The sequence below is a fragment of the Epinephelus fuscoguttatus genome, linkage group LG12, assembly GCF_011397635.1.
Source record: "Epinephelus fuscoguttatus linkage group LG12, E.fuscoguttatus.final_Chr_v1".
Lineage (NCBI taxonomy): Eukaryota > Metazoa > Chordata > Actinopteri > Perciformes > Serranidae > Epinephelus > Epinephelus fuscoguttatus.
In genome coordinates this window covers 29,954,542-30,026,630 of record NC_064763.1, presented here as the reverse complement: position 1 = coordinate 30,026,630, position 72,089 = coordinate 29,954,542, and the positions used below count along the sequence as shown (strand labels likewise).

Sequence of the window (72,089 nt, the reverse complement as noted above, 5' to 3'; positions counted from 1 at the left end):
AGATACAATCCTGCTCAGAACTAGGGTTGGGCGATATGTTAAAAATTTCCAACCGGCCACCGTCAGCCCATCAACCGGCGGTTGCCGATATATTCGGCAGTTGTGTGTATGGCGGAGAAAAAAAAAAAAAAGAAAGAGGGGGGATGTTGCATTCATGTGATGTCGGAAAGAATCGAAAAATGACTTTCAGAATGGGATAATTCACATGAACGCCACCTCATGTCAGAAAAACAACTCAGATCTCCCGACACCACATGAATGCAGCAAAAAAATGCAGCGTGCTTTGGGAGCCCACTCATGTCCAACATGGCACGGAAATATCTGTGCATACCGGCAACAAGCACGCCATCAGAGAGGGTGTTTAGCACAGCTGGTAACATTGTTAACCATATGCGCACTTCGCTTAAGCTATATAAGGTTAATATGCCCGTTTTCCTCTCCAAAAACATGTAAAACACTGTCTTTTTGAGTTAAAGACAGCGCAAAGGGACTTCATTATTTTATGTGATTTTTGCACTTTATTTTTCCATTGTTCTTCGTTTAGCCTATATTTATTATTATTTGTATATATTTATTCAAGTAATAAGCCTACGAGAGGCTTTTAGAACAGCTATAACAACTTAAGTTTTTTTTGCCACGTCCGCAACGGCATTATTATAAAGACAGCGCAAAGGGAGTGGACATCATTATTTTATGTGATTGTGTGATTTTTGCACTTTATTTTTCCAGTGTCCTTCGTTTATATTTACTTATTTGTTATCATAGGCTACTGTTACAGTGTAACTTTTGTGGACCGACCAACTGTTTATTCTGTTTGAATAAATCTACCTGCGCCTTATCCTCTGACTGTGGTCTTTAATGTCAAAATTATTGAATTGAAATTTTACTGAAACATACAGCCTATAGGCTATACTCTTATTCATTAAAAAAAATAAATCACCTTGAGATCTTTGCTGAGTAATAAGCTGTAAAGACGGGCTGAAGACGACTGTCCGACACCATTTTAAAAAGAGTCTGACGGCTGCAGAAGGACGCATTCGCTCACAGCCTCTAAATCAGCAAACAGGTGGGAGATAGGGATAACATACCTGTCCTACTATAACGATCGGGGTGCACAACTGCACATCTTTTTTGATATAGTTCTCAAATATGGTTTATGAATTAACGTTACGGCCAGGTTCCTCCGGCTGCAAACGTAAGCGTCACGTCAAGCGTCTTGTTTACCGTTTGCTGAGCCATGATAGTTAAAGCATTTTCCACCTAAGTTATTACATATATTTGAGTTATCTACAAGTTTACTGTACTGTTTGTCATCTACTCGCTTTCAAATGTCCGCCACGGACATTTACACAGTGACACGGATAAACATGGGTAAATGCATGAAAAAAAATCATCACATATCACCTCTGATAATGGTTTACTTAGTTAAAAACACATTGTGCTCGTTTAGCACACTATTTCATGTAGTTTTTATCTGCTGGAGGGTCGCGTAGGGGAGCGTAGCGCGACAAAAATAGAAGAGCATCCTAAAAAAGAGACTTGTCGCGCGGCAGACGGGGGTTGTCGCGCCGCTCCCATTGCCGGTGGAGCCGCTGTAACTGATTAACAGGGGGGCGAGCTGCTACAGGACTCGCGCTGCAGACGTGTTGCGCCGCTGACGTGCCCAATGGACCCCGTACGTAACTTTCAGCTCCGCCATCACTGACGTGTTTTGTGAAAGACTCGTCGGAAATCAGTGTGAAGCTGTCAGTTCCAATACGCACACACTTTGAATTGTGCTCTACATAGTAATTATGGACTAGGTATATGTACCGAGTTGAATTCTGTGGAGACAGACCATTAATTTAGCAAAATAAAATGACAAAAATTGCCCAAAAAAAATCGCCAAAAATGAAACCAACCGTGATGGACTCAGCCGATGGCCGATTGGCGATATATTCGTCCAATCGCCCAAGCCTACTCAGAACCTACTGTTACAGTGCAAGCATATTTCAGAACATGCTCATAGCCAGCGTGAAACAGCCTGTTCATGTATTTAATCATGCTGCATTTTTACATATATATATATATATATATATATATATATATATATATATATATATATATATATATATATATATATATATGTCCATAAAGTCAGAGAGACAAACTTTGTTTTGCTGCTTCGTACTTACGATTGTTTGATTCTTGTAGACCTCTTGAGTAAGAAATTCACAACTGAACTGTTCTTTACTCCCCAGTTGAAAGCTGAAACAACTCAGCCTAATGAGGCTGTTAATGACTTGTTTGTTGACATGGCTCTTGCAGGATGATGTAACATCCAGAACAGTTGGGTAAACACTTTATCCCAAACTGCAGGGGACAGTCAAGGGAGAGGGGAGAGGTTATGTTAGGTAAATTGAAAGACAGCAAGAATTACTTTGCTTCATGAAGTTAGCAACTTTCCATGACTTGGACAATTTAACACCATGCATAGAATGAAGGCTTGTTTAGTTGAGCTACTGCCTCACTTCTTCACAATAGGTGTACCACAATGTACAAAATTAAGTGTTGGATGCTCAAAAATTTCCTGGCAGAGGACTCCCAAACTCCCATTTTATATGTATCCCTCCCAGTATTGACAGGAAACATATACTCTTGCAGCTCTGCAAATCTTCACCAATGTAACAAACACTTACTTTGAGGAAGTATAAAACATATACACTTATTCTTTTTCCCAGCTGTCACAACACAGTCGGATGCAGTCCATGAACTGGAGGTACACAGTGCACGTATGTAATATGTAAGGGAGGTACTCACATTTACTAAGAATCATGATTAGCATCATCTTCTGCTAATCACAAATATCAAAAATTTATTTTTGTAATGAAGTGCACTGATAACTGAAACAATGGTTTAGGATTTTGGGAAATACATATTAAACAAGCATGATAAAACATTTAATTAATTAACTTGATAGGTGCTGGCAGACATTTTTTCCTTTTTGTGTGTTTTTTTACCTTTAGACAGTGCGAGTACAGCTGGGTCCCCTTATTTACAGTAATTATGCTATGCTAAGCTAACCACCTGTTGACTTTAGCTTTACATTCAATGCAAAGGCATGAGAGTGGTATCGATCTTCTCAGCCTGCCGTCAGCAATGTTCAAAGGACACAGATTACCCCAGCCCAAGGCTCAGGTAGGGCATGTTTCAGCCTTAAACGGGATCAAGTACAATTTACTTACTGACTTAAATCACTGATAACACAAAATATATGTATTTACATAAGAAAGACGTTTATTGTTATCATTACTGTAAAACACATTCCAACTTAGCGTCCCCCGCAACAATTGTGAAAATGGTGCAGCTAAGTTTCAACCACACCAGGTCTGACAGGCAGAAGCTGAACGTGTCAAAGGTGAGGAGATAGGTAGACTAGCAAATTAAACCCCCTGTACTGGGCTCAGTTTTAAAAGTAGGTGCTAACTGACACTCCTACATTTGGGCGAAAATTGGCATTACCATTTTTCAAAATGGTGAATCTGAACATTTCTGCAGACTGGATCTGGAAATGATAGATGAAAAGTGATCTATTTGTTCACTCCCTTTTTTCTACTGAGGGATTTTTTTGTGAGTGACATGTAAACATATTACACCGAGCACACACAGAAGTGACCAACAAACATGAGTGAACAAATAACTTGTGCAATGCAAGTTATTTGTTCATTCGTGATTTGATCTTATGATTTAATGTCCTGCAGTTCTGCTGTTTTTTTAGCGATTTTAACTGCCACAGTCTTTTTTGAAATAAAATTTTCTCTGTGTTTTGAAATAACTAACTTGACCTTTTGTGCTTTACAATCATAGTGAGTATATGTATGCAAAACAGTGCATGACCTGGATGGGTCTATAACACTGAATTTGGATATGGTTGTTAGAGACTCCATCTCTGTCACTCCAAGGCTAATGGCCAAGAGCTATCTGAAATTGCCTATGCTGGTATTAGAGCTAAGGGTGGGTGGTGGTGGCGGTGGTGCTAGAGTGATGTGAATGATTTGGAAAATGTTGTCCCCCTGTCCATTATTCCTTATGGCTGACCTGGATCTTCTATAAGGGCACTTCTCAAAATGCTGAAATGTTCCTTTAATTTTCTTGCACATACTGTACGTAAAGACACATGTGGTTGGTAAGAATGGCTATGAGGTAGACACCAAAATACACAAAATTAAAATTTCATCTACCTTGTATAGTAGTAATACACCTCAGTATTGCACCATTACTTGGACTTTGTTTTCCAAATCATTTCAAAACGAACAATAGCAAGTCTCATTAGGGTTGATTGATGCGCTTTTCAAAATATTTTGTATTCATTTTAAAATTCTATGAAAAAAATACACTGCAAGTTGCATATTTATTTTGGTGGATAAATAAATCATAGGCCAGACTCAAGGAGAAGTGCTTGCAGTGCACCAATCATCAGTTAACCATTTCAAATGAAAACTAAAAAACTCCTTGCCTTGAGAAGAGTGTATTGTAAATTCCTGCATACATTCATAATTATTATTAATTTTATTAGGCTCAGTGTGCTGAGACTAAAACAATATCAGAATCTACTCAAGAGACTACTGAAGCTCCAGGGCCACGAGACATTTAAAGTCAAACTATTACAGGGAATATTATCCAACGGGATTTATTATTAAAGGTATTGTTGCCAAATTAATGGAATTAGCTCCCTGGGTATATTACAGGTGTTTAGAAACTCCCACAGAGAGAGATCTTGTCTGAAAAGAAATAACGAAGAGGGAAAAATGATGGGATGCATCCACTGCCTCAGGCCTGCAGGGAACTGACACTATTCCACTCTCTACAAAAAATAAAGCTCACAAATTAGCCTCTTGAGGGAATCAACCAACAACATATACGGCAGGGCTGCAACTAATTATTTTATTCCTTTTTTTTTTTCAGCCAATTTGTTCAACAACTCAATTGGTTGTTTCTGCAACAAGATGTCAGAAAACAACATTTATTACAGCATAGTAAGTTTAGTAAGTATAGTATAGTATAGTATAGTAAGTATATAAGATAAAGGATGGTTGCAAATGCATACTTTGAGTTGAACCTTAAAGTGGTGGGCATTTTTATTTTCAAAACACTTGAAACTTCTACCATTCAATCAATTAATCAACTAATCAGTTCTGCACTTGTGTGCAATTTACATCAGCAAAATTACTTGTTTTAGTCACATTATAAGTATAGTAGTGGCCTCCCACTAGACGCAGCTTATGTTTTGGGAGTAGTAATACGTCTGGTAGTAATTGCAGTTGTAGCAGTTATATGGTCAGCTGTAGTTGCAGTAATAGCAGTAATATTTTTTAAGTACTGTTACTATAGTAAAGTTGCTGTAGAAGTAGTATTGGTTTTGCTAGCACATTACATTTTGCATGAATACTTTCTGAAGTAAACTGACACTGAAACAATCATCATGAGTTATAGAATAAACTTAACTTTCTGCTTTTACAAACAGGCCTGTCAACCCTCCAGCAGAGTGACCCCGGGGAATCCCACCACAGTGACACTGCCACCGTTTGCTCTGAGGAGAGACCTGAACTGTTTTTCCTCTCAAGCCAGTCTTTTTCCCAGAGGGCAAACGTCTTGCTTACAACAAACTGACTAATTGATCCTGAGAGGGTTCAGTTCCCAATACAGACAGAGACACAAATATTTATCACACAAATGGTGCAAGTTATTGTTGTTCAAGTTCAAGTGTTTTTGTAAGTCTCATGTACAACACACAGGAGTATCTACCACAGGGGTTTTCCTCACACACTGTGTTCTGACTCAGATATTTCTGGCCTTTGTTTGAGTTGTATTTTTTTATTATCTTGGTTCAGTCTGAAGAAGAAGCACAAAATAAACTTTTTTTTTTTTACTTTACCATAATAAGGCAGCCTGTGTCCTTTTTGCAAGAGATTACTTATACTACCTTCTGTAGGATTATTAAAAGTGCGACACTGTAACTCAGCGGTTAACTTGGCACAGGGCCCTCAACATGGTGTGGCAAGGGATCCCAATTAACTTCTAAAAGAAAACTTATTGTAACTGTAAAAAGAAAGTTGGCAATAATCAAATGTAGGCAGGCTTTGGCCATGATGCACATCCATATATCTATATCCATGTTCACAACAAGTGTTACACTGAACGTAAATTTAAACACAATACTTTTGTTTTTGCTCCCATTTTTCAGAGGTGCAAGTTAAAGATCTAGATATATTTCTCTCAAAATTTGGTCAAAAATCTTTATCATGAGCACTTCTTATTTTCTGTTTTTTAAGACTATTTTTGTGTTTTTATTGCCTTTGTTACAGTGCAGCTATAGAGTTACAGGAGAAGGAGAGAGAGAATGGGGATGACACACAACAAAGGGCCGGCAGTTGGAATCGAACCCGGGCCGCTGCAAAGGACTCAGCCTACATGGAGCACGGAGCAGACACTCTAATCACTGAGCAAGAAGCCGCCCCAGTACTTTCCCATAAAAATCCATCCATATGACAGGTGCGGCATATCAAGATGCTGATTAAACAGCATGATTATGACACAGGTGTGCCTTGGATGGTCACTAAAGTTTTGAGGGTGCATGCCATTGGCATCTCTCCACTGCACAGACACAGTAGTTTTAGGAAGTGACCATTTTTCCAGTAGTAAAATACATATTTAAGTATATCTATATATAGATTTTGTACTCACTGTTAATGTGCACTTCAGTAGGGTCTTTGGTCACAGAGATCGATCCAATTCTTCATTCTGGTCCTACAGACTCCTCAGCCTGAGCCCACTGTCAGAAACTGGGGACCAAATCCATGCATCCCTGTACAGCCAAAGACAATATGATGCATCAGTCAGCCATTTAAGGTGATTATCACACAAACATTACAGTTTTTAATATGAAATTCCCTGTTTCTATTTCATAGCCGCTACACACCATGAATCAATGACAGTGAAAAGCTGGAAATCACAATTCACCCCAAGTGAATGCTTGACACCACAGCTTGGCCTTTAGTTTCTTCAGTGTGACGGTCTGACTCACACAGGCCTAAACAGTTTAAGAGTTCACAGTGAGTCAGCACAGGCTCAAACAAGAGGAGAAGAGAAGAAAGAAACATACATATTGAAGGATATCCCCTCAACCAAACCAGTTCTTATTTCTTTAGTCTTCTTTACCCGTTGTGTATTTTTTTTAAGCATCTTAATTACTGTATATTATTTACTTTGCTCCTCTTTATTTATTGCAATAATCATGTGTGTATGTATTATTTTTAATGTTACTTTCATATCTATTATTGCAATATCAAGCTCTTGTTTCTTGCACAGTTAAGCGCCCAGCTGGAATGGGAACAAGCTCTTCCAGTGTTTTCTGAAGAAATGGGTTTTTTTTCTGGAGGAAAGGTGTTTTGAAGAAAACAAAAAAGGTGATTCAGAAGAGAAAGCTTATTACGGTGTTCAAATAATATGGATGATGGCTGAACATAATAAAGACTTTTGAAAACAGCAGTAAGCTTCACCACTGTCTGGCCTGGGGTTTGTTACAATTAATTTGTTTGTTTTTGTTATTTGAGATGTTGTGATGGTGGGGTGGGAGGGACATACAGTAGCTATTATTATGTCAAGATCGGCACTTCCCATCTCCTTATGTTTTAATTAGAAGTAGCCAAAACAGTGTGAGAGACAATAATTTTGACAAATACAAAGTATAAAAAAGAGTCAGCACAGGCCAGCACCCTGCTCCTACAAACTGACCTTAATTATTAAAGATGAATACAATTTTGGCCACAAGGGGGCTGTCAGAAAAAGCTGACGGATAACCTGTCACTCATCTGTACATCGCCCACTTATTAAATTATGACTAATGTGTTGGCAAACAGTTGGTTTCTTTCACATCCAGCAGAAACAGAGCATATGAACTGGGTAATGCAGATTATAAATGTAGACTGATACATTTCCAGTTGGTGGGCAGACATCCAAATTGGCTAAGGAGAAACATTAACCACAGGGCAACACAACTTGAGAATGTATTTAAAAACACAATGTGACAGGATATAATTTTACCTACCATACTGACATATACTTAATTGATCCTTACAGTAAATGACTTTATATGACAGCTACAATCACAAACCAAACACAAGCAGGAGACAGTTAAACATAAAAACAAACGCCAAACTAAGCTCAAAAGCTTAAAAGGATGGACCCCAAATCAAGTAACATTAATGTGTAATATAACGTTAGCTTAACTAAAAACAGTATGAATATATGTATTTAGTATGTGCATATAGTATGTGTATTTAGTATGCATGCCATAACATACAGCTTACCTTATAAGCCTTTTTCATGACATTTTGACTTATTACTTAAAAAGCACAGGTGTAATTAATTTCATAAATAATTAGTCATTATTACTGTCACCTGTGTATTTATGACGCTCTAGACATTTTAAATTGTCAGTTGGACATACAACGACATCTTCACTACCAGGTGGCTAAAGCTAGCGAAAGTTTCGCATAACTTATTTGCTTGGGAAATTTATTTAAAGTAAATTGTTGCAGTTCTTTAATGGCTGACTAATTATTTTATAGACGTTTCGTTTCAGCTCTGTGACGCAGTGAAATTACATTTTTCTCCACACACAGTCGGCTAGCTAACTGACACCTGAAGCAGTTCATGCTAACACAAGCTAATGTAGTAACTCTTTCTCGTCCAGGTACAAAGGTTTTGTATCTAGTTAATAAATTAAACCGAGGCCTGCCTTGTACTGCGAAGCAAATTTAACATACCCTGAATATATTTCATCACCTGGCTTCACGAAGTCCCACAAGCAAACACGTTAAACGGCCCCACGGCGGTGTTCATGAACTCGGTAAATCCGGAAATCAGCAGTTATTTTCCGTTTTTCCCCAATGCAGTCGCGAGCGCGTTCACATGCAACGGTCGGTGTTTACTGCACGTGACCAAACACAAACACGGACAAGTCCACCGGCAGCAGAGCGGCATATTTAATAAGGGCAAACTACGCCTTTTTTGTTTGCTTGTTGTGTTTTTTTTTATGTTGTTGTTTTTTGCTGATGTTTGTTTGGTTTTGCTCCAGTTTTTCACATATTTAAATTAAACAACAACAAATTAAAAGTCTGTGTTTGTGAGCAGTGAGCACTTGTTCTTTTCCAACATAATCCATCTACCTGACAGGTGTGTCAAATCAAGATGCAGATTAAACTGCATCATCAGCAGGCCCAGTGGTGGAGGAAGTAGGCTACCACACTAAAAATACCCTGTAACTAGTAAAAGTCCTGCATTGAAAGTGGTGCTTAAGTAAATGTACATTATGGAAAATGTGTTGAAATATCTAAAGCTAAAGCACTTAGTGCAGAATTTTGTTTTATGACTTCATCAAAAATAATCATTGCTGTAAATGATTTGATTCACAACAACATTGGTCACTCTTGGGATCTGTTGCATGTGCTGTTGGTATATGGCAATTGCTTTATTTTAGAATATTAACTGTATACTTACATGGTGAACATTTTCTCAATTATAGTGTTTAAAATGTATTGACATTTTTGACTGTTGTATTTTACCACTTCTATATCTTCTGGATGGTTTTCATATAAGCCTGTGCAGGTCTCTACCACACCCTCACATGCACTGAAATATTTTTATTCTCTTTTGTTTTGTTGATAATGTATGTGAAACAAATGAAATTAAATTTAAAAAAATCAAATAACATAAAAAAAATGTTTAAATATGTAAAATACACATACACACATATTATCATATATATGATTAGTTAATTTTCTAATCAGTTTTCATACTGTTTCAGCTGCACTTGTAGATTTTCTAGGTCTATGGGTTGTGTGCAAAAATATTAATTTGTAAAGTAACAATTAACTGAAGTCAATCAATTTTTTAGTGGAGTTAAAAGTCGTAGAGTAGATATGGAAAGTGACATGAGATTAAAATAGTCAAGTAAAGTAAAAGTGTTTGGGCTGATCAAAATAAAAGGCCAACATACTATATATTGATATTTATATTGAAAAAAAAACATCAAATTTCACATGACTCGTGCTAGATAATCACTTTATTTTATCACAGATAGGCTACCTCAGTGAATCAGTCAGTATCAGTTGGGTTTTTAATCAAGTTGCCTTTTTATTTAAGTAGTATTGGACTCTGAACACTGCATCTCATTGCAATTCATATTGTGGTGATATCTATATATTGTATGTTATATGTACTGTAGTATTTCATGATGTAGATGTTGCATGATTTTGATTGTGTTGAATAAATTGCCCCTTGAGGACAATAAAGACTATCTAATCTAACCTAGTCAATCTGGTGTAAACCCCCATTTGCCTCATGCAATGTGATGCACAGAGTTGGACTGCCACCACTTCCTGGGAGCTTGGTTATGCCCAATGAGTTATAGTCCATACATTTTACAGCACTGTCAGCCCTCAATCATTGAAGCCTTTCCTCTTGTCAAAGTGAAACATAAGTTAGATAAAACACCTCAAATAAAGCAAAGTACGACCTTTGTGTTTTTGAGTATGTAGGGCAACACAGGCGTACTGGACTTGAACTTAGACTAGACATATTTAACAATATAACAGCCTACTTTTCTCTGAACAGTACAAGTATGTGAAAGCTCACAGTATATGCAGCGTACCCTCTGTATATTTCATCAACTGTCATATGGTAGGTCTATATTTTGTCCAGACTATCCTGTATGTATGTATATTTGTATTATATTTGTGTGTGTGTGTTTGTTTTTACTTGGATTATTGCTTTGTTTTTTAATGTCTGGGCAAGCTGCAAGCTCACCTAAAGATGTTTCTATGTTTAATCTTTTAGAGGCTAAATATAAAGTAGGTGAAGCAGGGCCTACTCTGCATTTTAATAAAAAAATTTCTACCATACCACAATGTTACATGCTTTACAGCAGGGGTGGACTGGGACTAAAAAACAGCCCTGGACTTTGACTCGGCCCAGCTTACAACAACCGGTGCGCATATAGCCTGAATAGACACCAGGCTCTTCAAGCGAAGAGCCTGGTGTCTATTCACTCTGAATTTTGTCTGGATTCTGGTTCCGGTCTAGGGAGTGGATGCGGTATTCACCAATTTCACCAAACTAAAAGTGTTCACCATCGTAAAACTTTAAATTCTGGCGCACCATCGATTTGGGGTGATGAGGGGTGTAAGAAAATTGATTAACTTAATGGCTTGGGGCTTTTCTTGTAAATTATATTCTTTAAATTAAAAGTTTCACTGCATTTTTATTAGCTTGGTGTTTTTATTTTTACGGAAAGGCACATCCATTGAATTCCGGATCCTGTCTCACTCGCCCTGGTTCCGTTTCCTTACCAAAACGGCCACTAACGGCCCCAGACTAGTGCGCATACGGTACGCGCTTCGTTCTTCTTCAATTTGATTGGCGGCCGGCCGGCTCATAGATATCTATGGGCCGGCTGGCATCCAATTTCAAGGCTGCCACCTAGCGGACTGGACATGGAACAGTAGATTATCAGGAAGAAAAAGGAAAAACAAACAAACAAAAAAAAAAACCCCAAGAAAAACGGTGATGACTGCGTGGCGGCCGCTGGCCGTCCTGGAGTACCGGCCGTTCTGTGATTCTCCAGAACCTCCAGATGGCCAGTCCGCCCCTGCTTTACAGTACCATAAAAACAAGAAAAATGGCACACCACATTGTGTCCATCATAACACCCTGACTATACGTCAGCCACACTCTAAAAAATAACACACCAGTTTAACTTTTAAAAAATGAAGGTAACAATTTGCATGCATCTTTTTACGTAGTTCAAACTTTCATAATCTGACAAACTCAATTAGTTTAGTGCAACCAACATGATTTGCTTTGAACTTGAAAAACGTAATTAAGTTGAACCAACTTAATATTTATCCAAAAGTGGTCAAACTATTCTATTTAAGATATTCTGACTTATCTATTGGATTCTATCCCACTCAAAAATATCAAACATGTTCGTATTTTGACCAACTTCTTAAAATAAGTTGCTGACTGACTGAAACACGTTAATGAAACGAATGTAATTTTTTAATACTGAAAAACATCTTTGTTTTAAGAGTTATCCACTAAACCCATGAATAACTTTTTATAGTGCATAAGTGAAGTTTTGCAGAAAACTGTTGGGACCCATCTCAGCTTTTTTGCCTCTACTGGGACACAGTTGTATCAGCACACTTTGCGCTTCCTGCCTGCCACAAAATCTTTATAAAACTGAGAGGCTGCTGCCCGCGTGGGTCACACTGTCAAGGCAGTCAGGTGAGGTAAGCTCTGATGTCAGCCTCAGTTTATCACACATTCCTTCTCAGTCACGTGCTGCACTGTATCTGCCTAACTCTGGCTTCAGTATGTTTCAGGTGGATGAGAACTACACCCGAGTGTCAGAGTTTATCATTGTGGGCTTCCCAAGTCTCCAGCCGGGGTATTTTGACCTGGTGGCGTGGTTCTTCTTCTTCCTCTATGTGACCACAGTGGCAGGCAACCTTCTGCTGGTGGTGGTGTTTGCTTTGGAGCACACTCTCCAGAAGCCCATGTACATCGTCATGGTCAGCCTGGCCCTCTCAGACACTGGTGATTACATCTCCTGCTCTCAGGATGCAGTGTATCACTAGCTACAGCTTTCATGAAAATATTGCTCCCAACAGGCATCACTTGGCTATTTTAAAGAGAAAAACAAATATTGATGGTGTCATTGATTGTACAAATTCCTGTTGCTGACCTTGTGACCTAGATCTGCTTTGTCTTGTCCGTTCTCATTTTTCTTTTCACCTCCTCTCTTTTCCTACAGGCTTTGCCACAGTGGCTTTACCCAAACTAATCGCTCGCTACTGGTGGAATGATGGGAGTCTTGGCTTTCACACTTGCCTCTTCCAAGAGCACATGATCCACTATTTTGGCTCCTTGAACTCCCTCATTTTACTGACCATGGCCCTGGACCGATATCTGGCCATCTGCTTTCCCCTTAGGTGAAAAACAAAACAGTTAGTCTAACCTCTAAACCCTGGAGTAATTCTAATCTGTTTTTTTTTTTTTTTTTTTTTTAACCTCCCTAGATATCCGATGCGGATGACAAACCGAACCATGACAGGCCTCACGCTCTTCTGCTGGATGGTTGCACACATCTTTCCTGGCATCAGCACCATCAACTTTGCCATGATGCCGTTTTGCGGGCCCAACCAAATCATACATGCCTTCTGTGACACCATGTCTCTCACGGCTCTAGTGTGCGGGGACCCCAGCCGACAATTCAGCGCCGCCTTTGCCGGGGCCATGTTCATCCTTTATGTTCCTTTAGCCTTCATCATCTTTTCCTACATTTGCATCGTCATCTCAGTATTGCGAATGGCCAGTGGACAGGTGAGCTTCAACTCTAAGATAATGGTGTATTTTTGCATCTTGTACATTTGTCAGATCAAGCCAGATACTTTCATTTATCATTTATTTCTTCTTGTTACTGCTGCTCTCCTCAGGGCAGAATGAAGACCTTCTCTACCTGTGCCACTCAGGGCTGTATCATCTCTATCTACTACATACCACGTTTCTTCGTCTACTCCACACCTTTCTTCCCTAATCTGACAATGACCCCTGACAAGCGTATAGCCACCACCCTCCTCTACAGTCTTTTCCCTCCACTCATCAACCCATTCATCTACTGTCTGAGAACCAAGGAGATCAGGCAAATATTCACACGCTGGGTCCAGAGACGAAAGTGCATTAGGCCTATGAAGCAAGGCCAAGTTGTCGCTGCCTGACTCTGTGTCACACTGACAAATAATCCGTGATTCTGATGTGAATAAATGCTTGTATGACAATTTATGAATCTATATGGTAATATACATAGAAAGAGGTCAAATAGACTGTTTGATTATACAAAAAAATGTTTTAGTGGGAAAACCCAGGCATAAGTCTGTCCCCCTCCTTTTGTCCTGCTATCTGTGTGTATCTGCTTTTATTCTAAAATAGAAAACCATTTTTCATTCACCAGTGTCAGTTTCTTGTTCTTAAAATGTGGTGTGCAATACAGCAGGAAGAGGCTGACAGTTTGGGAATTTTGGGAGTTATGGTGACAAATGACATTGACATGATTTGAAGCACCATATTGCCTGAGTCATAATTTTGCAGCACAATATGGCTGCTGTGGTGAGAGACAGATGATATTTCCATCCTCTCGTAAATCAAAACAGAAAGAGAGTGAGAGTAAGGCTGCAGACATATCAGATACGGCCTGTCAAAACCAAAACAACAGAGGGGAGATTTATAAATATTGCACAAAAGAGAAACAACAGCAAATGCTATAGATTGCTGGGTACTTAGGGAAACAATAAAAATAAAAAGAAAAATAACTTGTGCAGATCGCACCATATACTGTAGTAAACAAATTCATACTCGTGACCTCTGAGTACTGGATTTTGGCTTCATTTTCTAATGTCTGGGCAAGCTGCAAGCTCACCTACAGATGTTCCTGTGTTTGACGTTTAGAGGCTTAATATAAAGTAGGTGAAGCAGGGCCTACTATTTTTCTCTGCCATACCACTATGTTACACGGTTTATGGTACCATGAAAACTGTAAGGAAAACAGCACACTGATATTGTGTCCATCCTAACATGCAAATGTTACAGCTGTTTGACTTTGCACCACTAATGGTGATTAAATTTAAGAAATTATGATTTATATTTTGATGACAGAACCTCAGAAATGATGTTTATGGAATGACTGAAAGACTGGACTCCTTTAGTGTCTATTGTGTAGGATTTGGTGGCATCTAGTGGTGAAGTTTCAGAACTGAAACTTCTCCTGGGTGCCAAGTGTCAAGGAAAACCAGGGTCGTTGATGCCAAAAAGTGAATGGCCTTATCTAGAGCCAGGGTTTGGTTTGTTCTTTCTGGGCTACGATTACTAGTTTCAGGTGATGAAAACAAAGTTATGAAAATCATATACCATTTCTGCCAGCAGACCCCACTAAATTAGGGGTAGGCATCCTGTGGGTCTTTGTACTGTCTCCAGTGGCTCCCTGTGGCTTTGACAAAAAATGATATGGCAATGAAGAACAGTTATTTTTCAGCACTTTAATTGTCATTTATCATTGTTGTAGCCCAAAAAAGATTCTTATATTTTTTAGTTGTATAAATTTGTAGCCTCTATACTGACTAAAAAAAAAGTTTAACATCTTGTCAACTATGTGTTTTATACGTCTACGGCCTGGCACCTTCTCCTTAGCCCTTTCATGCATGAATAATTATGTCCTCAGTAAATAAAAAAAGTGAACACACTAGTTTAACAGTATTATAATATATTTCTAATATATATTAACAGTATTATAATATATTTCTATAGTTTCACTGTATATACATATATATATATATATATATATATATATATATACATATATATATATTTCCTAATCAGTTTTTGAAATGGGGAAGGTATCAAATGGGAACCTAAGTCTGACTCGATACCTTCCCCAATTCAAAAACTGATTAGGACATATATATATATATATATATATCTGCTGTTAAACTAGTATGTTCGCTTTTTTTAAAAAAAAACAAATTCTTATACTGGTCAATGCCATGCAAAAGCGTTGAACTCTGCTCCTGACTCCTAAGCTTCTCCCCTCTCTCTTTCTACTCCTGCATACTTTACCTAGCTCCAATCCCTCATTCAGCTCCTTCCTCTTCACTCCTCACCCTCACACACCTCCTCCTAGTGAACTATATCACTTTTCAATTAACACCTTCTGCAAAAATAACAAAAATATCATCAAAATATTCTTTCTGTCACAAAACCTGTACATTACCTTCTAATAACATAAAGCTATTGATTTACAGTGCAAAAGCTACTACAGATGAAGCATTTGCAAGAACAACAAAGCTGCAGTCATACTATTGATTCCAATTGAAATATAGCCAGCCATGCATGATGTCCAGTTCAGTGGACAGATGATTAATTGCAATTTCCTCACAACATATAATCAGTATTTGGAAATTTTAACTATTACTCCTTAGATGTTACTTGATTTTTTCAGACCTCATTTACCTACCAGGGTCTGCTGTTACAGAAAGATTGGCAAGATATTCTTGAGCTGCACAACATTTCTTGCATTCTGTCAGCCATCTTGGTTTTAAAAGATTTGTGTTGCACTGACAACACCTGGCCAGTGGGTGGCAGTGTATGGCATGACGCACAAGGGTCTACTCTAGTGACTAAATGCAACTACAGCATCAAAACCTATGTTATACAAGAGAATGGGTTAGCGAGGCTAGTTGTTGATTCCAAATCCAAAAAAGAATACGTCTTGGAGGAAAATGGAGAATTTCTTAGTGAGTGGACAGATGGGTTTGCTTTCACTCCTAACACTGCAAAGTTTCAGTACCAAGTAAGCATAAACAGCCCACTGCAGAGTAACTACTTTGTTTTAACACATATAAATGAATGCTCATTTAGACCAATTAGGAATGTTTATGGACTAATTTAGATAAAATAGTCCAGACAAACTCCAGACACATTTTTAAAACATTTTCTAGCCAAAAGTGACTCTTCTGATGGCAGAGGTTGCTGACCTCTACTCTTAATCCCACACACTGGACCTTTAACTTTAAGTTTTAGTCATCCTAAACTCACATCATCATTATAATTGCAGGGAATCTGTGTTAAAGAGCCAAACTTTTTACAGTGGGCTAAACACTCACACTATTCTTACTGAGCTCATTCAAATATTATTTTTATCACTTTCAACAAAGGCATGTTGAAGTCAGCGCAGGAACGGAGACAAATCTAATTATAGCTCGTCTGTTATTCTCTAAGTTTGGGGATGATAAAAAGGAGAAAACATCAAAATGACTCCTACATAGGGTTATTTAACATTCCTGAATACTTCTATAGGAAAGGAAAGCATCAGTGAAATACAAACAAATGTGAAGTGCAATGATTTTACTGACAACATGAAGCTGTAAGAAAAAAGATAATAAAAAAAGACCACCTTGATCAAACAGGAAATTGAGTTATCTACAATTACAGCTGAAGCAAACATGACATAAAATATGATATAAGAAGTAGATGTTACACAAAGGAAAACAAATAGCATCACAAATTTCCTCCAAAGCTGTAATAAATGTAATGAACTGTAACAAAAGTGGGTAATCAATGTGTTTGGAGAAAACCAACAACAAATGTAATATAAAAACTAACTGTACCAACACAGGGTAGTTTCAAATATTGAAAATAAGGTTTTAACTTTCACCTCAACAGAAACTAAATATACTTTAATAAAATCACCCACCTTAAATAACATAATGGTGGAAATTTTCATCCAAGGTGCCCCTGGCTGTCACTTAACAGCACTGGTGGTTATTAATGTTGCTACACAGTTGTTTTGCCAGAAGATGGCAACATCCTCAAACTTTACAGCGGCCTCCACGCTGAGCAAAGAAAATCACATTTTACCATGCTGTATGACCAACATTTGGTGGATGTTACACCATAATTATATTTCTGCGCATGTAATCCATCCAACACAAGTAATGAGTGTGTGAGTGCAGCTTTATGAATGGGTTCCTCACACATGCCCGGCCTGCCACTCTTACCCATTTCACACCCTGTAGTTGCAGCCAGACGCATAAATTCATGGCTGTTTTATTAATGTTTACAGTGGAGCTGTATACTTAAATGTCACATGTATTTAAATGATGCTGCAAAATGTTTACTCATGCAGAGTCACACTGCCTTTGAAACAATAATTTGTTTGTATAAAGAGACTGGTGTATTGTTCAGAGGCCGGGCAGCAGCAGCAATACTGAGTGGTTTAATGTCACACAAACAGAATGTGCCGCTCTGAGTGGTACTACTGTAAGTGTGTGTGTGTGTGTGTGTGTGTGTGTGTGTGCGCGCGCGCGCGTACAACAGAAGAATAGTTGCATTCATGTCACTGTGTGGTCACAGCATGACTGCGACGAGGAGAGGAGGGAGGGATGAAAACAGGGAGCAGAGAGGGAAAAAACTACACAGGAGGCAACAGAGGTCCAGTCATCATCTTTTCACAGAACAATCTTTTTAAATAAACCAAAACACCCCTCATACTATGCCTGCCCTGTTACACACACTCTAATCTTTTGTTTATTTAAACTGCCCCACATTATTGTAGCATCTCGTTTGTCATTAATAAAGTACGTGAGGTGAAACACATCTGACAAAGTGCTCTTGCGATGGCAGGCTGGTCTGTACAATATGTTCCACTCTGCTCTTCCTGCTGTACTTTGGCCTACTGACTGTTGTGCAAACCGGACAAGTGACTTAACAGCATCACATGGTTGCCACAGAAAAGCGATGCAGTTTTATTTTATTCTCTCTTGCTGTAAGACTTTATCAGTCTGTCATCTTTACTGATTGCTGGCTGAGCAGAAAGTCGGCTCAGTCTCTGACGGATCACTGCTGATTCTCCTTCATGTGAGTCGACTGTCAACAAGCTTAAGAGACAAATAACAATTTCAGCAAGGAGCTGATGTTACAGTTGCGTCACAAGTACTAATGAACGAGTCTTTATCAAGTGAGAATCTGTTGACTGTCATCTCGTAAGATTTACATTCCTACACAGAGTGCTGGAATCTGACTAAGTACATTTACTCAAGTGCTACTTAGGTACAGTTTGCTATTTCTTCAGTGTCTTTATCTTGTGCTACTTTATACTTCTCTTCCACTGCATTTCAAGTTTACTTTTGCTGCACTTTTTTACTTCACTACATTTATTTAACGCTGGATTTACTTTGCAGATGAATATTTTATACACAACACATATTATAATCTTATACAGTGGTGGAGGCTGAGGGTTAGAGGGGAAATCTGTCTTCAGTGGGACTGCTAACAAGAAATGTGACAACCAGGCACTGCCTTTTAGCAATGGATCACAAGCCAAAAGGTTGGGAACCGCTAATCTGTCAGTAAGACGCACTGTACTTCCCTCTGACATGTAGTGGAGTCAAGTTATAAAGTAGCCTAAAATGAAACATGTAAGAAAGGTACAAGCACCTCTAATGATATGCTCAAAAAGTATGTAGGGCCTACTTTGTTACATTAAAAGCATTTAAAGTGGGTAACACTTTTAGCAAGTATGACAAAAAGTTATTTTCTTTAATACTTGTCACTATATCCTGACATCGGTACATGAGGCAAACAATCTGTGACTGTGCCTCCTCACAGTAGTGCTAATGGCAAAAATCACAAAAACAACCATTCAGAGCCAACGAATCTCACACGCAGCTGTCAGTCGTGTCAATCACTGCTTGTGAACTGCAACTGTCAAACAAAGCAGCGCTGATCAAATATAAATCAAGAGTCTGTTACTGCATTGCCTGTTTCTCACCTTAAATGTTGGTAGAAATGTATTTCAGTGTACTGTTTAGCTGTGAAATGAGAACATTTGCTCTGGCCAGTAGGCAGTGCTTCATTTTGGCTCCACTGTTTTCAGCATGGCAGCCAGGTCACACACTTTCTCATTTTACAGCTTAAAACAGTACACTAAATATTGTAGCATCCCTTGACAATGAGGCTACAAGTCAATAACTCGATCTGCTGACTTTTTATTCCTTAACGTTAACACAAAAGATAGCCATAGCCAACGCCAAAACAACAAACCTGCCTGCTCCTCAAACTAGCAGGAACAACAACAACGCTCCCTCCTCAAACCTCTGCCAATCACAGGTGGGTATCTCACACAGATCACTGTCATAGGTGCTAGTAGTGACTGACAGACTTCACAGCGTCTAAAAGTACACAACTTCGCTGGGAGTAACACGTTCACTGACATTATGGAAAACTCAGTAACTGCCAGAACAGACCTTTATACTGTAGCTGAACATAACACATTCTTAACAGTGACAGAATCCATACAGTTAACATCACCTCACCCAGTCTGTTACAATATGACTTGTAGCCTCAGTGTCAAGGGATGCTACAGTATTTAGTGGACTGTTAAGCTGTAAAAAGAGAAAGTTTGTGACCTGGCTGCCATGTTAAAAAGAGTGGAGTCAAAATGAAGCACCACCCACTGGCCAGAGCAAATGTTCTCATTTCACAGCTAAACAGTACACTGAAATACATTTCTACAAACATTTCAGGTGAGAAAAAGGCAACACAGTGAATCTTGATTCATATTTGATCAGCACTGCCTACTTTGACAGTTCGACCACACACAAACAGTGATTAAAATGAGCTTGTGATTGGCCAAAGTCCCCCCTTAAGGCTTAGATTCTCCAAAGCCTGAAAAGCCAGAGGAAGTGCAGAAGTCTAGTGTACTCAAAAACACTTAAATTAACATTGGGTCAAAGTTTACTTTGTAATTTTTGCCCAGTGATGCCAAGATTAAACTGCCTACCCCAGCTTTAACCACTGCCCAGCATCTATTATTCCCTTTGATCTGACAAAAGGAGGAACCAAAGTCATTGAGTAATCCAACTTATCACATATAGTTTGGTGTAGCTACCCAATACTACATAATGCACTGATACACCGCATTGATAATATGCTCAATTGATTTTATTTTTTGTGGTTAAAAGTCTGTAGGACATGTTGTTTATGCACTAAACTGCCTGCCCACAAACTATTACCCACAGGTGACTTAACTTTCCTGTAATGTTGCACAACATGGCAATCTATTGCTGTCAGTGTCGCACTATTCCAGTTTTACAGCATTTTGTTGTGTCAGCAAACAGATGTCCGCATGTTTTTTTTGGAATGTGTCTAAGTAGGTATTTTCTGCAACGTGACCAGGCTCTGAGTTTGGTTCAAAGTGTCTAAAAATATTATTTTTCAGACAGGACTACATCATGTATGTATAATAATGTACCACTCTTAAAGGGGACAGTCTGCTGAGTGCTCAACTTTTGACACTTTAAGTCTGTTTTACTCACTTTACTTTTCCTTTGGTAAAATATTAAATGCAGTACTTTTACCTCTGATAGAATATTTTTATATTGCGGTACCACTTTACAGTATGTTAAAGGAAATGGCCACTTTAGAATGAAAATACAGACAGTACTTACTCCCCCTCATGCCAACAAGAAGTCCAGTGTAGTTTTTTAATCCACGAAACTCGTTCGGGGTGTCGGAGGATAACAGACAACCGGATTTTTCCATACACTTGAAGTGCATGGAACCCAACGTGAGACTAGCTGAGGACTAGTGGTGGTGCTAGTTCTCGAGTCTCACGCGAGTTGCCATGTAAACACAGCACTCCTACAGGGCAGGCTAACTGACCAAGGTGAGAAATGATGCTATAAAAGTGGAATAAATTTGGTCTTTTCTGGTCAATTTTGCATGCCGCGACTTCAGGACACTTGGATTATTATGGACGAGCCATTCTGACGTTTTTCTGAAATGCATTAGCGGAGTTTTGTTACATTTTCAAAATGATTTTGGACTTGGGTTCCATGCACTTAAAGTGTATGGAAAAATCCGTCTGGCTGTTATCCTTCAATACCCCGAATGAGTTTTGTGGATTAAAAAACTACACTGGACTTCTTGTCAGCATGAGGGTGAGTAAGTACTGTCTGTATTTTTATTCTAAAGTGGCCATTTCCTTCAAGAAAGGAAATCACATACTTCATACATACCTTCAAATGAAGTATGTAAACTGCATCACTGTTCAATAACTCTAACAGTAGCTAAGTGTCCTATGTGTGTTTAAAGTTAAACACAGCATCACCCTAAGTTTAAAGGAATATTTCACCCACAAAATGACTGTATGACAGTAGGTCATCCTGTTTTACCTTGAATTTGTGAAGAAAACTTTGTTTTTCCCGCATGCCTCCACAGAAAACAGTGAACTTACTGATTTTTTTGATTGATTGGGGGACCATGTGGGGACCACAGCAACAAAACTACACTGAACAAAAATATAAACGCAACACTTTTGTTTTTGCTCCCATTTTTCGTGAGCTGGACTCAAAGATCTAAAACTTTTTCTACATACACAAAAGACCATTTCCCCTCAAATACTGTTCACAAATCTGTCTAAATCTGTGTTAGTGAGCACTTCTCCTTTGCCGAGATAATCCATCCCTCCTCACAGGTGTGGCATATCAAGATGCTGATTAGACAGCATGATTATTGCACAGGTGTGCCTTAGGCTGGCCACAATAAAAGGCCACTCTGAAATGTGCAGTTTTGCTTTATTGGGGGAGTCTGGGGGGGTCAGAAAACCAGTCAGCATCTGGTGTGACCACCATTTGCCTCACGCAGTGCAACACATCTCCTTCGCATAGAGTTGATCAGGTTGTTGATTGTGTCCTGTGGAATGCTGGTCCACTCCTCTTCAATGGCTGCGGTTGCTGGATATGGCAGGAACTGGAACAGGCTGTCATATCGCACCGATCCAGAGCATCCCAAACATGCTCAATGGGTGACATGTCTGGTGAGTATGCTGGCCATGCAAGAACTGGGATGTTTTCAGCTTCCAGGAATTGTGTACAGATCCTTGCAACATGGGGCGGTGCATTATCATGCTGCAACGTGAGGTGATGGTCGTGGATGAATGGCACAACAATGGGCCTCAGGATCTCGTCATGATATCTCTGTGCATTCAAAATGCCATCGATAAAATGCACCTGTGTTCATTGTTCGTAACATACGCCTGCCCATACCATAACCCCACCGCCACCATGGGCCACTCGATCAACAACGTTGACATCAGCAAACCGCTCACCCACACGACGCCACACTCACTGTCTGCCATCTGCCCTGAACAGTGAAAACTGGGATTCATCCGTGAAGAGAACACCTCTCCAACGTGCCAGACGCCATCGAATGTGAGCATTTGCCCACTCAAGTCGGTTACGACGACGAACTGCAGTCAGGTCGAGACCCCGATGAGGACGAGCATGCAGATGAGCTTCCCTGAGATGGTTTCTGACAGTTTGTGCAGAAATTCTTTGATTATGCAAACCGATTGTTGCAGCAGCTGTCCGGGTGGCTGGTCTCAGACAATCTTGGAGGTAAACATGCTGGATGTGGAGGTCCTGGGCTGGTGTGGTTACACGTGGTCTGCGGTTGTGAGGCCGCTTGGATGTACTGCCAAATTGTCTTGGCTTATGGTAGAGAAATGAACATTTAATTCACGGGCAACAGCTCTGGTGGACATTTCTGCAGTCAGCATGCCAATTGCATGCTCCCTCAAAACTTGCAACATCTGTGGCATTGTGCGGTGTGATAAAACTGAACATTTTAGAGTGGCCTTTTATTGTGGCCAGCCTAAGGCACACCTGTGCAATAATCATGCTGTCTAATCAGCATCTTGATATGCCACACCTGTGAGGTGGGATGGATTATCTCGGCAAAGGAGAAGTGCTCACTAACACAGATTTAGACAGATTTGTGAGTTTTAGATCTTTGAGTTCAGCCCATGAAAAATGGGAGCAAAAACAAAAGTGTTGCATTTATATTTTTGTTCAGTGTATATCAAAAAATTTGTTTTCAATAGCTTTTACACAACTCATGCAGTATAATCCAAGTCTAATTTACCCAGTTGTATGCTCAACACATGCCATTTCGCTTAAAAAACCTTACTGGAGTACTGGAGTCTGGCTTTGAAGAGAGCATAGACAAGATTCACTTTCAGTTCGGTCATAAATAGTAAGGTTTTAGCAAAATTGCATGTGTTTGGGAAGTACTAAGGTACGACTGGATAAATTAGACTTGGAATATACTGCATGAGTTGCGTGAGTTTGTTCACGGATGGTTTGATACAGTTTTGCTATTGTTAAACACGGTCCCCAGTCAATCAATACATTAATATGTCAGCTGTCTTTCCTGAAGGCGTGCAAGAAAAAGTTTACTTCATGAACTCAAGGTGACACAGCATAACTACCGTAAAACGTCAATTAAAATCCTAGTCCCAAGTAAATGCCTGGTCTGGCTGCCAAGTGGTTCATTTTACAGAAATTCTTGGATGTGTAAATCAGGTTGTTGGCTACCTACACGAGCTATTGTTAGTTAGCTGCTTCGGTCACGCATACAGATATAATCATGGGCACCAAAGATGACCGTAATTCCTTCAGATTTACCGGCACAGTAAACAAGAGAGACAAAAAAAAAAAAAGGTGGTGACTCCCTGCCTCTGACGCTGTCATAAAATCAGAATATGTTTGTCCCTCGATTATTGTATGTTATTCACATTCCTTTAGTCAGTAAGGGTCCACTGAGCAAAACAATCAAGTGTTTTTCATAAAAATTAATCCGGGTGAATATTGTTTTAACAGGATAAATTGGTGTTGTGTTGGTATGCCGGGTGCCTAAACCCTCGAATGCTCAGTCTGTCGGAGCGAGATCAAATGACAGATTCATAATCAGTATGTTATCTGAAGCCTAATTTTCATGCAAGTAATTTTCATACTGGTTTAAATAAACAGTTTGATTGTAGTTCCCATCTTTGCTGAGCAACAGTTTTGTATGAAAGGAATTAAAGGCCTGTCCCAAATATAGGCCTGTTGAGTTCAGTGATAATAGCCCTGGCTATTAATTGAAGTTTTACAGTAACTGATGTATAAATGGTCATTTGGTGGGTGAAGTATTCCTGCTACATGTCTCTTTCTGTCATACTGCATAACATGGCCCTTCATTGCTGTCACTGTCGTACTATTCCAGTTTTACAGTATTTTTTGCTGTTTCAGCGAACAGATGTTGGCATGTTTTCTTGCTGAGTGTTTAAATCTATCCTTTTATTTGTGTAAAGTCAAACACAGACTCACTCCTAACTTTAAACTACTTCTTTCCCTGACTCAATCTGCTGACAGCGTCCCAGTATCAAGAATAAGTCAGCTAAAAATACTTTATACTGTCTGTTAAAATTCTTGTTGACAGTCAGGTGATGGTCACCAACAGGCCGTCAGACTCAGGTGATGCTGGAGAGTTTTATGATTCAAGTCATGACAACAGGCAGTGCACTTCAATAACCTTTATTTAGTTTACAGATGTATTCCATTTTGAAGTTTGGAGGGGGGGAGAGGGAGCATTAGTGCTATTTACAATTGGTTTGAAAACGTTTATCTCTGTACAGATTTGAACCCTGATCAATATAAACAATATTTTTTTTAAGACCTAGTGCTGTTACAAAGCGATTCTTTTAAAGCAAAAAACCACAAAGAAATTAATAAACAACAAATTATAAACAAATGAAAAAAATAATAAAAGAGCACAGAAGAAAGAAAATAAAAATACAGTCTGTCGATGATTAGGGAGGTTTTGCTGCTGTTAAGCACAAGACATTGTCAGCGAGTGACTGTGAACTGGCTAGAAGCTAACCGTATACACAATCATAGACTAAACACCAATATACTGTATATCAACAAGATCTAGAGTCATCATGTTCTATATAAGATTCATATTAAATATATTCTACACGTTACCTTAGTTGGAACATTACTTCCATTGGAAAAATATAAAATAAAACAATAGAACTTTTTATACATTTTTATTAATAATCTGATGAAGGAGCACATGCTTCAGTTGTGCAAAATGGACTTATTAATGCAGAGAGAGAATTAAGGAGAGTAAGAAGCGAATTAAGACAAATAAGGAACATTTTCATTCCGAGTTAATTTCCCTGCTTGGACAGCCATTTGTCAGAGATCCTTCACAACACTGTTAAAAAACAGGAGCACGACGAGCCTTTCCTCGGAGGGAGGGAGGGATGGTGCATCAGGGAGGGAGGAAAACTGACATGACGTTTTTCTTTTTTTTTAATCACAACACTGGTCGGTCAGTAATATGCATGGACTGTCAAAACACAGTCACAAATGTCATGGACAAACAAATAACCAAAACAAAACCACCAACTCTGGTTGTTTGTCTATTTGTTTGTTTGTTAGGCTTTGTTTGGCTAAGAATGTGACGACTGAAAGAGTAGGACGTGTTCGGTCTCTACAGCGCTCCGCAGACAAAACGGGAATCATTTCTCTCCTGTGACCTTTAAGGGCACATGCAGAGAAGGGCAGTAGAAAGGACACAGGTGTGTGTGTATGTGTGTGTGTGTCCTGGTTTGAGTTCTCTGATCAGGCACATCTAAGCTTCGTCTGCTGCACCGAGGGAGATCACACAAGCACATATGGTTGGATGTGTAGACAGGATGTCATAGCGTGTGTGTGTGTGTGTGTGTATGTGTTGGTATGTTGGCGTGTTGTTAGTGGTTAAAATTCTCAGCGGTCTGTATGAGAAAACAAGGCCACACACACAAACTTGGGCACTGCATTACTATGACAACCAGCTAGAATAAGGAGCCAGTTAGAAATGGACTTTAAACAGACCAGCTGAGGATGGCTGGACAAGGTGTGTACGTCTCTTGTATTTGTGTGTGTGTGTGTGTGTGTGTGTCAGAAGGCTTAAAAAAGTGTGCATTAAGAAAAAAAGAAAAAAACATGCAAATCCAGTTCTTTCCACTAATTTTCAGTAATGACAACAAATCAAGTACAACAAAGGAATCAACTCTATCGTTAATCAATTTCCTGCTCCCAGCTCTGTGTCCTGGATCAGCCTGAGCCTGCTGTCTTTCTGTATGTGTGAGAGAAGGAACAAAAAAGAAAAAGAAGAAGTGTGTGTTTGTGTGTGTTCGTCTGTATGCATATCCGCATTGTGCACAGGCTCCAGGACAGGGGACAAGCTCATTAGGTCCAGGATGTTGAGGGCGAGAACGGATGAGAAGGATGGAGGGCCGGCGGTGGTGGTGTGTATTTACAGAATGACACAGCAGTTACTCTCCCCGGTCTTCTCTCTATTCCTCTGACCTGAAATCACACACACACAAACATCATCATCAGGACAAACACAGTCTGACAAGGACATCGTCCAACAAGGTGCAACGTTGGCCAGTTAATACGAGCACACATTCCTGGTAGATTACTTTGAAACGTGAACTCTGTATTTCTACTGTTTACTTGGCGATGGTGAGGGAAGATAAAATAGTTGTAAAATCCTGTCTGATAGTTTTATAAACCACTTGAAGCATTTTTGTGCCTGATAATCCTTCAAAGTCTTTGAACTTTCTGGATTGTATATGAATGATGTCTCACAGATACTTGAAGTAACATAGCCAGTTTTTTTTGTTGTGGACTAGTCTAACTTATACCAACCTTACACCAAACAGCTTTTCAAGAGATTTGACTTGGCAGACAAGCTTCTGATGTCAGAATAAAATCATGAGAGAGCTCTCTCTGTTGGTCGTTGCTCCTATTATCTCACTTGTTAGGTGTACAGTGGTCATAAAACTCAGTCCAAGCTGTCTTAAGTCAGTCTTTTTTCTCCTCAACGTTACAACAAATCAAACATGTTTAGTTTTTAATCATGGCTTGTGTGAATACCTAAGTTCAATGACAAAAGTGTTGTCAATGACCAATAGGAGCGCTCTCCAGCATAAAACAAGAAGCAGCAAACTGGGTAGCAAATAAATATGGACGGGGCTCCGAGGAGGTGCAAGATCCACTTGGTTCTCTTGGACTGTGGAAAAGGAGGAGGAGAAACTGGTGGAGTTGTGGAGTCACCAAGAGTCAGTGTTTTATTTGTCACCATCCCGCACTTATTTTAGTAGGAAATCTTAATTCATAAAACGATTCACGTCTCATTCCCACAGTCTCCTCACACTAAAATAGTGCAGCTAATCAATGGAGGCTAGTAGCAAGTTAAGGGGACGAAATCCAAATTGTAAAGCTGCACGCAAATATAGTTTATCTTTATAAATTATATTTGCGTGCAGCTTTAATTGACAAGAACGCTGGCGACATGTAACGCCTTTTACCTTGTGTATATTTCATATTTTTTAAAGGGAGTTTGGAGTAATATTTTCCACTGGGAGCAGGATCTCAAAAGGTATCAAGTTGTTGTCTTGCAAAAATAACCAGTCTTTGTAAAATCCTAGTCTGTGACTAAATAAACTCACAATCTCTTTAGATGTGAGAAGGTGTCAGACTTTAGTCTTTAAAATGTCTTTTCAGAGTCTCATCGTGTATGGTAGGCATTAGATGCTTTGATTAAAGCAAAGACTGAACACAGGCAATCCAAGCATTAACAGCTTTGTAAACTGACGCCATTATTTATTTTACCTTACCTGGGTGTATTTTACCCAGAGTGCACGGCAAATTGAGGTTAGTCAATAGAGTGCTTTGTGCAACCTTCGATGTCCCTCTGAACTCTATTTGCGAGGTTAAAATCACCCACTGTCTCCTCATACAATCATTCTCTGCAACACATTTGAAAAGAGGAGACCTGTCCTCTGATATGATTTATATTAAGCTGTATGTTCTTCACATTGTGCTGTATCTTGGGGAGACACTTAAGGGAGCCAATTATTTGCACCAGTGGCTGTTCCTAAAACAGGAGCCATGTGTAGAGATAAATAATGGCTGGGAGCAGAACGTTTAAAAGTTGTTCAGCGTGTGAAAAGGCCGACTGAAAGGACAGAGGGGCTGGTTACCTTGGGAATTTGGCTCAGGCAAAGTCTCTCTGGCAACTAAATGCATCACTGTGGTCTTCCCCAAGGGCAGTTTGAGAGCTAGCGGAGAGAAGTGAGAGAGAGGGACAGACAGAGAGGGAGAGAGGATGCAAAGGTTATTCAGAGAGCTACAGCATGTGTGTCATTGCAAAGTCCTTCACCATCAGTATCATCTTAAACAGCTTTCTGAAACTGTAGAGTAAAGATTATGCTTCACTGGAAAGAGGTGAGCTGCTCAGTAAAATAATAATCTCCAGCTGAAGGTGTTACGTTTGACTGTGAGGTCATTTTGCTGCAGAATAAAAACCTCCTACAGGTAAGGGAAGAGCCTGCAATGGCCAAGAACGCAATCCTTTTTATAAACCAAATATCTGAACAATGTCAGTTATTTCACAGGATGTGACTGGCTGTTCTTAAAGGCAGTGTTGTAGTCACGACCACCTAAACTGAGTCATGACCAAGACCAGACTGCATCAAGACCAAGACTTTGAGGGGCTGAGACCAAAACAATACCAAAACCAGACCAGGGCAGGTCCCACACTGCATAGGTTAAAATGTTAAATCTGTAAACCACAGGCACCCCTCAAATTGATTTAAAAGATCCACATTCCCACAGAAAACAATGAAGATTCCTCTCCATATTCACCTCAGTCATTACCATACTGTAAATACAGGATGTGTAGCCTTACAGTGATCGGCCATAACATTCAAACCACTGACAGATGAGGTAAATAACATCGATCATCTTGTTACAATTCAGCTGGAAAACCTTTGGTCCTGGTATTTATGTGGATGCTACTCGACACTCTCCATCCACCTACACACTGTTGCAGACCAAGTACCCTCCCTCATGGCAATGGCATTCCACAATGGTAGTGTTAGTGGTAATGGTAGTGCCAAGCTGAAGTATCAACCTTGCCTCAAAATTCCCTAGATCAGTGGTTCCCAGTTGGTGGGTGGTGGTCCAAAAGTGGGTAGTCGTGACTTGTTAAAGTGTCAAGTTTGTAAAAAACACACTTTATTTTCAAGTACAGTGAATTTCAAGCCCAGAGATTTTATTTTGAAGGGCTATTTCCTGCTGCTGAGCGAGTGACTAACGGACAGCTGCTTCACAGAGACAGCAAACTAGCTTGACAACATGGCCAACCGCAAGTGTGACACTGACCTTGAACTAATGACTAAGCAGAATTCTGGACCCTGTGGCTGCACCAGTTGGGAACCACTACCCTACCCTACCCTATTCGTTGGACGTGCACCCCAGAGGTACCCCTGTTCCATGGAGGGGCCTCCTTGGATTGCACTTGGCTCTGACCTGTGAGGCCTGAACACAGGACCTCTCAGGGTGTCCTGTGGTGTCTGGGACCAGGGCGTTGGCAGCAGATCCTTTGACTCCTGTGAGTTGTGAGGTGAGGTATCAGCATGTCCCACAGATGCTTGATCAGATTGGGATCTGAGGAATTTGGAGGCCAGGTTGACACCTTGAGCTCATTGTCTAATTTCTAGGGCCATTCCTGAGCTGTTTTTGCAGAGTGGCATGGCACATTTTCCTTCTTAGAAGGCCACTGCCATCAGGGAGTGCCGTTGCCATGATGTTGTGAGCTCTGAGTCCTCTTTGTCTTTGTCATTCATACACTGGTGGCCGAGGCTAACATACAGGGTGCAACCTGCTATTCAGTTTTTAACACACTCACACACCAATTGAACAGCCATCAGGAGCAATTTGGGGTTCAGTATCTTGATCAAGGATACTTCGACATGTGCTGATCTTTCAATTGGTGGACGGTCCACACTGCCTCTCTAAAAAGTGGTCTTGGCAGAATTCTTTCTGTTCATATTGATATGCTTTGCGATAAAACAAATAACACTCGTCCTATGATATCTGGAAAAAGACCTATTTAATTAAAATCACACACTTAATATCTTAGTTACAGTACGTGTAACTCTGTAGCTCCCCAAAAACTGCCTCAATCATGTCATGTGTTCTTTCACACGTGCACAGTGTCTATGTTTGCATTTCAAAACCACTGAGAGTTTTGGCTCGATTTTAAGAGGATTCTGTGTCAGCATGCAAACACGTTAAACCAGCGATAAGGGAATTATCAGATAGATGACAGTAATGGGATGAGTGTAAAAGGGTTAGGGACGGCCATAACCCCATTAACCACACAAAACACCAGTCAAATCAAAATTGGGTTAAGTAGAGTAAAAAGCCTTAAAGCCAGGGGGAAGTGAAGTGGGCTGCCATCTTCTTTTACTCTCCACTTTTCATTTTCACGCCCCCCCCCCCTCCTCCCTTCCTGTCTCTTCTTTGTGCTGCTTGAGGTCTACTCTAACGCCAGTCTTGCCCCTTTCCTGACCAGTCTCTTTCCCCTCTTTTTCTGTATTTCCTCTCTCCTCCCTCTCTCCGTCAAAGCAGGCTTGTCCGGAGCACTGAGGTACCTCTGTTCTGCGGCTCAGGAAAGAGATGAGAACAGCAAAGAACTTTCCAGCAACACACTGCTGTGATTTTGTGTGCATGTCTATGAGCACATGAGGGTTTTTTTCTTTAGGGAGGTGTACACTCTGTGTTTTCTCACCTCCTAGTGTTACGTTGCCGTGTAGAAACCGGCCCTGGTAGATCAGCCTCAGGATGTTAGGACTGCTGACCTGCTCTTCCTCCCAGTCTGAAAGAAAAAAGGAGCAGAGGCAGATGGAAAGAGAGAGTTAAAGAGAGAGGCATGTGTTTTCCCTTCCCTGCTTTTCTCCTTTTTGTTTTGTTCCTGATTGTCATTAAAAGTTGTATTCTTTTGTAAATAACATTATCTTACCTTTCTTCAATAAAAGTCATGTTCAGCATCATTATATAATCTGCAAACTGAAAACATGCAGGTTCAATAATGACGTTTCACGACCACTTTACTGCTACCTGAAGTTGATTATACTTTAAAAACACAATAAACAGCCAGTGTCTTATCGGACACTGCGAGTAAAGGTTCCCAAACTCCAGCAATTTAGAGAAGTACACAAAGAATTCAATTGTTAAGGGGCTCTGAATAAATTCAGTAAAGCAGATTAAATGAAAAAAGTTTGAATCTTAAAGGGACAGCTCACCCCAAAATCAAAAATACATATATCTCCTCTTACCTGTACGAACTAGATTGTTCTGGTGTGAGTTGCTGAATGTTGGGAGATATCGGTCGTAGAGTTGGAGCTATTTTCTTCCTACCAAGCTACACTCGTCAACTGACTGTGCAATAAGCTAGCTAACGTTACAGCTTAGCCATGAAGGACGCCATTAGTGTTTACGTTACACACTATAACAAGCACAATCCTCTCGTTCATGAGTCGACGCACACTGCATCCTGCACTGCCAAATAGTTGGTGGGTGTAGTAGGGTAGAGTGAAAATAGTTCCTACATGAAACTACTGTGGATTATCTTGAGCAACCAGGTCATGATTTCTGGAAAGAGACATTGCTGTTGAGTCTTTCAAATGTATTTTTACGGCGCTTTGAGCACTATAAGCCGAGTGCCATCCAGTCCCATTATATTTGAGAGAAAGCAGACATCACTACAGCCAATATCTCCAACACTCGGCAACTCACACCAAAACAATCTTTGATAAACAGCACTCGAGGTAAAGGAATAATATGTATTTGGGATTTTGGGTTGCACTGTCCCTTTAAACTACAATGTTAGCCATGTCTTACAGTATGAAATACTGTAAACAGTGAAGCAAAAAGAAATGAGTCATTGCATGGTGAAAGACAAAGACCACCAACAACCGCACTGTGGATATTTTAAGACGTTTAGGGCCTTTATTTCAGATCATTATATGCAGAATGTATAATATGTGGGCTCTGCGGGATGCACTAGAGAATGTGAGAAAGCAGGAAAGCAAGAGAAGAACACGAGGTGTGGCTTGGGAAGAACTGCAGACAAAAGTGAAGGCATTAAATGAGAGAGAAAACAGCGGGGGGAGTTGCACGGCAGCGGCGTCTGGCCACCAGATGTTTGTCTCCAGCTTAGCGGAGGGTGTTGGTGCTGACTGAGTGCCTGCTCTGGGTCTCACAGGGTTCAGATCTGTTGTCCGGGAGGAACACTGGGCGCTTCCAAAACTTGACAGGACTGAAAGGGAAACTGTTTTTGTCAAGGCGAATCTGAATCTGTCAGTAAAATTTATAGTTTCTCATGCTGGACTGCACTGTGGGAAAGGTGTTCACATCTCAAGGTGTTGCAAGTTCAGCAGTGAATTCTGACACGGGTGTTGCAGCACTGAGGGAGTGGGTGTATTACAAAAAGGAGGTGGCTGCACTGCGATCCCACATTCCTGTACGCAATGATAATCAGGCTGAAAGGAGGGGTGCACTCTAATTACCCTACACCAAAGATTGGCACGTTCCCGCACTGCTATACAGACCAACATGTAAGTAATTAGCAGTGGGTTTAAATGTGATCTCAGCTCTCTCGGTACACACTGTGACTCCTCAGCTGCTTTTTATCTTTGTTATAGAAAATACAGCCAAGATAAGTCTGATCATATGGGTTTAAAGTGCATTAGCAGCTAAATTGTTAGCAATTACAGCTTAAGTAAACACCCTACAGCTGTGCTTATGCAATAACGTGATTTATCACAAAATATCAAAATATGGCTCTGTAGCATATGTGCAGGAATGTGGGAAAATAGCAAATGCCCCAGCATGTTAACCTAAACCCCACATCCCAAAATCTGATCAGCAGTCAGTTGAAACAGCTTTGGAAAATCCAAATAGTGTGACAGTGAATTTGTAGATGGTGGTGCCAAAAAGTAGGCCTATGGGATTTGAGTAAAAATCAAGGAATAGTGAAAAAGTCACAAATGTCTGAGTGAAGAAAAAGAAATGTCTGGGTCACCTTGAGACTACAAATACTTATGTAGCCACTAGACGTAACTACATCTTCATCAACCACTGGTGCCGGGTCACTCAGGGATCAATGTAGCTACTCACCCATCGGCCAGTTGTCATAAACATGTTTGGCGATGTCCGCTGCCGAGTCGTTTGGAGAGAAGAGGAACTCTTTCGTCTTCCCGCTGACTAAAATAAGCCGCAGGTTTATCTGCAACACAGATTAAAAAAAAAAAGACAGGGACATTAGGACTGTACGTAAGAAACATCACTGGACACATCAACACAAGCTTCAGTCCCATATGTCACATAAAACACAGTCAAATCAGGAAGCACACGCGTTCGACTGAAGCACTTTAATAGGAAACAGGAGAAGGATGTGAAGACCCTGAGGAGCGTCCTTCCGCAGGATTAACTCCCATCTGTCTCTCCAACTTCCTTTTTCTCATCCCTTTTAACTCCATGTGTCTTTGTCTTTGGTTCACGATTCTGTCACTTCTGGCAGTTTGTCACCTTCTCACCTTTTACCACTTGCAAGCCAGATGTTTTGCTTTGACTTGTTCCTTTAGAGATGAAACCCATATATGATTGTTTGAACATATTTATTATTATATTGCATTCCTCAAGAGGGACCACTGCCTTTTTCCAAATACATTTCCACTGCAATTGCTATGTTACTGCTTTTTAAGTTTAATTTTCCTGGGTAAAGACTACACTATTAAAACCCACTGTCTTGCAGACACAAGATACATTTTTTTGTTATTATTTATGAATGAGACTGTGGGTATCTTTGTAATATCAATAAAACCAAACTTGGCTCTCTCTGTGTGAAACTGCCCACAAAACACAAACAATTAGCTGGAATACAAAAGGCTGTTAAAACGTGCAACCTGCCCCGGATAGCTTATCCCACTAGTCGGTGGTGACAGCCAAGTATAGTAATAATCATAAATGACTAATAGTGTCAGACTCTTCTTAACAGTGTGCAAGTTCCCTTTCCTGTCAACTACTGAGCAACACCTCTAAAGCAGGTAGAGAACTGTCATTAAAAGGTCTACTGCGTGATATCTAAGGTGGGGACAGACCTTAAAATTATTCACATAACTGAAACCTTATAATAATTATAGCCATAATATTTTCACCATTATACACACATTTCTTTTGCACAGAAAATCGGAAAAAGCACGCACTAAAGAATAGGGAAAATACAGATGACAACAACCATATAGGCTATGAAATCCAGATAAAACAAATTGTCATACATTACTGTACCAAAACAGAAATTGAGATGCATCAAAAACTGTCTGCATTTCTACTTTATGCTACATTTTTGCACAGAAAACTTGCTCAAAAATGCTCATTTAAAATGACATACTGCATGCCGAGACAAGGCCAGTAAGGGCTATAAACTATTCAATAAGAGTTGGAGGTGAGTGAACTTCAGCTGAGCAGTGGCTGCATACTGAGAACCGTTTCTCTCTGTTTTCTGGCAGGTATTTTATTATTTCTAAAATACTGTGAATGAATGATGAGCAGAAACTTGATCAATAAAAAACAATCACTGCATGAGAATCAACACCATCTGACTATTTCAAAATTCACAATCACTTTTGACGTCCAAAATGTGCCCCCGCCTTTACTCACTGTGATTCCCTCCAAGTCTAAAATGTCATTTTAAACTTGCCAACCAGGGATATCAACTGTTAGCTGTTAATTGTTAGGGGCGCTGTCCCAACCCATGATGGCAGGATGGTGTTGCTGTGGATATGTTGTGCCCACTAGAGTGTGGATACCTGACCCGAGCTTGACGGGATAACAAATCAGAAACTTTGCTTAGGTTTAGTTCAGTATCGGCAAACTTGACATGCTGCTGTGTTGTGCTATGGCCTATTCAAGTGCTGTAATTTGTTATTTACGTGACAACGCCTGATCGCAACATAACGCAATAACTATGTCAGGGAACAAACTGCTTCTGGCTCGGGTCAGGTTCGGACTTAAAAATCAGAAAGTCTGTCAGGGTCGTGCCAGGCTTTTTTATATCTGACTCAGACTAGGGTTAGGGTTCGGTCAGGAAAATGCGGCACGAGCCACGCTCCAGTGCCCACCGTCCAGTCTACCCCCGGGCCACAAATCACTTTAGCGTCCTTAACAACAATTTGACACGGTTAACCCCACTAGCAGTGTCAGCACAGCCAGTGGGGTTAACATAGTTGACAATGCTAACGGGGTTTTGTAGCTCAAAATGAGGCTGCTTACTCACTGGGGCTACCTGCAGGGAGACCAGAGGATAGGCACAATGTTTCGGCTGCAACACCATCCTGCCATCATGGGTCGTGATGGCACCGCTAACAATCAATGGTTAACCATCAATATCCCCAGTGGTAATTGCAGAATGAGCAGCGCTGCAAGCTAGCTCCTACTGTCCCGACAGGTATGGAGTGCAGAATGGCCGAGGCTAGCTGACCAGTGGAGACCGGAGAGTGGGCAGTGGGCACTATGTTTCCACCGCTAACCAGCTGTCTTGTCAGCAAAGCCAACTGAAGATTAAAAAAAGGCAAGACTTTTAAAATACAAAACATTAAAATGTAGTTAGCTGGGAGTTAATGGGTGTCGGGCTATCAAAGCAACATTAACTAAAATTGACATCCCTAATATTAACAAATAATAAGTGCAACTTCGCTGGAAATAATCACACTAAAAAAAGAGAGGCCAGATGTGTGTTGCTAAGCATCACATCTCTTTGTGCATTTCTCACCTTAAATCACCCAAATATAGAAGTGATCGCAGTGTGTAGTTTTGTATTTAAAACCATTAATTTGCACACCAATTGCCTGTCATTAGGGTGCAAATTAGAGGTTATCTCTTAACTGGCATGGTGTGTGTTTAGCAGTGGTGCAGTGTGCCTTTAAGAGCCAGTGCAAAGGTCTGTGGTGTGTGTTTGACTTTGCTTTCTATATTTGTGTGTCTGGCCTGCAGTGCATGCATGGCACAAGCACGTGCGTGTCATTGTTAGTGTGTGCCGGGCGTCTCTTAGCCCGCTATTTCCTCCCCACTGCCCACCAAACTCAGTCCACTGAGCCACACACACACACACACACATAAGCATACACACATGCTCACACACAGAGCCGGCTGCAGTGATGTAACAGAGCTAACACCAACGGATTGAAACAGAGATCTCTGTAAGCACGTTATCAAATCAGCTCATAGGTTTAAGAATGAAAGAGCTATACAGAGACATACATCCTCACACACACACAGACACATAGACACACACACACACAAACAACAGCACATACAGCGATAATCAGAAAAAAAGTTGCATTTGACCTCAATATTGACCCCACAAACATTCATATACACAAGTAAAACTGTGTCTTGGAGATTGCATGAGCTTGATAGTTTTGAGCTTTGGGTCCACAGGGGAAAGTTGCAACTCTACAAATGGGACACAGATCATAAAGCAGGAATGCTGGTGAGTGATTGGCTGAATGGGAAATGTAACTTATGACAGTCTTTTACGAATAAACAACCCCGCACGACAAACAATACCTGAGAGTGACTCCGAATGAGACAGAGGAAGACAGAAATAATGAAGAGGAAACGCACAGAGGACGTCCCTTTATGTGAGCAAGGTCTCGCTCCATCCTGGTTTAACACCTGGTCGTTACCATGGTGTCACCATGGTGACAGCCAGTGGTGGGTGGCTTAACCTGATAACACCTACAAGATAGCTTCTCCCCCTCCTCCTGCCCGTTTCCTACAGTGTCACATCATATTGTCTTCCTCTCCATGCAGCAATCACTGCATCCCCCTCTCTCCATCTCCCTCCTTCGCTCTGTCTGTTTCCCTCTTGTCTTTCTCCCCCACTCTGTCAATCTCCCGCTCTGCACAGCGTACAGTGGAGGAATGTACAAGGCCTGAACAACAAGAGACAACGAGCTAGCTTCAATTAAACATAGAATCAGCATTTCTCCTCTTATCATCAACCTGCACAACTTTCAGTCTCTTTATTTGCTGCTCTCTGTCATCTTTTGCTTCCTCTATTCTTGCAGCTGATTTTTTTCCTAGAGACAAATCGAAAAAATAACCTAAGTAGAAAAATACATAATCGATGCAGATGCTTCCATACAAAGGTCACTGTATGGCTTGACGAGGATTAAAGTGAAATGCTACGGCCTTTACAGTCACCAGATTGGACACCTCCGGGAGATAACCAGCGTTCTCCCCCATGCCAAGTAACACTGAATCTGTTCTGGTAGCTCATAGTGGGGAAGTTTCCTTCCATTTATCACCTATCTGTATCTCCACAGGTGAGCTTATGCCATCCTTTTTTCTTTTTCCACCTTTTATTTTGATCCAGATTTTAACTGAATCAAGGTCTCACCTCCTCCATCCTCTTTTCCCTCTCCCTACCCCCTCTCCCCGAGGGTCCCTGTGCCTTCTCTGTGGACTCTCCTCTACACAGGGGCTGATAATGAGGTTTCACAGCCAGCTCAGGGAAGTATATTCAATTACCATCTATTCTCTGGAACAAATACAACAGCTCCAGGTATGGGGGAGAGCTGTGTTTCATGCATTTATGCATAAACATAAATATACAGTACGTACACATATCTGCAGGCAGTCAGTTACTCATGCGTACAAACAGCTTGCAACCAGCCTCACTGTAAGCTCGTGATGCCAGAAATCAGCTGTATGAAGGCTTCACCAGCTTGCACAGCTCGTGGAGAACTAGAAGACAGCGAGTATTTCACTCCCCCAATGTGAGTATGTCAGAGTATTTGTAATGCTGAGGCATCCTGGTGCAGTCGCTTCTATTCCTGTCCACTTCTGGAAAGAAATAAAATAAAGAAACAGGCTACTTGTGCATGAAAGTGGTGACACAGCTCCCTGCTTGTCAAGTCTCCACTGCAGACATTTCAGACACAGTGCAATAATGTGACTCTGCTGCCAAGTAGTGCCATGGTGTAAACATGTGAAGTAAGCAAAGCCTCTTGGCTAAACACTGTTTGCACACGGTGGAGAGCAGGAAATTCAATGCCATCTATAATTATTCCTCCCTGAGTACCGCTCTCAACTCTTTCTCAAGGCAATGGTGTATGCATGTGTGTGCGTGTGTGTGTGTGCTTATGTTTATAAGTGCATTAAAGAGTATTGCTGCTCTTTAGACCCTCTGCAGCAGTCAACAAATTACAGAGTGGGAAGCCTTCCTGTGGGAATATATTAGAGCAGCTTTATATGAGCAGTAAGGTTAGCCGCTGCTGTCAGTGTGGATTCCTAACTGTATGAATGAGTTTAAGAGAGGAGGTGGGTGATTAGCCCGACCGGGGTCCATTTAAAATGAGCCAGCTGGATCCAGAAGCCAGCCTGCTTTAACTTGCCCATTAAATCTGGAGAAAATTTGACTGTAAGCTCAAGAATGTAGCTACGCAGCACTTTGAGAACACAAATCCCACATGAATTATCAGTCTCTGATTTTATTGCTAATTACTTATAGGCGCTTTTCTCTCTGGCACGGCTGTCAGAAAATTTAAATGAATATTAGCAGCTACAAGAAAGGAGACATAAAAGGTTATGTTGCGGCTTGTTGGACAAATTGTGAACAAACCTAGAGAAAAAAGCAGCCTGAAAGACGTTTGGCCCATTTTTTTTTTTAATGAGACAAAACTGAGTAAATAAAACAGCTTTGCAAGCTCTGAGTGATTTTACAAACACATAAAGAGCTACAGCAATTATTAGCCGCCATTAGCACACAAATTCTATCATGAAGCCATTGTTTTCTTTAATTAAAAACACACTGGAAAGGGGGTTTTTTAGAGAATCACTGTGTGTGATGGAACGGCAGGCTGAATGCAGCTTCACTTCCTCAGATGTTAACGTAGCGAGCAAGCTAGCGAGCTCACAGGAAAATAAACTCTTTTGATTTGTCGAAAAGCCTCATTCTGACTTTGACATATTTAATACAATATTATAAATAGTTTTTTTTCTTTGTGAGCTTCTTACTTTGTGCACACATACACACAGACAGAGCGGTTATGTAACAGCGGCTGACTGATAATAGTGTGATACGAGAAACAAAGCCTAAGGCGAGGATTTGTAATCTCAGTGTGTCTGTGACTATGTGCGTCTGACAGTGCTCTGGGTAGTGCATTACTGCAATCACTTTATAAGGTACTTTTTCAAATTCATTTTCTTTCTTCCCCTTCCTTAAAATATGGTCTTTTAAATATTTATTTCAAGACCTAACACATAACTAACTGGAGATAAACGTACCAGCTGGCAGAAATATGTCACATTATATGCAGAGGAAAGCATTTTCAAAGTTACACAGCAACCTCAGAAAGACAAAGAAACATAATTGTCTTGTTTAAGAGGATACCAAGAAATTTATGACACTTTAAATACTCACTTTGGAAACATGTGGGTGAGGCTGCTCATCCGTTTGGGCAGTAACGTGTGAGTTCATCCTGTTCTGTCTACTCATTCATGCTACTGCCCTTAACAAGCTTCAGTAAGAGCTACATGTAGAAGTAAGTTCTTTATGAGCTGTCAAGTCACACTACGGCCCTTTCATGCATTTCATTTATTTTCCAGTCCAATTGTTTTCACCTTGTCAGTCTGTGTAAGTGTGTCATCATGGCAAAACGTGGTCCTGGTGACACCTGTTGTAGCAGGAACTACCATAGAAGTCGTTTTGAGTACTCGGTTAGTTGGGTCTGTCTGTCTGTGAGCATTTTTGTCAAGGTAACATTCTAAGTCTGCAAAATTCAGTCAAAAAATTTTACAGGGGTGTAACTGTAATCACAATGAATGCTGGGTTCGTAGATGGATGTGGTCCGAGCCAAGCCCCACCCGCCCACATACACATACACACTTCACGCCCCTGGCTGACATTCAATTTAAGTTGTGGATTGCTGTAACGTGGCTGGAGTGACCCTCTGGAGTTTCATCTTTCATGTGCCAAGCGTGTAGGATAAATACTGTGGCTGAGGTGAAAACGTGAATGCCCCTATCTAGAGCCAGTGTTTGATTTGTCCGTTTTGGGCTACTGTAGAAACAACATGGCAGACTCCTTAGAGGAGGACCTACTCCGTGTGTACATAAAAAACACTCATTTTAAACTAACAAAATCATAGTTATGAACATTATATACCATTTCTGCCAAAATATCCCCTTAAAACCAACACATTGGACCTTTAATGTAAAGTCAGGATGAGCTTGTAGCTTTTATGTCAAGGCACACGACCAAATGTGCATAGCACAAACATCTGCGTCACTGTAGTCAGCTGAACGATGCAACAGATCTTTTCACTGCAGTAAAGATCTACAAATAAACAGCAGGACAGTGACCCAGCTTAACTTCGTTTATGATTAACCATCTTTATAAGGCACTTATCTATCATGGCTAGTGTGTCATAGTTTGTTTGACCTGCTTAACCAGCAGCTTGCATTGCACAACGCGCACTGTATGCAAAATATTCGGTATTTGTATTTTCCATGACGTAGTAACAAATGCATAAACTGTAAAACAGAGCCAGGCAACAAGTGAGATATTCCTATGTGTATACAGTGTGTCCACCACATGACGAGTCAAGATTTATTGCAACAATCACTGCCGATTATGCCTACAGTCATGCTCTGCTGGTTGCCATGCCAACACTTGAAATAACCAGGGAGCTAGTTAGTCATCGGTGCTGTTTTGTCCTGGTTTTCTGTCTTTTGCATGTACACTATGTGGACAGTGCTCACGTCTTTAAAATAATAACGCACTGTAATATTAAACAACTCAAGCTGGTCTTTAGCGTGATTACAAGTGCGTTGGTACTTTTGTAAAGGCTGAACGAGCGTAATTTCAGCAGTATATCTACTATCATATGCACAATTGTGGTGGAACAGATTTTTCTGTGATGCTTCAGTGTGGTTAAGATTTAACAGTTTTAAGATGAATAACTTTTTTCCATTACCACTTTTGGCTGCGCTGAGTCAAACCATGCCATCCTATTCGTCTTTCCATTACCAGTTAAGACGTGCCAAACCACGCCGAGCTGCACCAGAGATAGACCTTCTCGGGAGCAAGGCCAAAAGTGCGCCCTCCTGCCTCCAAGCCAGAAGCGGTGATGTCTTGCCTCCCATAGCCAACCCCCATTGACCCCTCTTCTCCTCATGAAACAAGTCTGTATGTTGAGAGACTCAACTCGCCTCTGTCTGTGCAGGAGACCAGAGAGAAAGGTGTTTCTAAAGTCTCAGTGTGTTCAGCTCTCAGTGCTTTTGTAACTTCTTACTGAATCTCTGTGGTCTGGAGTTTAGTTTCGCTCCTGCTTCCTGTTTTTACTTTAAATATGTGCTTTATTAACTAGTTCATGTCTGCTATCAGCTGTATGGAGTCATGTTAAGTTACAGCTGATGAAATCTCAACATTTTCTTGTTTTGCTGCTTCACAATAAAAACTTTCACATAACAAAACAATATGGGACTTTTATTATAAAGAATTGCAATTAGCAGAACTTTGTTAGCGGCTTTTATTGAACGAAAGCAAGTCTACTACTACCACAGGGAGGAAGAGTGAAAGCAGAAGCAGCCACAGTGAGATGTTGATAAAGAGCTGCAGACAATAGGCTCTTGCTGAACATCTGCAAAGAGGTCACTTCCAACAGGTGCACTTCTTTTACCTGTTTTTACCTGCCGTGCTATATGACGGATAAACGTTTGCAGCGAAACAGCAGAAGACTTTTTAACTGTGGATCCGCCCACTGCTTTAAAAATTCATCAGTCGAGACAAGCCATCATCAGTTAAAGACACCTTCGAGCAGGAAGCCCTGCAGTAATGGAGATGCAAATCTCTGCCACGCTTGCCTGACATGCCAAGTCAAACCAATCCAAGCCAAGCCAGCACGAGTGAGGGGTATTAGAATCAGCAGGAAATAATATATCAGGAAAACACTTTCAATTGTAGAGGTTGCTCAAAGACAAGAGCATTTCATTTGTCAGGTAGAGAAGCGTATGTTACTCTGTGTCCTTGCACTCTCAAAAGCTCGAGGTTAAATGTGACGCACACGCTGAACTCACTGCGGTTTTCTTCTATTGTTTTAAATCAGCTGAAGTCCATTCATCTATTGTTCTTGCAACATCAGCCCAGAGATGATTTAACAACCATTTCAGACTAATCAGATTACCCTTGCGCAGATATTGCTCCACGGCAGTAAATTCAACAGATTTCATGGATTCCACAGCCAAAAACTGTGTTAATCAAAGGCAGAGCATTTTTTAAAAAAAGTAGTTGGACTACACAATGCCACATGCTGTACTTCTGCACTTCCAGGAAAAGTTAGCAGAGGTTTGCACATTGTCTCTCAAGCCATGTGTGTATTTTTGGTCCATCATTGCACAAAATGAACAGTGTTTGCTAAAAGGCAAACAGAGCTCACACTACAGTGCATTGCTCAGCAAAGCATTCACAGACTTCCCGTTTTAGCGACAGACATGACCACTCAGCATGAACAGCACTGAAAATGTATGAGCTGCATTAATATTTCAGTCTACATAGAATTTTATATCTTTTTTTTTATTAGATCTTTCACAGCTAATGTTTTATAAAGCTGTTGACTTTGACAAAATGTGCACATCTTTAAATTTCTAATTCTCATAATTCCTTTTACACACTGATGCTGTCGCCGCAGAGCTCAAGTGTGAAATCTTTAATTTGAGAGTGATTAAGTCTCATCATGTGCCTAGCAAGCAAACAACTGGTCTTTTCTTTAACAGCAAGTACAATGCTGTGTTTTTGTGTCTGTCGAAGGAAATGCAAATAACCCTAGGCGTGTGTTGCTGCTGCATTCATTCAGGCGTCACAGCCATGCCTGAATAACCACTACTGTACAATAATAAGGACCTTAGCATCATACTGAAAGCAATCATTTGATTCTTGTACAGCATAACCTGGAGTATTACTTTTATCAACAGAGGCTGGAGGATGAGGGGCTGTAACCAAAAATACAAACAGCAAAACCCTAAAGCCATTTTTATAACACAGGATGACACTGACAGAATCTTTAAAGTTTTCTGTAAAGTTTTCAGTACCTGCTCAGCACCAAACTGGAGACAAAGTTCACAACTAGCTGGTGAACACAGTGCAGCATTTAGCAGTGAAGGAGCCAAATATTTCCGTTATGAATTGGGACCAAAAACAGAGCTAAAACAGAGTGAACATCGGACTTAAATTCATCCGGTGACCACAAGCACGACTTAAAATGAATGCTTATGTTGATCTGTAACTGCTGGATGTGCAAATAAGCAACTGTTGGTTAATACATCAACATTAAACGGTGTTGATGTCTCAGTGCTCTGTTCACAACTTGTTTCAGCTGCCCCTAAGTGGCAAAAAAAAGTCTGTTACTCCAGGTTTAATGTCTGTAAAGGGGATTTCTGGTCACAGGATTTTGCTGTGGAGTGAGTGCTCTTCACTTTCACGCTACTCTTTAGTACAGGGAGCTGCGGGCACACAGGCAGCAGCACAGGAAGTGAGTCTCTGCACCATACGTTTCCGAGATAACATTATCTTCTCTCCTCTGCTGGTAAATGTTGAATTAACAGCTCACAGCAACTTAATACGACAGAGTCTCTGGCTTTTGTTTGTTTGTTGTGTCGGTAAAAAATGTCATTGCACATTTCCGACCCATTGTTAGTTTGTTTACTGTGTTACGTGAATGCCACTGTTACACAGAACGTCCTGCAAACTTTATATGGAAATAAATGAATCATCGAATATCTGCATTGAATGGCTGAATGTGATTTGATGGGCAAAACTCTGAGTCAGGTACATACCTTATTTAGCTGCATCTAGCAGCTGAGGCTGCAGACCGCAACCAACTGAAAATTGTTGCGTGTGCCAAGCGTGTAGGAGAGCTACAGTGGCCTATCTAGAGCCAATGTTTTGTTTTCTGTTTTTGGCAGCTATACATACATGGCAGTGCAATATGGCAGACTCCGTGGAAGAGGACCTGCTTGGTATGTGGATATAAATGGCTTATTCCAAGGTAACACACAACAATTCAGGCGATAATACGCTTAAGAAAACAAGACTAATTCCCACTATTTCTTCCAGTGTCCCTGTTTGTCTATAAAGTGAGCAGCCTGGGCATAAAACACAGACCTTCTTCCTGTTGGACTCTATTACGGCCATTAATCATTAAAGAGAGGACCTACTGTAAGAGAGCTTGTAAGAGCCAACACCACAAACCTTCATCAGATGCACTTTCTGGTGTCTCACGCTAACTTCCTGTGGCGGAGCCAGCTAATGGCTACATTACAGTTCTAATAGTGTTGTTAAATTAAGGTTTCTTTCCTTTGTTGTAGCATCCGGTGGCAGTTTAATTGCACAAAGCAAAGAAGCCCTCCTCTTACAGCTCCTCTGCGAAGACTAAAAATACATAATCTAAGCTTGGGAAAACTCATTATTTGACATTGAGAATTTCTGTATTTTAATGTCTTCTTTTTCAGACTTAAACTCTGACCCACACGGAGTTGTGCTTGCAGCGATGAACATCATTATCCCACTGCTGCAGTTGTATGTCTGGGTTTTAGATCCAGGAGAAAATGAGCGACAAAACTCCCTTCCTCCTTCAGTTGCTCTCACTACTTCAGTAACACGTCTCATTACTTAGTTGCCCCATCATACCTCATATATCTCTCCAAGCCCTTGTCCTTTTGTACTGTCATTCATACAGACCTATCCTTTGATACGCTGACATCCTTATCACAACCATAAAACCACTCTGCTCCTCTTCTCCCTCCCTCTCCTTCCTGTCATCAGCGTGATAGGCGGTTTCCTGCGCTCCAGCCGGCACTGTACCTCTGACAGCTCTCCGCACTCTGTCCTCAATCCCTTCTCCCCGTTTACAAACAGATAACCCTTTAATCCATCGACTGCCTCTCCTCTCACCAGAAACAGGTAGAGCTTCCTTTCATACTGTCATCTCCCCTCTTGGTATCTTCTCTGAAAACTTGCCTCGCTTAACTGGCACACACACACACCCAGGGCTGCATTCCTCTCTCCTGACACACCCAGGGCTGCATTCCTCTCTCCTGACAGGCGCCAGGTAGGTGCCTTTGATCACACGTTCCTCCTATCGCTTCCTCTCTGTGATCAGAGCTGTCACAAAGAGGTTGACGCAGGTTTACTTCGCATGGCTGCCTCCTGTCTCTCCCTCAACTCTACGTCTTGCTTCTTCACATTTCAAAATGGCTGTTTGACACCCGAGGGCCAAATGAATTAACATGCCAAATGTGAGCCAAAACTTAAGTAGACAACAATGCATTACCTAATGGAAACCCACACGCTGACAGGACACTGTGTGTGGACGGTGTGATGAAGATAGTGCAGGGACTGATGGACCGTACCACACACTGCAGTGTTAGCTAACCTGATTAGTTGTTAAGGTTCAAGCCCAGCTAAACATTCACACAAAAGCACGTTTACCAGCTGTCACTACGTCTCTGGCTGCCCTCATTTTGATGCTACCTTCTTTGTTCACCGCAAAAGTCACAATAACAGGATAACCATGCGAGCCACAGTAAAGATTAATCACTTACGTATGCATTAAAGGGAAAATCGAGTGTCAAGCCTCTTCTTGTCGCACGAAAGTGATTCGAAAGAAAGTGTATATGCAAATTGCTAAACTATTCCTTTACATAAAACATATGTGGATTAAGTATCTCAAACCATGTCACTGAATTCACTAATAAACATGAAAAACACGATGTTAACTCTGTTTTAGGCCAGACTGAACAGGCTTAACTTTTAAGAAATTAACATCTGATAAGTCTATGTTGTCTGACATTTGAGGTCACAACACCACAAGATGTGATAACATCTGCAGAAAAAAATGACACATATAGTCCATGATACAATCTGATACTTGAGTATTTTCCACTGTTCAGCCCTAAAAACTTATGAGAGATCACACTCTACAGTTTCTTATGTTGTTCATAAATATATACATTTAAAGTGTATATTTGTCTTATTAGGGTGCGTCCCCTGACACGTCAATAGTGAGTTTACTGCGTCCTTCTGCCCTGAAGACATCCAGGGGCGTCTCTGTTCATCGTCTCTGTTCATCTCAAACAACTTATCTATCGATCCACAGCAAGACAGGACGCCGATAATCTCGAGCCCTGCTTTTTAGCCTGCACAAAATGAATGTGATATCATAGGAAAACATCAGCTATTGCCATCAGTGAATGTCATTTCATTTGCCAATGGCAGTCAATAATGCAACTATCGGCCAATACTGATGTTTGATCGATAAACTGGTGCAACCCTGCTGTTTTTCACTCTGAAGCATGAATGGCAATTACAAAGGACGGCAAACAAGCAATGTCATTGTAGCATCCATTGTAGTGTTTCTTTGTGAAAATGATAATAAAGCTGTTGCTTTTAAGTCTGCAATCAACTTAGAAGGTGATTCGTTAATATTGTGTTACATCTTGTTTCAGCTGGCCCAGAATCGCCCAAAAAAAACAAGCTTTTGCAGTTTTATGTTCTTTTTTGACATCCTTAACATCTGCAAACCCCTCAACACCAACCTGAGAGACCTGAGACCAATAAACCACCTCCACCACAACATCTCTCCACAGAGGTCACATGGCACAAGCCACCATCCACCCAGACACACACAAACATATGCCAGCTTGACTCTTTCCTTCCTCTGTTGGATGAACGTCCTGAGCTTTTCCACATCTCAACAGAGTCAACACATGGCCCAAAGATACTTTATTAAATTACCAGAGAAAATAAAAGGAAGATGGAAATGTGGTAAAGTGAGAAAGACTGTCACTTAGCAAAAACAGATGACGGTTTCATTTGAATATTTTCACTGAGCCCCATCCCCAAAGCAGACTTCAGCCAGGGGTGGATCCACTGTCATGTCATCGGGGAGAACAAAACTCCAATAAATACTTTCAGAGAGGGAAAGGAAACATAAAACAGGCAAAGACAGAGAGACATAACAACACAAAAGACAAAAAACCTACCCACAGAAAGATTTAATATTTAGAGAAGAGAAAAAGACAGATATTCGCAGAGTCCTGTATCACACATCACCTCCAAAGTGTTGATGCTGTACAGGCGCCATGATAGTGATGACCAGGTCTGATGCTTTAGGGAGACAGAGGAAACGCTGACACTTTTGGAGGCGAGCCCGTGGGACCAAGGGAGGAAATGAGAGAGGGAACTCAAAGAGGATTCAAGGAGGGAACAGCGAAGGTCAGAGCAACAGCCGAAAAGAGGAAGCGTGGAGGTGAAATCCACTTAGTTCCTCTGCTCATCCACTTCACTATTTGGTGTTTTAAATTAACACGCATTTGCTCATGTATGAACACACCAACACTGTGCGTGCACGCTCGAACATGCCTGCTGGGGCTGGCTGCTGAGGCCCTGCTTTTGAAGCTGTGGGCCGAGACGTGAAATTGCTCTTGTATACTTTAATCGATTCTCCTCTCATCCCTCTGTCAGCGTCTATGGACCGTCTGTCCTTCTCTCCCAAACACGAAGCAAGAGATGAGAGAGAGAAGTGGGGGGACAGTGACACGAAGATGTGTCTGTGGTTGACAATGTGATACAGGTAGTGAAATGATGTTTCCCTGGTCGACCAAGAAATATGAAGTTCTGCAGGAAACAGCAGCTACGAGGCTGATAAGGACTGCAGCGAGGCGGACTTTTGCCAACAGTTTAGAGGCAATTTATCAACTGATAACATCACCCTGCTTCTCCAGATACAAACTGTGTGAAAGCAAAGGAAAGCAACAGCTGTTCTGAAACTTTTCTAAACACATTCCTGACTGTATCGATGGTAGCACACCTTGCACAGCCCAAGAATCGCTCTAACAATAATCCAACATTCACACCCAGTTCATGTGGCGACTGGCCAGCTGCCAAGTATTTTCATTCTTTACAATATTAAGTCTTTGACTTGTCTTGTGCATACAGCTGAGTCCAACACGGAATATAATGTGCGCCCTATTATCCCCATATATAAACGATATTGCATCAGAGCTATAACTTTTGTAGCATGTCTCTTTAACTCACTTTCTTCTAACATCAACACCCAATTTTCACTTTGGAACTCACTCTTGTTTATAAGGACAGACCGATACATCGGCCGGCCGATATATCGGGCCGATATTTGAGTTTTTTACTTGTATCGGCATCGGCCAATACGCGCATGGGTTTGCAGATTTATTTTTCCCTGGCACTTTTTTTCATTTGAAAGTATGTGGTTAAGTTGAACAAAGCTGTTGAATCCTACTGTGTACAGTAGTTGTTGTTTTATTTATGCTTCAGCTTAAATATTTGTTTATTTTATAAAGACATTACTGGAAGATTTAAGAGCACTGAACTCTTTTTTATTTGAATGTATAATAATAATAATAATAATAACAGTGTTTCCCATACATTCATTTATCTGTGGCGGTGCGCCACGAATAAATTATCTCCGCCACATATAGATTTTTCTGCTTTTGGCGCTACCTGTTCGACCTCGCTCATAAACACATTATAATGGGACTCAGTGTCTGTGAATGTAGCTTGTCGTTACAATTCCGGTGCAATAGGTGGCGGTATGCATCGTAAAGACGCACTTAACGCACCTGGTCCACCAGAAGAAGAAGAAGTAGACGTAGTAGCAGAACGGATCCAAAGACCTCTCGGCACAAATATGTGGGCAAACAAGTCCAAAAGTGGTCCAACAACTCTAACTCATCATGTTATATTAGCTGTTTTATTAGCCTGTGTCTGTATTAACATAGGTGGAAGCTCAACATGTGCAGAGACATTAACTCACGCTGTTAGTAGTGTTAACTGCAGCGCGAGTCCCGTAGCAGCTCACCACCCTGTTAATCAATTACAGCGGCTCCACTGGCAACGGGAGCGGCATGACAACCCCCGTCTGTCGCGCGACAACTCTCTATTTTACGCGGCTCTTCTATTTTTGTCGCACTACGCTCCCCTACACGACCCTACAGCAGATAAAAACTATATGAAATAGTGTGCTAAACGAGCACAATGTGTTTTTAAATGAATAAACCATTATCAGAGGTGATATGTGATGATTTTCCATGCATTTACCCATGTTTATCCGTGACATTGCGTAAATGTCCGTGGCGGACATTTGAAAGCGAGTAGATGACAAACAGTACAGTAAACTTGTAGATAACTCAAATATATGTAATAACTTAAGTGGAAAATGCTTTAACATTTCACGCAGCCTACATGCAGCCTTTCGGCTTGGCAAACAGTAAACAACCCCGCTGGCTTCTCTACGTGTCGCTTCCGTACGCAGTCAGTGGAGCCCAAATGAATATGCCGCGACGCTACACTGACGTGATGTAGGTTTGCAGCCGGTGGAGCCCGGCCGTGTGGTTCTGCTCGTTAGTAATTAACTCTGACGTTGGATGTTCACTTCTTCACACAGATGAGTATTGAAAAATATTTTTAATACCCCCCCCTCCCAGGACCACACCACCACGAATAGATTCCTGTCCTGTGGGAAACACTGAATAATAATAATATTCTACCTGTTCTACCTCAACTTTCCATCTTGTTTTAGTATTTTTTTACTGTTCAATAAATGTTTCTTATTTTAAACTTGAGACCTGTAATATTTGTTATCATTGTGTCATTTCTTTTTATGTAAATTGAGGGAGCAAAAGCAGTATCGGCCCCAAATATCGGCTCAAGAAAATCGGCAGTCCATAATCGGTCATCGGCTAAGGGTGATGGCAAAAATCGGTATCGGCATCGTCCCTAAAAAAAAAATCCATATCGGTCTATCCCTACTTGTTTAACAGCACAATGCAGAGTTACATGATGTCCTCTGTATTCAAAATGTACCCTGCTCTGACTTCTCAGCACAATGAAAAGTGACACCAGGTCTATGTGGTGGTACAACTGACTGAAAGAACTTCCTGTCTATCTATTGCACAAAATAGGTTGATAAAATGTTATTCTGAGTTACATGTGAGTACAAAACCACCTTAGAAACTGGGTTGAACATTATCCTTAAGATATCAAGGTCTTAATTTAATACAACAACTATATAAGTCAATTTGACTTCAATTTTTTGTGTGTTTCAAGCAAAATACTGATAATACAATAACATACTGTTGAACTAAAAGCTTGTAAATCTATATAACACATCCGAATGAGCACTGGATTCTCTCTTAATTTCCGGGCATTTCTGTTTCCCAAAATAGACAGTATTTCTCCAGCTTTCTCGTCTGTGTTCTGCTTCTTCGGGCGCTTGGAAAAGAACAGCCACCACCAGAGACACAAACCCAAAGGCCAACATGCCACATGTCGGCATGCTGCTGGTGTGAAGGGACCACACAGAGGGTTGATGATCCCTGATGATGGCTGTGATGAAAGGACCTCCTGTCCTTTACCTCCTTCGTCTTACCATTTGCTCTGCAGCAGCCCTGTCTGCTCCCTCCTCCTCCTCTTCCTCCTCCTCCTCCTCCTCCTCCTCCTCCTCTCACTCTCCCTCACTTCCATCACAGGGTGTCTCACCAATGTGACTTCCTCCCTCATGTTTTCCTGACCCCCCGCTATGTGAAAGCCCTGGAGTCAAGTACAGCATCCCCACACTGCTCTGCCCCTCCCAAGAGAACTACACACTCTGTGCTGACCCCTGCCTTCCCCTGCCTTCCTCCTCCCTCCGTCTCCACACACCCACCCCCCACCCCAGCCTCTTTCCTAGGTGGTCTCCCCAGCGGTGTGTAGCAGATGCCCTGCAGTCAAGATTAACTTGATTTGTAACCTTTCAGGTTGTCCTTTCTAAGTACTTTTCCTTGTTTTTCATGCATGCCTCTAAGACTAAGGTTTAGAATATTGCTTCTTCACACAGTATTTAGTTTTATGCATTTTTTACATTCTGGCCCCAAGTAAATAAAAATAACTCATGTGAAAACATTAAATAATTCGTCAGTAATCAAGGTCAACTGACAGAAAGCTATTCCATTCATTATTTATAGTAGACTAAACGGTCCAGCCATTTACGAATCAAAAATGCGGATCGCTCACTATTTCCAGACTCTAAAGTGTGACATTTTGTTGCTTTACTCAGCTTAATGTCATTTTATATTGAATGCCTTTGGGATTTGGATTGTTGGTCAGAGAAAATAAGCAATCTTGTGCTCCAGATAATTGCAATGGACATTTTTCATTGTTTGACATGTTATATTAAGATGGATTAATCAGAATTTATTTACAGATTTATGATAATTAAGAAAATCTCTGATATAGAATAACGTGCCCGAGGTTAGTGACTCGCAGCGTCAGAAACCAACGAAAAAAGGCGACTTTAACGTCAGCATGATATGCAGCCAGTTGCCCTTATAGTTTAATGGTGCCTGGCGGTGTCAGGGGGAAACGCAGCAGGACAAGGATGAAAGTTAAGATGGCAAAAGTCCGACTGGAGTGGGCAGGAGGGGTGGTGGATGGGTCCAACAAACACCGACTTCCACCCGAGAGAGCGGTGTTTGTGCCCCGCAAGATTCTAAAGCCAAACCCTGTTGTTTTTTCCTAAACCCAACCATGTGTATTAGTTGTTGAAGGAAAAAAAAACGTCACTTTGTGGTGTTGAGACTGTATGAAAATGTTGAAATTCCAGTGAAAACAAAGTCTTTTTTGAAAGCAGACAATGCATCTAATAGGCAGACTTCACACAGTGTCCCAGAACGTCAACAACCAACACACCAGGATACTTTGCACGTCATATGTGGATGTGGAAAGTCCATGACCAAACGTCAATATGTGACGAGGTTGGAGTGAGAACGTGTTGAATTAACAAACGTTTGCTGGCTTTCCTCTTTGTTGACACAGGTATTATTACTGATAAGAAGTTTGATGGTGACAGATAAATGTAACACAAAATATGTGCTATCATCCCCTGTCATGATCCTGAGTGTAATACTGCTGCTGCTGGCAGGCGAAAATTTTGTGTTGTGTTTTCAGCCTGAAATGAAGGGCTGTGATTTGAGAAAACCTTTTAAGACAAATTCCATTATTTCAAAGTGAATAGCTGGCAGGTAAATCCAATTCTGTGTCTCAAATCCTGACAAGTTGTTGTTTTTGTAGATGTTTTTCACCCAATTGACGAAGCACGGCACACTGCTGCACACATCTAAAACTCATTCCCTTTCTATTACCGTCTTTGTCCCTCTCCACAGATACTATAAAGGCTTAGCAGACATTTAAAGGAGAGACTGATGTAACATGTGAGAGAGAGAGGAAGAGCACTGACATCAGAGCAGAGAGGAGAAACGGCAGGGAGACAGCAGTTACATCCACAACGTTGCGTTTTCTTTTTCTCCCCCAGAAAAGAGTACTGCCCTGCAGTCACAACTCACGTGACGCCATGTGTGTGTGTGTGTAGCAGAGAAAATGTGTGTCTACATGTGAGTGTGTGTGAGAGGGAGGGAGAGAGACTGCTGGCAAGCTAAAATGCCCTCTGTGCTGGAATTTACCAGATGGCACTGGACAGAAACAACCAGGGGTATTACACCCCCACCCCCCAACCACCCCACCCACACACACTGCATTTTCTAAGCCTGTTCAGGAACGAAGAAGCATGCAGTGACAGAAATAGATGCAGGTTTACATGATGTAATGCAAGCCATTTATAAAATCTTCAAGACATACTATGCAGAATTTTCCTAAAAAACAAGACTCATGCTGTATTTTCCTGCAGAGACTCCGCCCTTCGCCTGTTTTTTCTTATGTTCTTTGTATTTTCTGTATTCAGGATGTTTATGGGCGTGTACCTTAAAAGCACACAGGTGAGTTTGGAGATTTATCAAAAAAGTACCGACTAGGGACATCCCCAATCTGATCTCAAAGATCAGGATCGGGGCCGATTAAGCCATTTTTTAACTGACCTGGATCAGGTACACTGGGCTATATAAAGAAGCCAAACCTTTATTTAACGTCAGCTGTCACAGTTTTTACCCGCAACGGACATGTCTCCAACTCTCTGGTTTCCCAGTCGCTGAACACTCTTCTCAGGATGCCTTCATTTTCCTCATTTATCGCCATAAACTCAGTCATGTTGCAGCGAAGATGCAGTCAGAAGTACCTTTTGTTCTTTTCCTTTCTTTGGTTGCTAGGGTCCTCTGTGCAAGGGTTTAACAAACTTAAAGCAGTTCCTGAAGTGTAAGACCAAGAGCAGGAGGAAACCTCAAGAAGAAGACTTCAAGATGTTTTGTGCAACCTTTGTTTTTTTAAAGGGAGCCGTAACTCGGATTTAAAGGAAAATCTTCAAGTAAGGTGCTTTGTGCAACTGCTCCCAGGTGCCAGACCATAAGCAGCAAACATCCAAAGGACACAGTGCCCGAAAAACACAAATATAGCGAAGTGAAACACTAAAACAGAAGTGAGTCTAGGTTTGGCTTTTAATTTTACTTTCACTGGCAAATGTGTTTTCACACAGAAATGGACAATCCTGCATAGCATACCTTTATAGTGAGCATATATGATAATAAATCTAAAACCTATTAGATGTATTTAGACATTTTGTAGAGATTTAACATGCACACAAATAATTATAACAATAATAGCTGTAATAAAGAGATTACAGGGTGAAAGGTGTATATTCAATACTAAGATCATTTTTGAGGCTGCTTGTGATATTGTATTAGATCTCATTAGATCTCATACCCATTATACCCACACCAAAGCAATATAATGTATCTGCTGCAACACAAACTGTGGCCTCAATGCCTAGCAGAGTTACTCAACAGAGAATCCACTCACAATCCCACAGGAAGCCCCGGCGCTTCAGTAAAAACTGAAGTGAAATTAATTGAATAAATTATCACGACAAACACAAAGTTAGTGTGCGACTGTTTGTGTTTACAGTGTGTAAGACATGCATCTTCAGGGGTTTCCTTTTTGTTTGTTTTTTACATTGTTGTCTGGTTTGAGATCTGAGCCATCACTTATGTTTGTGTTGTGCGCAACAGGAAGAAGGCAGCGTCAGTGGGGAGACAGTGGAGGCAACCGCTTACAGAAGCAACAACAGGAAGGAACGGGGCAGCAAGGAGGAGGGGGGGGGGGTAGCGGCTGGGGACCCAATCAAGATCTTTGACAAACATTGTTCCACCCAAAGGCAGAAAAAAATAGGAATGCAGATGACATAATCTGCCAAGGGGTGCTGTTTACAGTATGTTGCGCTTCCTGTTACGTGACCATGAGGTGTTCACAGCCATAATATAGTATTTGCTCCTTGTATATCCACCTGAGTTCACCAGAAAATGCATGCAGAGGTAGCTTAAAGGTTGACACACTTTAGCTTCACAGATACAGCCCTGTTTATTCAACACTGTGACATTTAGATTAAAAATTAAACAGGATGACTTTACCTGCCATCTCTGAGCCTTAATGGTTCTGGTAAGCCTTAAACCACACTGCCCTATGAACTGTAACTGCACCAAGATCAGCTGACTGAGCTATTCTGTGCCGAGCTAAATGGAAGACAGCTAAACTTAGCTAAAATGTGCCAGCCTTTCTCACACACAAACATTTGAGCCTCAAACCCATGAGCCTAGAATATGGATTTAAGAGACAGTGAGCGCTGCTGTTTCGCCCGTAACTGTATGTTTAGCTGAATGGCCTCTGCCACAGTGAAGCCACTTCACAAAAATGTGTAATTAAACTATACAAAAGGTCGATATCTGATGTCCTCTCTGTGAGTCAAAGTTCTGCTGCTTCCCTAAAGATAAACCGATGCGTCCTCATTACAAGAAACAATGAAAAAAAAATAGATGATAAGCCCCCAATCATTCTAGTCCAAGGTCCAATGCTTCATTACTGCTAGCTCGTTCAGATAACACACACTCACATGAAACATACACACATGAAACACACACACACACACATACACACAAGCCCTGCTGGGATCATTAGAGATATTCATAGTCAGAGTGTTCCATAGCATCCAACATGCAATGAATTTGTGCAAGACAGCATGAAGGCCAAATATACCCTCTCTCCATGCTTGCTCTTTCTCTCTATCATTCACATTCTCTCACATACACACACACACACACACACACACACACACACACACACACACACACACACACACTTCCTTCCCGTCTCTGGCTGTCTCCTCTATCTTAAACTCTCCTACGACTATTTCCCACCGACATATCTCTGTCTCTGTGTGGGTCTGTGTGAATATCATAAAATTAAAAAAAAAAAAAAAAAAGTTTCCACCTCCCTATTGTTTCCTCTGACATCACACGACCTTTGAGCTACAAGCCAAAAGCATTTCCTACCTATTGTCTTTGACTATGGCCTTTACAGCTCACAAATTCAAATACGCAAGTACCCAAATTATGCACAGTTACATCCTGTTCAACATAAACTATGCAGGTTACTGTCTTTGTAAGTTGTAGTACAATGACACCAGAAGCAGTGTTTTTACACTGAAGTTGTCGAAGACGATTTCAGCGGTTGAGACAAACAAAGGTTTGGGTTAATAATAAGAAAAATAGCAGGATTATTGGTGTTTACACGGCCTGTTCACATAGTGGCAAACCACTGAAAGCTTCAGCACTAAAGCTGGCTCACATTCTTAGCTGAGGATTAAGACTCTAGTTTAGTTAGTGCTTGGTATAGTACACTTACTAAGGAATCAAATTTTATCTGTCATGAGTATGCTGTCGTATGCTGTCGCCAGGGCAATGCTTTGATGTTGCTCCCGTGAAACGACTACAGCACCCCTAAAAAAGCTGATGACCCATAAGCAGAGGTGGACACCTATATGAGAGACAAACCCCCCAACCCTTAGTGGATACTAATCCTCTTCACTGGAAGTGGAAAGTTTCAGCAAACTTTCTGTTGCTGCCATAACACACTAACAATCAGTTCAATGTCTAAATGGTTAGCACAAGCTAACATCCAACACTGAGCCATTTAACAGTCGCAACAAACACACACTGACACCAAAACAGCTCAACTCTGTTGTTAAAACCATTAGGTGACATTCGTTGGTGATGCTAACAGTTGGCCCTGTCATTGTGTGCAGGGTGGGCAGACTCCAAACATCCCCAGCGCAGAGCTCACATTCATGACAAACACAGCGAGAGAGTGGGACAAGGAGGCCCTAAGCAAAGCAATACACTACATGCAGGTCTAATTAAACAAGATTTATTCCCATTTGAAATGATAACACCTCTGCCGCAACTTGTCGCTTAACATTTAATGATCGGAGAAGGAGGGGTGGCTATCGGTCACAAATAACATTCTAAATTAGCATACCTATACGATACCCATGAACCTCTTCAGGTGTTACTGTAGCGAAGTGGCCTGTTTTTGTTCAATTTATATCACACAAAACTAAATATTTTTGGGTTTAGGACTGTTGATCGACTGAAACAGCCAATCTGAGGGTATTGACCTGTACTCTTTTATTTGCTAGTGTTTAAAAGACTGAACAATTAGGCTAATCAATTCACAACAAAAATGAACAGATGGATTGATAATGAAAACAATCATAGTTGCAGCCCCTAGACACTATAATATCATTAACAGTCAAATGTGCCACATTGCTGAGTTGGGTTCCAGTACAAAAGCTTGTCAGACCATCTCGTTTTGAAAGCATATGAAAGTTATTCATTAAGTCATAACCACAACAGAGTAGAAGTCTGGGTTAAAGGCATATGTGTGAGGACTGGAGGCCAGCTGATCCTGTTGGAACATCCAGTCAATGAGGCTTGACCTCTGGATGACTGCTCCGTGGCTAATGTCTGCCCTGTCTGGGACCCAAAGAGTCTCAGCACTGACCCTCTAATTCCCTCAGTGCGTATTGTCTGTCTGACTGCGCTGGCACAGGACGTTCGAATATCTGGACAGATTTAAACACTGATTCAGAGATGGCAGCCTGTCCCGAAATGTATCAGAAAGAGGGACAGTTGACTCTTGCTAGCGAGCTGCTCTGACGCACACACACACATGAACAGCCTGTGCTGGCAAAGGCGAAGCTTTAATATAAATGTCCCCTCAGCTGGAAATTGTTTCCAGTGCAGCTGAAAGGCTCCTTTTATTGAGCTACTCAAACACTACCCCTCCCATCCCTTATTTCTCCTACACACACACACACACACACACACACACACACACTCTCTCTCTCTACTCAACATTTAGACTTACAGAGAAGTGCAGTGTCTTTTTTTACTTGAGAGCTTTTGTTTTACATATATTTAAATTATATGTAGGAAAATTACAGCACATGGAAAGTCCCCCTTCTGTAACATCACTTGAATGACAATAACGTTAAAACAAAAGACTGCATCACGATCCTGAGTGTGTCAGAGCAATTAATGCCTGGTGTAAAACTGAAATCAATTGAGTATGTGCACCAAGAACATTGATTGAGCAGGTTATTTGTGCAGAATATCCATTAGAAACTTATTATCTAAAAAGGAACACGAACGCTAGCAACTGCTAGTCTCCATTAATGAGTCACATTAGTTCACATTACTGATTGGCAAAAAAATCTCTGTGAGTAGAATATTCAATGAGGCTAACGTGCCGCTTCACAGAACTGACTCAGTGGATATGAGAAATTATACAAATGAGCAAAGTGTTTTTCACACTGTTTACTGCTTTAAGTAAAAAAAGATCTTTTTAAATCCGGTTAAATTAGCTTTTGTTTCACTACTCGTCTTCCTCTTTGCGTGTCACTCTGTAACCCTTCGCAATTCAAGTTTCTCTTCCTTCATTTAGTTTCTCAATTCGGCCAGCCCACAGCATCCTATGAATCTCATTTCTGAAATATAAGGAGGCAGTAAATGTGTTTTCTTTTCACCATAACATAGCTGTTGTTTTGCTCATTTGGTTTATCCTGGAGTCAGGATCATAGCTACCATGGAGGGCGTCAGGTTGTGTTCGTGGTATTGTTTGAATAGAAAACTATACTTTGATTTAGTTTTATATTCCTGCCCGAGAATTTCAATGACTTGGTGGTGGCTAGTCAGACTTACCAGAGAGATATAAGGCACCAAATGGCACAGTGCCACAACACCACTACATGCAAACAATGGCCTTTAGATGCAGCTCTAGTTAGCGCTGTTCTTTGGAGCAAAAGTGTGGGTGTTACTCAGCAGCAAACAGGTCACACTTAACAGGAAGAACAGGTTGTGCTTTAGCTGGTTTCTCTATGCAAATGTGCGCAGGCATTAACAAAATACAAACACACATACTTCAAAAGTGGCTGCAGGCATACAGATTCTTGTTAAGACTTTGTCGTCTTGGCGCCATCTGAGTGCTCGCATATTACTCACACTCACACCCACTCATTTATGTCATGCTCTGACTCTGTAACACTTGGCATAAAAGCTGAACACTGTCCTCGTTTTACTTCTGTCCTGAGGTGTCCAGCATGTACTGTAGAGAGCTGTTTTGCAAGAGCTCAGAGCTCAGGAATCAACAATTAGCACTGTGAGTTTGGTGTAAATTACACTGCTAAAACAACTCCTATAAAATAAATTTTCAAGGACATAAAGACATGCAGCAAACAAGTGCCTATTCACTGTCAAGAGAGATCAGGACCGGAATCAATAGACCAGTAGTTTCCTCTTGAACCGAGACCCGGGAGCCCCTAAAACGGTGAAGTACTTCAACACATTCCTCAGCCTGAGCAAAGCCATACCTGCCAACAGTGACTGCTGAAAAGAGGTGGATTTTCCAGCAGAATAAGCCCTTATCCCAACACGCACACACTGACTTTATTTTTTTTCTTAGAAACCCTCTGGGTTACTCACAGAACTATTCAGTCCTCTGGCTGGGCTGATCCGAAATACAAACCGACAACAAAGGAGATGGGGTCTCACTTTCAAGCCTGGTGAGTGAAATCTAATAACTAGCTTCATCCTGAAGATTCAATCTCAGTGGTTATTAAAGTTTGCTTTGTGAAATGTGTCTCCAGCCTCAATTAGCAAAAGCATTAGAGTCAACAAAAACATTTTCACTCCAGTTTTCACTTGGTTACCCAATGCAAAGAAGAAAGCAATTTGATTAATGCGTCCAATGACTCCAGTTTAATTGAGTTGTTTGATAGTGGAGTTAATGTTGGGGAGTGCGTGTGGTAGCCTCCAGTGTGCAGGGAAATAGGAATGGAGTGTCTTTGTTAATGTTAATGTACAAAATAGCAAAACTAATCAGGTTAGTATAGTAACCTAGCTCTACTATGATTACAACCCTAAGGACCCACAGACATGCTGCATTTTTTGCACCCTTAAATCCATTGTTTTCAATACAGACACACGGTAGCGGCGCTCTCACTGTGGCGTGCAAGTGTTCCCAGGTGCCCTGAGATGAACAAAGTTCAACTTTTGGAACACAGCAACACACACCGCACATTATTTGACAAGAAACAACTGAACACAGCCTGGAGATACCTCTGCTTTCTTCGGTAAATATCTGTCTATGGTAAATAGAAGTTTATCATTTTATTGCAGGTCTATCCAGAACTTTATGATCTCTCCCACAGATAACATTTTAATACTCTACGTCGTTACTGTCTTGTTTTTAGTCAGATGAGGACCGCAAAGAGAAGTGGAAGTACTTGTGGGACACGGACATTAAGGAAAGGAAAGTTAATTGAAAGAAGTGGTTCAGAGGGAGGCAAGGAGAGGAACTGATGCTTCATGCTTGCTCTTGGGGTTTTTTAGAGCATTTCGTACCTCAAACATGCCGCAATCAAGTCAGTCAGGCCCTCAATCCACAGATCTCGAATCCAACCAGGTAAAAAAACTCTAACACATTGTCTCTATTAGCTACGTTCTGCTCACCTGGAAATACCGTGGTCTTGTTTGTATGTAGGTTTTATTTCTTGCCAAGTAACCTTTAAAAATGTATGGCACCAATTGTGGTGCTGCACTAAAGTCCCAGTCAGCTTATCGTTGGGTTGAGCTGTAATTGCTTAAAGTGATGTTAATGGTTAGTGTGCAACTCAGTAGAAGTCTTTGTATAACCTTTACAGGAGGGCCAAAGTGGGAGTGATCGCAGCATAACCCTCAACCTGGTTCCAATGGAGCAAGGCACCGAATGAGTAGGCAGCAGCTGACGTGTGACTCCCTTCACCCTTGTCCATACTGTCCCTGTTTAAACTGGACATCCCACAGTCAGAGAGTGATAAGGGACTGCAGACCTGGACCTCTCAGACTTGCAGGGATGCATCATGTCTACTCCAGAAAAGCAAGATTATAATGAGCTTTATTATCTGAGGCTTTTTGGAGACGAATAAAAGGTTGTCTCTGCAGGAAAAGGCACAGGTCCAAATAAATATTCACACACACACACACACACACACACACACACACACACAGTCATTATCTCTTAATGTTTCATGCACTGAGTTGTTTGAAAGCTTTTTCTGTTTTGTGATTTACAGTTCATGAATTGTAGTTTGGAATAAAAGATTGATGCATGTTTTAATGTTTTTGTACCTCACTCCTGTTTATTGGGGACATCTTGTTTTTCTTCTCCTGGCCACGTAGTACTTTTTTTCTGTTTTCTCAATGACCTCTAACTCAGTTTACTGTGGCATTGTTGCAATAACAAAATAAATCCAATGGATGTGTTGCCAGAATGGCAAAAGTGCCTTGGATAGTCGGTAATTGAAGATTTGCCTCTCTCTGTCCAGGTTCTGCCCAGGGTACAGTTCCATCATGAGAAGCTGCAGAGGAAATGCCTCATCAGTGACAGAGACATGTGGCACAGTCCCCAGATGTTCGGCACCAGGGAGAGCTGCGTCCCTTGGGGTGTCAAGACCACCTTGGCACAGAGCTCTTCCAAATGGAGAGGTAGCCACCATTTCTACTTCGGCTATAAGCTCCAACATCCATCACACGGAAACAGTAGCGGGCATTTACCACTGCCAGGAGGATGATGGAGAATGTTCTTTTATAATTGTGGAAAAGGGAGCCACTGGAGGCAGAGGCCTGGATCACTACATGCTCTCTATCAACAGCCCAAATGCAGTTTGGGAAATCCCACAGCTGCTAGAAATCAGCTGGGATTGCTCTCCAGCTTTAATTCTCTGGTGGTGGCATGTTTTCCCCCAACAGGTTTTTCCAGATGGCCTCACAACTGCACAAACTGTGGAGTGACCCGCCCAGTAACTGAACGCAATCCACCTGACTGAATCACCAGTAGCTAGATACCTGTTTTAAGACAGTGGGAGGTTTGGAGGATTACAGGGTACGGTTGAATTAAGACACCTACAGTTTGATTAAAGAAGCTTCAACTAATTTAGTATCCCACCCACTGAATAAGATGCTTTAATGTAAAAATACAAAACTAGCAATCACTTAATCAGACAGTGAATGGGATTTTTTCTTTGTACTTTTGACTGAAGTTATTACTACAGATTCTTATTTGATGTAGCTAGGCGACTTTAATTTACAAAATTGTAACTACATGTAGCAATATTTAACTTTCTTATCTTTTCTAAGCATTGGTCAGTCATAAACAAGACAAGTTGGAGGTTTAAGCACACTATCGCATCACTATTTAGATACCTGAGACAAATGCAAAGCTATTCAGCAGAAGTTATGTCACGGTTGCAGCTGTGTTTAGAGATTGGTGGTCCAATCTTTGACAGGAGCAGATCAAATTGCTTCCTATTGAGCCTGAAAGGTGGCTTAAATCTTGCCCCATCCAAACACAGCCCCTGAATCAAATAGTTTTTTTTGGAGAGGCCTGTAAGGCAGAAAGCACCCACAAATAGTGATTCTCCCACGCTTCCTTTCAACATCGAAAAGCCAGACTACTGCAAGGGTTTGCTCTGATGGGAATCAAGAACTTTGCTAAATGCTACCTTTTCCAACAATACAAATATATCTAGCTAAGCTTTTGGACTGAGATGTTAGATGGTAATGATACAGTTAGCTGGTCGCTTGGCAACATCAGGCACAACCTGCCTCTGTGCCCTTGAAAGTTGGCACAAGAGTAAGCACCTATCACCTCACCAATACACCTTGTGTTTTTCAGGTGGTAAAGGACGCAGCATGAAACTCAGGCCTAACACAAGCAGAGCATACATGGCATGTGTCTGCACTGTGCAAGTTCTGGAAATCCAAAACTCCTGGCTGCCAAGCTACAAAAAAAAAAGGTTATATTTATTGCCTCCTAGAAATCTGATATTCTAGGTATTTTTCACCACCACAAGCAGTATGACTCCCATAGAGGAAACATGCAGCTATAGAGAATACCATGAATAACTGATCAGCTGAGACAGACATGAAAGACGGAAGGGAGGGGGGGGGGTAGCAGGAGTGCTGGCAGGTACAGTAGGTGTCATTATTCATAGAGGGCATCACACAGGATGCACATGCCCAGACACATGCCACATTGAAAAATACACAGACAAACATAAGCAAACAAACAGTTACATAAGCAATCAATGGACGAGAGGTTCTCAATAGGACTTCCTGTTGGTGTTGCAGACATGCATCAATACAACTGAATTAATTCTACACAATCGCAGAGGACTACTGGATATGCTTTACAATCCTTCTACAGAGACAAAGCACGGGCTCACAGCCAATTAAAATATGATGTTAAACAACCATTCATTTCTATTGTTGCTTACCCACTCAGTGTACAGTAATACCATTAACAACTGAGTATCTGGTCATTTGTTTTTCGTGGAACAGATCTTTTCGCTGCTGCACTTGACAATCTGTAAGTGTTCTGACTCTGAGTCATCAATTTCCTGAAATGCCTAAAATTAATATGAATAAAGCACAACTCCTGCACCTACAGAACTGCTGTCAGAACTTTCCGTGTCGCTCCGAGGCCTGCATGTGACAATGTCAGAGTCGATATATCAACTCCTGCACCCGGGCGGGATGACGTAATCCTGATCCTGATCTGTGACTCAGGCTCACAACACATGGCATCGGCAACCGCGCACATATTCAGTGACACGCTTCATCCAACTGTCAGGATCCAATAGTGTTCGTTTCTCCCTCTGAATGTGTTGATCAAAGCCCTGCAGGCAGCTCTCTCTGCCCGAGGCTGCAAACCGCCTGCGGACTTCTCTCTCCGTCTCTAGCTACTCGGTGTCAGTGCTGAGCTAAGCTCGAGTGGGAAGAGGGACGGGGAGTGCTGTTTTCAGCAGCAAGGATTCCCCACCCATTGTTTTTTGATCTGCGACCGACACACCGCTGACCTCCGACCCTAACCTTTGACTCCTTTGTGTGTGTGTGTTTGTGGGTGTGTCTCTGTGTTTCTGTGTGTCCCACTGGGACTTTTAAACAATGTGGGAATGAACTATAAACCACTTTCAAAGCATCCAAATTATAATGAGCCACACAGAGAGTAACACTGGCTGCTAACTAGCTTTTAGCCACATACTGATACAGTGACACAAAAATCAACTTTTCTTAGTTTATATATAAATATAAATATATATATGTATATATATATATATATATATATATATATATATATATATATATATATATATATATATCTCAACAAATTTATGGTACCATCAATGGTTATAGCTTCTGAGCGTGAATTCTTGCTCGTTTCTTCTCGTCTTTTATAATACTAAACTAAATATTCTAGGGTTTGGACTACTTGTCAGAGAAAACAACACATTTATGACATTATGATGGGCTTTAGGAATCTGTGACAGGCATTTTCTACTATTGTCTGACATTTTATAGACTTAATAATTGTCGAGAAAATAATAATCAATAATAAAAACAGGTGTTAGTTGCAGCCCGAAATGACAACCTACAAACTTCCGATATTTATTGCAACTAACTTTAGTCGTACTAACTTTATGAACACTATTCCCATCAAAGGACACCAGCAGCATTTCCTGACAATTTTAGAAGACCTCACAGACCTAAAGAGCTCACAGGGTGCAGCTGCCGTTTGACCAATCTGATGAATGATGAAGGTCTAACAACTGAAACAGCATTGACAAAGTGAGTGCACATGATTCTCCGGTTCCTTCACAGCCTGGTGTTTGATCCTCCACACTTGACAATAAGACATTTGAAGGGTTAATACACTCTATCGTACCTCCTGCTCTGGCTGAGTACAACGGCTGCTATTGCCACCTCCAGCACAAATTAACACATACTCACCACTGCACAAATGACAGGGTGTTTGAGCACTACCCACCGTGTGTGTGTGTATAGTATGTACGTGTGGTAACAGTGTTTATTTCTTCATCTCATATCGAGATCAGATGCATGCCAGCGCAACTTCCGACCAGGAGGAGAAGCCACACAGTCATGTTGTAATCACTTCAGCCAGCGGCTTTATTAACGGCTGATGAATAATTTACTTGTGCTTTGTATGTCAATTAGAAGAACAAACAAGACTGTTTCTTGTTTCTGAAGCTTGAAAGGAGAAGGATTTAAGAAAAAAAGGCTGCATTAGAATGATATAAAATGAAATGTGATTTTGGAAAACACTTGAAACAAATTCAATTGTTAAAATATGTCCATGACAAATTCCTAGAGTCTGAGGGAGTGTCTTCAGGTTACTTGTTTTGTCTGACTGACAGTCCAAAACCTCAAAAGTAATCAGTTTACAATTTTAAAAAAGACAAAACATGCGATAATTCACATTTGAGAAGCTGGAGCCATTTAATTTCTGGCATTTTTGCTTCAAAATAGTTGCTAATGAATAAATTGACTCGTGTTTTAAAACAATCTGAGACATGGGCAGTGATTTAAAGGTCGGGAATTGGGCTAATTTCTGAATTACTCTTATGATAAAGTGGAGCCGTCACGTACATCTCCCTGTGCCTGTGTGTGTGTGTGTGTGTGTGTGTGTGTGTGTGTACCTGAATCTCCCTATCTTGTCTGCCGTGCTGGGACATATCGAAAGCAGTGATGTTTGAAATTCACTCTGCTCTGTGGGATTCTCATTCTTTTTTGTGGAGCGTATTTATTCAGCAGGTCTTATCAGAGCTGAGGTGCTTTATTCATCTCCTGCTTCTCTCTTTCTTGTCTGCTCGCTGTTGAAAACACACACATACCTGCAGTGCACCCCGACCCAATCCCTCCACATACTCACACGGGCAGACCTCACATCCGAGCGTCCCACTGTTGCCATGGGGACCATTTCAACCCTGTCAGCACTTCTGAGGTTTCGCCTGGAGCGAAGGCAATTTGCTCCCCTCCCCATCCTTCACTCTTCCCATCCCTCCACCCCTCCTCCTTTTCTCTTTTCCAAGACGGGAAAAAAAAAATCCCATCCTTCATTCTCAAGAGGCACGACTATTTCTTCTCCTATTCTTTCTCTCAGATTCATTCACCCACAATGTTTGGCACCGGCAATCTCCTCTCCTCCTACTCTCACTCCCACTCTACACAGGCTTTATAAGTGTGTGCATACACTTGCTCCTTCCCCAGATTGAGAGAGAGTTAGGGAGGAGGGGGGGGTGAAGAGTGCATCTGCTGCTGATTTCAACCACACAGGATGCGTTAAAAGCATAAATTTCCTCGGAGGGGCTAGTCTGATGTATAGATTGAGCTAAACCACGAAAGGAAGCAATTGCTCTGAAGATTGTCTCTGGCAGAAATCTGGAAACGTCTTGCTCCTGTGCAGAATTTGACTTTTACATTTCTGCTGCAGGCATGTTCATAACATGAGCCCGAAGATGGCATCTCTGGCTGAAATAAAACCCATTTAAAAACAATGCTCGAGAGTTGGCAGCTTGAAAAATATTATTATTTTTCCGTTGAACTTTATGCCCAACGCTGGCGATAAATGATGCGATAATAATGCGATACTTCCCCCACAGGGAAATTCTCACAGCACAAATCGGGCTGAGCTATAAACCAGCTGGCGGGGATTCAGTGTATTGCTTAAAGACACTTCAGCAGGGCAGCTGAAGGCTTGAACCAAAGTTCTCTGGCTGAATGATCATCTTATAATACACAAGAAAAACAATATGAGGACTGTTAACTGACCCATAACACTGCGACTGAAACTCATATGAAGCCTCACACATCTACACAGATGGTGATGTAACAAGACTTTCTATGAACACTATTTAGATTTAACCACCAGCTTTAAGAGATCAGAAAATGACACATTCGGCTCATGATTATGTCCATAATCCATGAAAATTCCTTGCGACGTGCTATACTTAGACGCTTTAGCTTTGCCTGGACATATACATCGAGGCCGGCTCACCTCTAACTTCCTCGTAGTATTATCCCAACAACATAATGGACCTGCTGTTCAGGGGATCAGCTGAACGTGGACACAGGAGACAGGCACAGCTGGGATAGCTGAGGGGCACATTACGTGGTTTATCCCGTCTATACATAGACCTGGAAGTATTCTTAAAGCCACCACGCACAAGCGGCAAAGATGACAGACATAAACCTGCCAGACAGAGAGGAAATATCATGTCTCAGACTGGGTGAGCCCAACTAAACGCATTTTATACGCCTTTTAATTTGTGGAGTAGCTTACCCATGAGATGCTGACATAAATCTTTATGATGGGAGTTCATAACACACACCACAGTCTGTAAGCTTGGGCAAAATAAGTCATAAGAGGATAGCGTCTTGAGAGGGTGGGGGTAAGCTGATAAAGTCACCTGACGATGACCACAGACTTAAGGTTATAGTTTAGCCTCCTGTTAAAGCACCACTACATCAGTAGGTGTGACATAATGGGGTTGTAGCAGCAATGCAATTACTGCTCACTGTGCACTCCAAGGCAGCAGCAAGCCTTCTCCTCAGCTGCTTTCTTGCATGGCAGAAAGACGAACAAAATATCAAACATAGAGCACACCGTAGACACCAGGAAAGGTGGGAAAAACTGGAAATTCCTGTGTAACGCCAATACAAACAAATCTAACAAACATAACACTTAATATATCTGTTCCTGTAGATCCTGTAGCACATTTACTACCAATCAATTACATCTCAAATAACAGCTAATTATATTACAAACCATGATGCTATGTTTTAGAAATTTGGATGTGTTTTGACTACTTGTCTTTATCTCCCATTAATCTCCAAATGATATGAAAATCAATTACTCGGCTCTTGAAACTTGCTTGAGTCGTGCAATCCCTCAGAGTGAACAACAGGGCTGCTATTTTTTCATTACTGATCATACTATGTGATATTTTTCCATTTACTTCAATTTATAGTTTAAATAAAAGTCTGAAAAATACACATACATCGTCAGAAACTCAGACATACTTCATTTTATAGCAATATAAAACAGAAAAGAAGCATTTAAAAAGCTAAAACCAGCTAAATGTTTGCTTGATAAATGACTACTCAACTATCACAACTGGCAACTGCTCAACAAATCAATATAATGTTTAATCTGTTTATCCCTAGTGAACATCAGCGGCAATTCAGTGCAAACTTTTCAAATCTATGTGAGCACAGAATACCTTGATGTTCACTGTGATCGATCACAGGAAATGAAGAGATGTCAGAAGCGTGCTTATAGGGTTTCATAGTAGAGAGAAATCAATGGGAGCCAATGGCTGCCTGAAACTATGGGAAAAATACACGAGAAAGAAAATCTATAACTGCACAAAGTGTGTGTAAAAATGGTCAGCAAAAGTGTATAGGTGTACAGGAGTTAAAATGAGGAGGTAAAACTTGCACATGCAGATGAGAGTTAAGTTAAACTGCCACAGCTTCCTGCACTGGAGATCCTCAAACCCAACTTGGGTAGGACAATGTCACACTGGGACTATACAGTGATGTTCTCTACTCAAATTAATGATACCAGGAGTAGCAGCCTTGAAGACAGCTCCAAAGCTGCTCTTTTTTGGTGACCACCATGAGGAAATAAATGGCTGTAAATGGTTAAGTGTGAAAAACTGACAAGTGAATTCTCTCACCATGTCTGCTGGGGTGCTGCCCGTCATCGTGAAGGTTCTCCCGGTCCTCGGAGGGGTTCACACACACTCACAACACAAGACAAGGACACAGATATCCCCTGTTTTCGTCTCCCCTGTGAGAGCTCACACACACGTCGCTGTTGGGGTTTTAAAGCCGGAAACAAAAAAGCACAATGTATTTCCCGGTGTCTTGCTCTCCACAGTCACAACACTGAGGTAGTCGAGACGTGTTAACGACGCTGCTTCCTCTCTATTGCACAATCATGTCGCTGATCATTTTCCACACAAATTGGGAGATTCGGAGGTGTCGTTAATGATAGCGGGATGAGCTGTGGACCCGAGGGCCTCCTCCGACCCTCCACACATCAAGAGTACCCTGCTTTAGAAAAGGTGCCTACGCCATGCGAAAAAGCCAACACTGCTGGCACATCCGAACACGGATCTTTTTCTCTCTTGTGGAAGAAGAACAAAAAATATCCGCACGGTTACCGTCCTGTGATAAACTCAGTCACTTCCGGTTGTCGGTACACAAACGCGTCTCACGGCGAAAGCTGTCGGCGCTTCTCTTTACACCGGGAATTACTGATGATTGTTGTTTGCGATACGGACTGCTCTGCTGTACCTCTGCGACCCGTTCAGCTGTCACCCTGCCTCTGAACACTGACGTCAAGCTAGTAGCGGAAACCGACATGGCACTTCCGGTTTGGCTTTTCCAAATAAAACCACTTTAATATTTAGAGTACGCAGTATACGCATTTATTTCTTTTTCTTTTTGGTATGAATAAATTAATTAAGATATTAATTACTGCTATTTTGGTTGTTATCCAGCCCATTTCTACAGAAGTAAAATTTAAAACTGAATTTAGCACTAAAAAATCCATAAAATTAAGACATACTATTTTTTCACTGAAAATTCAATTTACTCCAAAATGTTTAACATATTATGATAAATGACATTTATTAATTAATTCATTTATTTATTTTTATTAAATTTTCTCAAAGATTTGGTTGTGTGTTTTTTTTCCCTCATTGTAATTATTATGTTTTTATTTATTGCAAGTGGCTTTGGTTTCAAAAGTGTGTGTGGTGGCCAACCAACCATTTTAAAATTAACAATGTAAACAAATTACTAAGATTTATTTATGTACTTATTTTGAACTTTGAATCTACAACCCCAATTCCCACAAAGTTGTGCTGTGACGCTATGTAAAAATATATTTGTGAATATAAATATAAATAAAAACAGAATGCAATGATTCCTTTTTCAACTATATCCAATTGAATACAGTCCAAAGACAAGATATTTAATGTTCAAACTGATAAACTATATTGGTTTTTGCAAATATTTTTATACAAATATACAATCTAAATTTGATGCCTTCAACATGTTGCCCCAACAAAAAGTTGGGACAGGGGCATGTTTACCACTGTGTTAGCCTTTTTTTTTAAACAATAAAAGTAGTAGTAGTAGTGGTACTAGTATCAGTAAGTGTTTGGGAGATGAGGACACTCATTGTTGAAGTTTTGAAAGTGAAATTCTTTCTCATTTTTGCTTGATATACAACTTCAATTGTTCAGCAGTCCAGGGGCTCTGTTGTTGTATTTTGCAATTCATGATGCACCACACAAATGAGAGAGAGAGACAGGGGTGGACTGCATGCAGGCCAGTCTGGTATCTGCACTTATTTACTGCAAAGCCAAGATGCAGTAACACATACAGAATGTGACTCATTGTCTTGTTGGAATTAAGCAGGGGCATCCCTGAAAAGATGTTGGCTGGATAGTAGCATACCAAAACCTGTATGTACCTTTCAGCATTCATAGTGCCTTCACAGATGTGCAAGTTAATCATAATGCCATGGGTAACATGGGTAACACACCCCAACACCATCACAGATACTGGCTTTGAACTTGCGCTGGTATCAGTCTGAATGGTCCTTCTGCTCTTTATCCCAGAGGACATGACATCAATAATTTCCAAGAACAATTTGAAATGTGGACTCTTCAGACCACAGCACACCTTTCCACTTTGTGTCAGTCCATCTCAGATGATGAGCTCAGGCCCAGAGAAGTCGGCGGTTGACATATTGTTGATATATTCAGAAAGAGTTCATATTTACAAAATAAAAAATCCATTCCAATCCAAAAATATATCAAAAAATATCTTGTCTTTGTACTGTATTCAATTAAATGTAGAACAAAAACATTTGCATATCATTGCATTCTCAATTTATTTACATTTTATACAGTGCCTCCTTTATATATTGACTTAACACATAGATATAGGCTATGTGAGTATGTACACAGCAAAGGGGGAAACTGGAGAAAATAATTTGAGAATAATAGTGTTGCATTTGTCCAGTTCCTCATCCTCAACATTAAAAGCTACTATTCAGCTGTTAAATTCCTCAAACAAAATATTAAATCACCATTTTTTTGGTCTTTTTTAGTATTTTGTATTTATGAATCCTGGCACAACAAGAGTTTCTTACACGCAAAGTGAGAACTAATAGACCTACTAATATTTGATCAGTTCCAGAACTTAATCATAATTTTGTGAAGACTTTTTTATCTAGGCAATATTCTTGCAACCGAAAGACAAAACAAAAATAAATGTATTTAAGAGCTTTGACTTATTTTGTTAAATTAAAGAGGTTTTGAAGTAAATAGTGATATCACTTGGTAAAGTAAGATATAGGGGAAAAGTAGGATTTCATTGTTATTCTAATTTTTATGTAGTATTATTTTGGCACCCTCATCAAATATTTTGGTAGTTATCTAGCCAAATTCAATAGAAGTAACAGATGTTTTAAAACTCAATTCAGCACTGAACTTCACGTTGTCATTGTTATGTTTTATTTTGAAGTCGAAATGACTCTATATCCGGGTTTAATGTTTCCCCACGCACTGCTTGATGCAGTTCCTTTAAGAACATGGCGGCAGTCCTCAGATTGGGGGTGTTGAACCTTTGGATTGAACAGGGAAGAGTGCTGGAAGTAGTGAGAGCATGAGTGGGAGAGAGTCCAGCCTGGGTGGAGGAACACACCTCTCTGAGAAACCAGCATGGAGGGGGATTCCTTGGAAAAAGAGGCACAACACTGAGGAGAAGGAATACTCAGTGTGTCCTTTCTGGGAAAATAGAAAATAACAGGCTGCTGCTAATGTTCATATGCTACACTGCATCAGAATACAAGATTCAGGCGTTTAGTGTTTGTTACAAATAAGAACCTGTCACATCTGTAAAGGTCAAAGGTCATAAAACTGTCAGTTATATTTGCATTCATGCACGGTGATGGATCATTAAAGTGATCAGTGACTTAGAGGATAAGACAGGGCTTCTGCAGTGACTTACTGTAATCAATAAATTAGCCAATCAGTATCCAGGATAGCATGGGCTGTCATAGAGAGTGAACAATGTCTTACAGAGCGGAAACGATACAATAATGGCCTTTGTTAAGCAGCCTGAGAGACTTCTGGAGTCAAAGTAACATCACAAATAGGAAATAATACATATATTATGCACAGTATATAAGTATTGTCATAGAGAGTTGGAAAAAACCTGACATACTATTAGTTCAATATGGCCGTGGGGTTATTTATAGCATGCATCAAATACATATGTAATATAATATCCTGTCCTTGATGAAGTGTTCTGCCTTGTGTATGTGCCTCTGCGTGTGTGTGTGTGAGTGTGTGTGTGTGTGTGGGCCCTGTTTCCGTCAGAGGTCGAGATGCGTATCGGCAGCAGGTCTGTCCCCTCTCTGGTGGACTGAGT

The 72,089-nt window shown here is 40.9% G+C and overlaps 2 protein-coding genes across 3 annotated transcripts; one reads left to right on the top strand and one right to left on the bottom strand.

Moving 5' to 3' along the window:
• Nucleotides 1-11,607: 11,607 nt before the first annotated feature.
• On the top strand, nt 11,608-13,820 carry LOC125898624 (olfactory receptor 2A12-like). The gene is given in 7 exon segments (XM_049592469.1): nt 11,608-11,699; nt 12,233-12,299; nt 12,301-12,332; nt 12,416-12,639; nt 12,857-13,034; nt 13,122-13,425; nt 13,539-13,820. Coding segments are annotated over 7 exon segments (1,179 nt in total).
• Nucleotides 13,821-24,994: 11,174 nt separating this feature from the next.
• Nucleotides 24,995-68,974, bottom strand: ubl3a (ubiquitin-like 3a). Of its 2 annotated transcripts, XM_049591697.1 has the most exons (5): nt 68,315-68,974; nt 33,501-33,609; nt 31,111-31,197; nt 28,517-28,594; nt 24,995-26,834 (listed from the first exon to the last, which is right to left on the bottom strand). In XM_049591697.1, the coding sequence occupies exons 1-5, from the start codon at nt 68,339-68,341 to the stop codon at nt 26,782-26,784; spliced, it is 354 nt and encodes a 117-aa protein (XP_049447654.1). In that variant the 5' UTR covers nt 68,342-68,974; the 3' UTR covers nt 24,995-26,781. The 2 variants fall into 2 exon arrangements, with proteins under 2 accessions (XP_049447654.1, XP_049447653.1); XM_049591696.1 differs by lacking the exons at nt 24,995-26,834; nt 28,517-28,594; nt 31,111-31,197 and adding an exon at nt 32,311-32,640.
• Between the last annotated feature and the right edge of the window lie 3,115 nt (nt 68,975-72,089).

What these genes read in the sequence shown, in the direction of transcription:
- ubl3a (XM_049591696.1), bottom strand. Translation starts at nt 68,341, where the DNA reads ATGACGGGCAGCACCCCAGCAGACATG. An exon ending in GCAGCACCCCAGCAGACATG is followed by an intron (nt 33,610 to 68,314) that starts GTGAGAGAATTC and finishes TCTGTGTTGCAG; the next exon opens with ATAAACCTGCGGCTTATTTT. An exon ending in TTATGACAACTGGCCGATGG is followed by an intron (nt 32,641 to 33,500) that starts GTGAGTAGCTAC and finishes TTTCCCTTTCAG; the next exon opens with TCCTGTCAAGTTTTGGAAGC.